Source organism: Protopterus annectens, chromosome 1.part1 (genome assembly GCF_019279795.1).
Source record: "Protopterus annectens isolate FY-2018-M chromosome 1.part1, PAN1.0, whole genome shotgun sequence".
Lineage (NCBI taxonomy): Eukaryota > Metazoa > Chordata > Ceratodontiformes > Protopteridae > Protopterus > Protopterus annectens.
The window spans coordinates 1,669,303,369-1,669,375,457 of NC_056726.1; positions in this window are offsets into that span (position 1 = coordinate 1,669,303,369).

Sequence of the window (72,089 nt, forward strand, 5' to 3'; positions counted from 1 at the left end):
TTTAGGTCAGGGTGTTTAAATGTCTCAAATAACGTTATCTTACAAAACATAAATTAACCACAATAAAAAATGTTAATCTAAAGTTTACATTTAAAACACAAATTTACTGCAGTATCATACCAAACAATAACCAGAGCCCTCAACAGTCTGTTAACAAGTATTTGGACTGATATATAGCTCTATACACGTCAAATTCAATCCATTTAGTCCCATCAGGTCAAGTTAGAATTATATCATCTATAACATCATCTTTGCACTCCTTATTTAATAACGCTACTTCATTAATACAGCATCATGGGAATATACACTCAGTATTGTGAGTCACCACAACTAGAAGCACTAAAATCCCTTATTAGCTTCTAAAACCCATTACACATTTGGAGTCCAGTTAGTGTTCACATTATAACTTGAGAACCCTCACTTTAAGCCTTTAATATTTGCCAACTAGTATGCAACCTATCACTGATAAGATTTTTTCAAGCATCGAAATCTCATTACAACTCCCATCTGATGTCATTCATTTAGTTGTACTCCCATCTCATTTTTAGTAAAAATACATGCATTTTGTATTTCAAACAAAGTCATTATTTTGTGACACACTAATGATTTAAGTGCAATAATTTAATCATAGAATTATTACCAGTAAGCACGTTTGTCATCGGAGCTGAATAGGAGTGACGCGGGTGAGCCCTTGGACTATATTTAAAGTGAGTCACTTACACCATTGTGATGTTTTCAGCAGCAACTCAAAGATCAGATCAGCAGCACAATTCCCTGTATGTGGTAATGGATCGCTATGTCAGCAACTGCTCTGGGAGGTTCTAGAGTCAGCTGATATAAATATACAGGTATAAAGAGTGAAAGATTTTAGTTGCCATTTAGGTTGGTGTATTTGCTAATGAGCAGGTAATGTCATGTTGAGTGGAGAGCTGAAATATATATAAAAAAAGTAAGGACTTGGTAAATGTCTTTGGCTTGAACCAGGGTCAGTGCAGCTCAGATTTATGGCTGGGGCCGTCTTACTGGATGGACATGATCACCATTTTATGGTCTGAGGGTTGAGGTACTCACATTTAGGAATTTTCCTTGCGGTTACTGTTTTATGCAATGTGCTTTGTCAGTATGTTGGTGCTACATGTAGAAGAGGAAATGCATGGATAATTGAGGTTTGCTGGGCTTCTTGCACATAGGGATAAGGGCTTCCCAGGGTACCATGCTGTCATTGTTGGGTTGCTAGCCTTCTTATATGTCTCGTGTTTAATAAATAAGAATGGTGTCTCATGCCTAAAGACAGTGTCATTGGGTAGAGGAGATTACACAGTTGACTCTCTCTTGTCTTTCATTCTTTCTTTTACCCAAAGCATCAGTCTGTCATATTTATTTTACTTTATAATACAGTAATGTCCCTGGCAACTGGAAAGCTGACTCTCACACTCTGGAATGTTGCAGTAGCAGTGCACCCATAATGTCCAGGAAGCCTTGGAGCCATCTGCTGGGTTGTGGCCTGGAATTAAGAAGTTTTCTCCCTTGGGGCCTTCTCAGTGATTACTGTTATCTTTCATCAGTCAGTGTACTGGGAACTTTGTCTTTACACATTATAGCAGACATGCAACATCTGTTGGTTTTATGTAGTTAATCCTGTAAGTATACTAAAATAAATAAATAATGAAATATAGATATCTATACTTATATAAAAAGGAGTACCTAGTCTATCTAAAATTATTATAATCACTTTCTAGGCTATCCATGCAGGATATATTACAGCATATAGGAGTAGCTGATTGTTATACTTTTGGGGGGAGAGGAGAATAATGGGCTGTATATGTCTTGCAACAAATTTGGTGAAGAAAATTTGTACAGCTCGTGGTTTAATTTTTCATTTTTTTTTTTACGGGTCCTTCATCATTGGAGGTACTGAAACACAGTTGAAACCAGATAACTCAATAAGCCCAGGGTTTATTTTTCTGATTTAGAGGTGGTTTCTTCTCAAGACTAGGGGTTGGCTGTCAGGAGGAGAGCTTTGCCAGTTTTGGAAGAGGAAACATCATTAGTGGGCAACTCTCTTAAGAAACAAAGAGAACTTCTAAAAGAGACACCACCATTGCAGGAGGAAAATGCATTACTATTGGCAGAGGTTTGGGCTGAACCAGTAGGTAATGATATGGGAGGGGGGTTCAGACATGGGGGAATAGATAGACAGCAGAGTGTAGTTGAATGCCTTAATAAGTTTATCAATTCACTTCCATATGAAAGTAAAGCTATAATATTTGACATTGCCCTCGACAGGAATTTCTTTGCTACACGTGTTGCCCTCAACTCACTAGAGAAGGGTTTTCCCAGCAGCAGGTTATCCATCACCATTAACAACTCAGCAGATAGGGATGACCCTTCCCCTTCCACAAATAAGTCTACTGCAGCTGACAAGAAGATGTCAAAAATCAAGGAGCAAAAGACCTAATGGTAGTGCTGGCAGCCATCAGGAAAAAAAAGCCTCAGCTAAGTCAGTGGTTAGAAAGTGGGACACCTGGTCATCAGAATTAATGGGGGTTTATATCATAAGATGGAAAGAGTAAAACATTGAATAGCAGAACATTAAACTGCTAATCTCAAAAGCTGAAGACATCAAAAGCTGAATACATCGAAAACGGACCCCCCGAATAGCAATGGTCAGCCACATTGCAAACGGAACCACCGAATAGCAACGGCCGGACATTAGGGTTAGGGTTAGACTTAGGGTTAGGTTTAATGTTAGCGTTAGGGTTAGGGTTCTGACTTCTTGTGAAACATTAGACAGTCATATCTTGTCCCTAGTACTACGGGAGTAGTTGGATAGGTAGTGGCAGCCATATTACTATTTGATCACAGCTAAGTGCACAGGGAGCGGACGTGTAAGGCTTACTTTAATAGTGTGTACTTTTGTAGTGTGTAATTACAATACATATTAATGCTGTTACTGTGTTTAATGAGAACATATGGTAATATGTGCATCAGTTTTTGTATAATAATACAGTTGTAGTGGTTCTGCTGCTATAAAACAGTAGCTCATAGCATATGTTATGCATATGGAGCATTTCACAGTGACGTCAGGGTGTGTGTTTCGGAAGGCCAACTATGAGGGACCGGGGTTTCCGTTTTCAAAGTTTACAGCTTTTGAAATGATCAGCTTTCAAGATTAGCAGTTCGATGTTCTGCTATTCAATGATTTACTCTTTCAATGTTATGATATAAACCCGAGTTTGTGGTATTTATGGATGTTATTGTAGAAATAAATTCCAGCCAAGTCCTGCCCTTACTTACTTATTTTTTGGCCAATCAGGATGCAATCCATGTAAAAGGGCTTTCAACCTGGTCATAGTATGATTAGAGATTTAGAAAATTGAAGGCCTCAGACAGATCAGTCAGGTGGGAACACAGGCACCTGGACATTTGGATGAGCACCATATTGGACAATCCTAATACCCAGAAAACTGAAGTCTTACTGAGAACTCAGAGTGAATGAAGGTTTTACTGGACTTTCAACAATGGAAGCTGTTTTTGGCCAACTTGCAAATTTGCCCACTTATGTTCTTCTTGTGGCAAGGGTTATCCATCAACTAGATGCTAGACCAAGTTAGGCCACCCCTCTTCTAGCACTGGTTGTCACTATCACAAGCATAACATGGCTTCATTCTAGCATAGCCAGACGAGAGGCAAGCTGCCCTTTGGTGGCCACAAATTTCATTCAGCAAGGAGCCAGAGCTTGTTGCCATCCCTCTCACTCCTTAGTCAATCTAGATAAGTTGGTTCACTTGCTAGCAGATTATTCTGATAGGGCTCCAGCCTACTTTCTTATAAATGGTTTTGAGAAAAGCCTTAGAATTGTTTCTTCAATTCTGTTAGATTAGCAGCTAGTTAAAAATCATTAACCCATTAAAGGACATTAGCTCATAGCCTCCAGCTTACTTGAGAAGAATTTGTTAGCAGGCAGGGCAATTAGTCCTTTCAAGCATGTTCCCTGGCCTGCCTTTAAAATTTTCCTTATAAACCTAGTCCCCAGAAAGAAACAAGGTGAATATAGGTTAATTCACCATCTCTCTCACCCTGAGGGTTTATCAATCAGTGACTTCATTGACAAAGAGCAGACTTGAAGTCCATTATTCCTCCATGGAAAAGGCAGCAGAAGTAATTTTGAGGTATTCAAATCCCTGGCTCTTTAAGCTAGACATCCAATAGGCTTTTTGTTTGCTTCCTATGAGACAGAAAGAGTGGCCCCACTGGGATTTCAATTTAATGGTCAGATCTTTTTTGATACGATGATGTCAATGGGGTGCTCAGCGGCTTGTGCTACTGTTAAAGTTTTTAGTATGACTTTACATTCATGTCAGCAACAAGCAGCATCTTGGCAATCAGCAGTTCATTAACTAGATGATTTTTATTAGTGAGGGAGGGCAAGGAAGGGGAGAATGAAGAGATGTCAGTTTCCCTGACATTTGTACTTCCTTGGGGCTACCCTTTGTTGGGTACATGTTTGAAGGGCCATGTTAGGAACTGGCATTCCTGGATCTGGCAGTTGATGTGCCAGTGAGGGCCTTCAAGCTCTCAGCAAACAACCTGGATAAACTCAGGCTCACAATATTGAGGTTTCTGTGGGCTTGTAAGGTCTGCATTGGAGACATCATGCAGCTTCATGGGTTGTTGAATTTTGCCTGGAGGGCCATTGCATGAAGCAGGACCTTTTTGTGGACCATTTCTAATTTACTGAAAGGTAATAAACCCAATCACTATAGGGTCTACCTAACAGGTCTATATTAGAACATCGAATATTTAATAGTTCAAATCACTAAAGATCGACCTTTAGTGATCGAACTGTTAAAACATCGAACGTTCAAAAAAAAAAAAAAAAACAACAAAAAAACTAAGCTGTACAGAAAGGGGGGAAGCCCCCCTGCACCCTCCACACCCCATGCTACTTAAATATACCAACTTCGAGACCGCACTACATTGAAGTAAATGGAAATCTCCCCTTATGGAGATTTCTGTTTATTTGTTCGATGTTCTGCAGTTTCACTATTCTCGTATCGACAATGTCAGATTTGACATCGTCGGCTTTCGAGAATTTAATATAGACCTCCACCTAACATACATAGTCAAGGATGACCTTAACCTATGGTACACTTTGAACCAATTTAACAGTGTCCCTTTGGCAATCTCCTTGTGTTTCTTCCACTGAGCTGAACTGCTTTACAGATGTTGCAGGAGGCATTGGGATGGGTGGTTATTTTTATTGTAGTTGCTTCACTGTTAGATGGCCCACATCCTGGTTGGTTAAAAGGAGGAGGCACATTTCATTACTTTCTTTGAGATCTTGCCTAACTGGGTAGCCACTTTGGTGTGGAAGGACTGCTTGCAAAATGGCATGATTGCTTTTTGCACAATGTTGCCATAGTCCATGCACTGAACAAGTTCTCTTCTAAGTCCAAATGGGTACCCATTGTCATTAGATTGCTAGTTTTGTTGAGTTTACAGATTAATTTATGTTTTTCTAACACTCATGAACTGGGCTGTGACAATGCAATCACTGATAGCATTTCTCATTTTCAGTTTACCAGGTTTCATTAGTTGGCCCAGGCTGTGAAACCACTAGGAACCTCCTTTCCTCCGGAAGTCTGGTTAAATGAAGGAGGATACCTGGATCGATAGTAGCTAAGTTCTGTGTTCAGAATACAAAGACAGCTTATTCATTCGCAATGTAGACTTTTAGAGGTTTTGAAAATTTTATGTTCCACTGTCACAGATGCAGGGGTTTGCCTTTGGTGGTAACATTTTTGGTACAAAGATGGTATAAGGGTAATTCCTCTAATACACCCCAGATACATTTTGCATCCCTAAGCTGGTTAGCCCATTTTATGGGGCTCAAGGATTACTCACACCATTGGTTTTCTATCAGAATTCTTAAAGGCTGGGAAAATGTCAAAGGAACCACTAAGGATCCCAGGAAGCTGATAGGATACCACCTTCTTGCCATTACCATCAAGGGGCCTGTTTTTCATCAGTTAGACTTCAAATATTTACCATTTGGGCAACCTTGTTCACCTGCCTTTATGCTGGGGCATTGTGGGCTAGTGAAATGTTAATATCTTTATGCTGAGAGGATATAGTTATTTACAAAGGGTTTCTATTGATATGCATGGGAATCTCCAAAACTGATCAGGTAAGGCAGGGACATCAAGTCTGGCTAGGCAGGTTTAGAAGTCTGGTTATCTTCCAGTTCACAGGTTTAGACTGATGTGCATATAACTGTTATGGCAGTACAAGTACTTCCTGTATTTACTTCTGAATCTGGCAGACCATTCACACTAGCAAATGTTAACTCAACCTTAGCCAAAGCTCTTTCATTGCAAGGCATAAATCCTCAGGAGTGCTGTTCTCATTCATTTAGAATTAGGCCTACATCTGACCAAGCCATGGAGGGTCATTCCCCAAGTACTCCCAAGGGTACTGAAAATAATAGTGAGGTGGATGTCTGATGCCTTTTTGTCTTATATTAAGCAATAATACCATTTTTGTGTTATAAAGAAGGAAATTATCTGGATCCTGGGTCAGTCCTTCATCAGGAGAGCAGGCCTTCAAGTTTTATCTTGTCTGGTGGGCCACATGGGGTCTTTAGAACTTAATAATTGGCTTTTACAACATTCTGATTTTTCAGGTATGCCCTGGTTCTACTTTTGGGAGGTTTGATGTCAGGTGTTAATACACAAGAGACTACCCAGAGCATTGGTTATTCACCTTGGGAGGAATGACTTAACCACAGCCTCTACAATAATTATTTTAGCCATAATTTCTATTTGGGCTCCCCAGACTTTGTTTATTGTATCCTGAAATGGTACTTTTATGATCTTCAAATATGCTGAGTCTTCAGTGGAAGGGAGACAGAAAGAATAGAGGTATTGAGATTCCAGACATTGTCTCAAACACAGAGAGGCTTGGGCAGCCAGTCAAATTGAGTTCCAGGTTATCAATCATCCAGATTTATAGAAAAAAGACTTTTATAGCCTTGATGAGAAGCACCTGAACAACCCAAAGTTTTGATTTATTCAGTTTGGACATTGCCCTGTCAGTTGAGGAATTATTTGAAATGGTGACTTTTTCTTCCTTCATACAACAAATTCAGTTAATCTTGAGGCCTAGGTCATCAGTGGAAATGGCACAGCACCCAAGCCGGGTTGGCAGCTGCCTTACAGCTACCCCCTTGTTTCCCCCCATTGCATTTTAGTGGAGTCTTCATTATGATCAGGTTGTGTTCAGTATTATGTAATGGCCAATACATATGGTGTTTGGGCTGGGAGGGAAGCTCTAAGGAACTTTGTTAAACAGGTCTTAGGCAGCTTGGGTTATACACCCAGACCTCAAAGTTCAGCTGAAATGGGCTTAGTTATACCAGCTGGTGGAGGATAAAGGTTACTGAATGTCATATGATGTAGTTAAGATATTATTTTCTTTTGGCATCAGTAGTTTTGTCTAATGTTACTTACTAAATAGTCACAATGGCATGTTTGGCATCCTCACTGACTCTGCTTAGAAGACAAGGTATGCTTACCAATGAGTGAGTTTGCCCTCAGAGCCTAAAGTGGGTAGAGCAGTGAGCCACTGACTATACTTCAAGTGAGTCACTTGTTCCCTTGCAAAATTTTTGACAGCAGCTCACAGGGCCCCCCCCCATCCCATAATTCAAAGCTTCCCCTACAAGTAGGCCAACTTGTTGCTTTCCCCCTTGTTTTTCATAAGATGTATTTCAGATGTATTTCAGTGGCCACTTCATTATGGTCAGGCTGGGTTCAGTATTACCCTTTTGCCAAGACATATGTTGTTTGGGCTGGAAGGCAAGCTCTAAGGTTCTTTGTTAAACAGGTCTGAGGCAGCTTGGGTTAAGCATCCAGACCTCAAACTTAGGCTGGAATGGGCTTTGTTACACCATTTGGAAGAGGTTAAAAGTTACTGAGTGTTATATTATGTGGTCAAGATGTTATTTTGTTGTGCCATTTATAGTGTTTCCTAATGTTATGCAACAAATGTTAACAATGGCATATTTGGTTTCATCATTGTTTCAGCTTAGAGGACAAACATCAATTAAACCATAAAATTACACAGCTAGAAAGCAAAATGCATGGTTATTATTGGAATGCAGTTTCTGTGTACTCTTGTGTTTCAGTGCTATGGAAATCCTGTGTCATCCAGAAGATATAATTTATAATGACTCAAGCTATTATATTCAACAGCAAGTAATGGCAATTTATTCAGTCATATATATTTCATTATATCCACCAAGCTATATATAAATTTCAAATAAACCTAATACCTTTCAAAAATATCAGAACAGCATTAATGACTAATGATTAACTTTAAATATCTCCTATTACCCTTCATAACCAAGGAAGTACCATCTAGAGTATATCACCAAGTAAATAAATAACTACCATACAATACTTATAAATAATACTACTCACATTAGTCAGCCTAAAACACCTTATTTAAGAATACAATATTCAAGAGGAAAAGTTATCTTATATAAAAAAAGTCCTTGTTGTTGTATGCAACTTGTTCAGTTGTATGACATCATAACCCCTGCAATGAATTTGCATATCTTTTAAAAAGTCTTATCCTTTCTTACTATTATTGAAACTAATAATAGTTACAGTCTGTCCAATAACAATATGAACATTATTTAAAACAGAAAGTGTATAACACTCACACTATCTTTGCATATAGAAGAATCAGTAACACATATATGAATTTTGGACAGATATTCAAGTTCAAAACATATTATGAAAATATCATAAACCTATACACCAAAATATAACATTTTACAGTTCTACTTATTAATTAGTTAGCAAGCATACACCTTCATCCATTAAACAGAACAGAAATATCTCAAACTTATCATATTTCATGTTCAATATTTTCCAACATTTGTATGACAGCCTTGCTTAACTGATGCCCAAACAGTAAGTTTAACACATTGGTTTACACAGGGCAGTCAAAATCTTCTTGGCAAACCACAAAATGAACCAATTACAGATGGAAAGTTTATAAAAAAATGCAAACCGCTGGAAACTAATATTTTTGCACCACTGGAAATGTCAGCTTCATATTCCCATACCAAAAATGCTTTCCCTATTTCAGCAAACTGAGACCTTTCTATCAGAGCTTTTGCAGAGTAATCATGATCAGCATGCACTATTTTCCTTTCAACAGAAGTGTTTTTTGATAGGTCATGGTACATATATCATACCTATTCTTTATGACACAAAGTTACAAACAGCATCACAAACACCTGGGGTTTCCCAACTACTGTTTCAGCCTCAGTGTGTAGCAGATAACATATTTCTTCATTTCAGGAGCCTTCTTCTATAATTCTTGTTCATTCTACCATATGCATTTTCACAGTCTTTCTGACTTTCCAATTAATTGTACATTTTGTCACCTTGCTTTGCCTTCCACTTCACTATTGGTCAGTACATGCCATCCTTTTACAAGTTCTGTAGCCTTTATATCTTTTTCTCTATATCTGCATTGCCTGGTTAAGATAAATTGTAATTCAAACTATTTATGTCCATCTAAGTGATTACCATGTAGTATTATCTTTTATGCAAATGTTTTCAATTCAAGTAAAATTATTTTGCCAACACTTCCTGCACTGTTAAAGTTCTTCAGTAAAACAGTATTTTTCTTGTGTATATCTTCACTAGTTGGGAGTATTACCTAGTGATAGCAGGTGTAATCTTCTCAATGTCAATGTGATTTGTCAACATGTAAGCAAATTCAGAATTCAACATTTAAAAATTTCTTTACTCAACCCTCACCATGACATTTCTGGGTCTATATCGCAACATTGAAAAGGATGGTAATCAAGTGGCTTTAATATCAAAAATGCCGTACATCGAGGTATGTTTTTGTGAGATTGCGGTACAGTGAAGATCGGGCCGAAGATCGGAAAATTTGTCCCTTCCTCACTGTAGTGTGATCTCGGAGTTGGTATTTTTATATATATATATATATATATATATATATATATATATATATATATATATATATATATATATACACACACACACACACACACACACACACACACACACACACACACACACACACACACACACACACACACACACACATATATATATATATATATATATATATATATATATATATACACACACACACACAAATATATATATATATATATATATATATATATATATATATATAAAATTAGTGGTGGGTGAGGCGCAGCCCCCCACAAGAGCGACTTCAATAAACGGCATTTTCAATTTTAAGCCATTTAGTTAACGAAATTACTTGTTTTGGATTCTGTCAAACAAGGGCATGGTCCTAGACTGAATACACCTTTAGGTAAATGTTAAATTGAAAGAAAGAAAAAAATAGATAGGCTGAGATGGAAAGGACAGGAACTAAATAAAGTAAAATTTCACATCTGCATTTTGCATCTTAAACATACAGAACACATTCGTGACTTCTAAAGGTCACAAACCTGATAATGAGAAAATGAATGCTGTTGATCAAGTCAGCTCTAATGCACTCTCTGGGAATGCTGCAGTATGGATCAATGTTTTATTCCTAGCATGACACATATTAATCTATATAGAATGTCTAAAGAAATTTAAAAAAAAAACTTGCTCACATTTCTCAAACACTGGAACTGTTGGTGAAAGTGGTAGACCTCAAAAGTTACTTATTATAAGATGCAAACTGGCACTGAAAGCATACTGAGTCTGACATAACATTTTTCTTGTGATGGTATTTACTAACACTAAACAACTATAGAATAAAACAGCAATAATACCATCTGCTGTGACAGTTATTGTCATACGAAGCCTACTTGTCTAAAACGGAGTGCCCTAGAGATCTCCATATTAATAAGATGCTAACATATGGAAATAGATGTTCAGACCTTTTAAAATGGGGGCAAGAGTTAAATATACAACTCAGTAAGGGATACATGCAACAGATGAATGCAGTTTTATTGAACAGCAGGAAGGTCTCTGAACAAATATCTGTGCTTTTCATGAAGACATAATGTGAACGACTGATTTTATTTCTCACATACATAATTATGATATATTAGATACATTATTTATTTTTAAGAGACACTTGACTAGAAAACAAGGTAAGTTGATGAGGGATATTAAAGGTTTCAAAAAATGGTAATATTTTCATGGTCAAAAAAAATCAAATTAGCAGATAACTTAGTAAATTAAATAGATAAATTAGTACTCAAGCATAATGTGCGAATAGAACATACTTTGCCTCCTGAAGAAGAAGAAGCGCAATCTTCAGCAACTAATACCATGACAAATATTAACAGTCAACAGGATTTTTCAGACCTTTCATAACCATTGGTACAGCAACTGTTCGTGGAAGGGCAAAAGGATAGTCAGTAACGCAATCGGGGAAGATGCAGAAAAGGTGCAAGAAGAAGGTGGCTACATGAAGGATGGATGATAAAGAAAAGTTCAATGATATAAACATTATTTATAATTTATCTAAAAGAACAATAACTGGTGATGAACTTACGCTGTTAAACAAAGGGCTAAGCTACATACCTGCCACTGATGTTTAACTGTAGAAAGCCTTAACAGATTTGCGGCTATTTGTAATCTAGACCAACACACTATTTTTAGACCATCTAGCGATATTGCTACTTCACTTCTTATGCTTCTTATCTGATAAAGGCAGCATTTATAAGTGTATGTGAAATGCAATTATATGAATACTTTAATGAAAAGACAATTAATTCTAATAATGCTTATAATTTAGCTAGTAAAGAAGCATGTGTTTTAAATAACCTAAAGAGCAAAAACTCAATTATTATTAAACCAGCAAATAAATGAGGGGGCAAAATTGTTATGGATAAGGTATATTACATGGATGCTATGTCTTTTTGTGCTTCCAAAGACTAGCACATAGGCATGTACTCATATTAAGGATGTTAATCATATGATTAGTGGTTTTAAACTGGTACTCTATGACTTACATATTTCTGGCTGTATTACTACACATCTTACAGATTACTTTTATGTTAAAGACACTTTAATTCTCAGAATGTATGATGTATCATAGACTTGTAAAGATTAGCAGAACCATCAGTAATGCCCACTAGTATTTGGAAGAGATTGGGTTACAGAACCAATCTATTTAGATAAAGAATTGTGCACATTTATTTTGAAGGAACCCCATATAATTCAAGATAATAAGATCTATCCTTTGTATCAATTGATAGAGCAGAAATGACTGTATTAGAAGCTGAAGATTCTTCAGAGATGGTCAGCAAAGATATTCTTGTAATTGAAGATTCAGTTATTAGAGGTACTGATACTTATATTTTCAGAGATGATAATGAACATCGAGTAGTGTTATGCTTGCCAGGAGCAAAAACCGAAGATGTGAAACAAGCCTTGGAACACCTTAATGTAAGGAAGAATGGATCTGTTTTTATTCATGTTGGTACAAATGATGTCACCAACAAAGATTCTCTGACTGTTAGTCGGGAACTGACAGCCCTCCTAGATAGTATAGCTTGTACTGGTGTTAGGACATATTTTTCACAAATCACCTATAGAAAGGATGGTGGTGCTGTGGTAGCGTTGTCGCCTCACAGTAAGACGCTGTCCGGTTCGATTCTCAGCTAGAGTGTCTTCTGCGTGGAGACGTGTGAATGGGCGTACCTTTGTTGAAGGTTGTGCATCAGGGCTGGTAACTCAGCACGTAAAAATCAACTACCAATCGTTAGTGGACTGGAGTTCCACTGTGGTGACCCCTAACCGGGAAAAGCCAAAAGACACAACAACAACAACCTATAGAAAGGATAGCCAGGTCACTGTGAATGAAAATATTTTTGGATAAACACCTACATGAAAAAATGTCCTGTTTTAAAAAATGGAAATGTGTAGAGCATCTAAGCCTTATTTTGGGTGCATGTGTTCAGACAGGATGGTATGCATTTGTCTAGATCAGGGAAGAGAATTTTTGCAGCAGATATTTTGCAATATTTAACAAACACTTGCCAGGATTTTTACCAGATCATAAATGTAACAGTTCACAGATAGCAACAATTGATGCATCTCTGATGGTTGTTAATGCTAGGAGCATTAATAATAAAGTTTTTTTATTATAAAATTTGCTACGTTCCCACAAGATTGATGTTGTTATGGTTTGTGAAACATGGTTAAAGAACAATGACTGGAAACCATTTCTGACAGGGTATAAATGTTTTTACTGTAACAGACATTCTAACACAAAGAATTGGGTAGAGGTGTTATGATAGGGATTAAAGATAGCTATGAGACCTGTGATTATTACATGTTCAACGATAACACCAATACTATAGACTGTGTAACTGTGACAATAAAGACAACCCTGGATCATATATCAATTGTTGGAGTGTATAGACCACCAAAGTCAAGTGCAGATGACCTAGAGGAATTCATACATTTCTTACATGAAACACAGGAGGGAAGAATAATATTAGCTGGGGACTTAAATGTACCAGAAACACACTGGAATAATATTGAGGGCGGCCATGGTGGTGCAGCGGTTAGTGTTGCTGCCTCACAGCAAGAGGTTCTTTGGTTCAATTCTCAGCTGGGGTGCCTTCTGTGCGGAGTCTGCATGTCCTCCCTGTGGTTGCATGGGTTTCCTTTGGGTGCTCCGGTTTCCTCCCACATCCCAAAGACATGCTGTAGGTGGATTGGACACTCTAAATTGGCCCTAGGTGTGTGTGTGTGCATGTGTGTGCCTTCTGTGGAAGGTTGGGCACCGGGCTGAAAACTCGACACTGTAAAACTCCACTGCCAATCATGAGCAGACAGGTGATCCACTGTGACAACCCCTAACCGGAAAAAAGCCAAAAAGAAGAAGAAGACTGGAATAATATTGATTCAACAATGTTAGTAAAGAAATTATTCACAGAGTATATTCAGGAACAACAATTGCTTCAGATTGTAAAAAAACCTACCAGGGGATGGAATATACTAGATATTGTTTGTGTTCCCAAAGAAATTACTGTAACTTCAAGTCAGATTTTACCACCATTGATGTGCAGTGATCATGGGGTTATTAAGATTAATTTATTGCTAGATAATTCTGCCAAACTGAAATCTAACCCAATTCACAGAAAGTTAATTACAGATTATAGGGAAGCAAAACAGTTACTATATAAAACTAACTGGAGTGAGGTGTTCAGTGGAAAAACTGCAGATGGGAATGTGGAAAGTTTTGAAAGAGAAATTGTTTGAGTGCAAAAAGTAAAAAAAAAAATGTTTAATATCAGGATCTAGGCATTAAGGTGAGAGACAAAAAATATAAGAAATGGAAGAAAGGTTGAACTACAACTTTGAAAACTGAAATAAACAAGCTGGTCAAACAGATTAAGCATAGTGTTAGACAAGATCAAGACAAATTTGAAGAAAATGTATATAAAGATATTGAGCATAATAGGAAACGTTTTTATAGATACATAAGATGTGGAAGGAGTAAAGATACACAAATTGATAAACTGTGTGCAGATTCTAAAATTTATTCTCAGACATAACAGATTATAGATATATTTACAAAATATTATGCAAAACAGTTTGGCTCCACAAAAGGGGTGGTACGTTATCATAGTGACATCCAGGTAACTCCAGATACTGGAATCAAATTAGATTATATTGAAAAAGAACTGTGCAAACTGGATACAAGCAAAGAGCAGGGAGGAAACGGAAAAAGTAACAATGACCTGAGAACACTTCGGCAAGAACTTACACTGCCATTATATCTGTTATTCACTAGGTCATATAAATATGGGGAGATTCCTCAAGATTGGAGACATGCACTTATTAAACCTGTCTTTAATGGAAAGGGGAGTAGAACAAACCCAGAATCATAAAGACCCTTAAGTCTACTTTCATGTTGTGGAAAAATAATGGAGAAGGTAGTACTGGATAAGTTATTGTCAGAACTGGATAGGTTGGGACTTGAAACCATATATCAGCATGCATATGTTGAAAATAGATCTATTACCACCTGTAACATGATGTTCTATAACAATATAATAACAGCTATCAATGAAAAATTGTGCTGTGATGTGATTTATATAGATTTAACCAGCATTTGACAGGGTCATACACAAAACACTGATCAATAAATGAATACAACTAGGTATTGATGTATTGTTGATAAGATAGATAGCTGCATGGCTTACAAATAGGACATGGCAAGTATCACACAGCAACTGGACAGGTGAAATCCTTGGTTACAGTAAAGGTGTCCCACAGGGCTCTGTCCCAGGCCCTTACTTGTTTAGATTGCATCTTTCAGACCTTACATTTTCATCTGAAGTGTCCTACAGTCTATATGCTGATGACCTGAAATTGGGTAAACTGATTACTAATGTTACAGATAAGGCACATCTGCAAAATAATTTGACTAAATTGACCATTTGGCCACAGGAGAATAATATGTTGATAAATACATCAAAAACTAAGCATACGATATTTGGGAGACATAATCTGAAAGGTGAATATTTAATACAGCACACAGTGATTGAAACTGAAGACTCATTTAAGGACCTGGGTATATGGATAGATTAAGCTATGCATTTTTCTAATCATATCAACCAATTGGCTAATGATAGTTATAGAGCGATAGGTTGTATAAAAAGATTTATAAAGTCTAGGAAATCAAACATAATGAAGTCATTGTTTGTTAGTTACATTAGACCCAAACTTGGTATGGAATAACAATATGGAAACCCTATAGGACAATAAGCATGAATAAACTGGAAAGAGTACAGCAGAAATATACCAAGGGCATCCATTGATGTGAAAATCTAAGTTATTATGAAAGATTAAAATATCTGAACTTGTACAGTGTCTCTTGCAGATAATTAAGAGGAGATCTTATTCAGGTGTATAGGACATTTAGGGACAACTACCTCTGAGAATGTTTGGGGTTATCAAAAAGTACTAGAGAATCATCAGATAAGCTATGCAGAAGATTCTATAGGAATGTGAAGTGTACTAATTGGTTCTCTGACAGAGTAGCTGATGCTTGGAACAGACTATCAAATTACATTAAAGCAAATACTAGTTTAGATATTTTTAAGAACAGCCTGGAGATTTATTATGAGAACAACTGTTTTGGTATATTGGCAAGCTAGAAGGGCATTAATGCCAGTGCTTGAAACATTTGTATGTATGTATGTATGCATGCATGTATGTATGTATGTATGTAAGATACTAAGGAGTAGTTGAGTTAATTATACATTTGGCATAAAAATTTACATAAGCAGAATTGTTTAATGACAATATTAGACATACAGTCACTATTCACAGTGATAGCAAACCATGAAGGAGAAGAACTGATTCATTTTTACTTATGTAGACAACGTTTATTTTACATGTCAACTATTAATACCATATGTATGTTATTGGAATTAGTATTAGAAAATAATGTGTTTTTTCCAGATAAAATACATTTACAAACAAAAGAAGTAGCAATAGATATTTCCTTTGCTAAAACTTCTGCAAATGAGGCACTTTCAGGATGGGGATATAAATACATTTTTAATAATTGTCTGAAAAATATTATTATTTTATATTAGGTTTATAGATGATGCCTTTTTTTCATTTGGTTAGGTGATGTTCATATTTTGATGCTTTTGTTGATTACCTTAAAAATACTACTGACTTTTATAAGATTTACTAAAGAAGTTTAAAAGAAGGAGTGTAATTTTCTGGATGTCACTGAAAATCAACTAAGCATTATATTTTCCTTTTCCACTTTTGTGATTGGGGCATCTATGCGTCATATAATGGAGCCTCCTATGAGAACACTCCTGAGTAAAGTGTTTACGTGTTGCATGAGCCTCATTCTTGGTGGTCCATTGGATGTATGCATATGTGTGGTGCTTGGTATTGCTTGGGTATGTACTTTAGAGATTGCTAAGGATAGCTGTTGCCATTTGTAGTCTTACAAGGTCTTTGAGGTTTGGGAAGATTGCATTTCAGTGCCTCAGCATAAAATGGTCTATGTGGTGAATGTAGTTTGTATATTCTTGACAGCCTTGTTTGTAAGCAAGATTTTTGCCTTCATGACAATGGTGGATGCACATCTGTCACAGACAATGTTAGCTTTTTTGAGGATTAAAAGGTCATCTGTGAATGTGAGACAATTGCTATATTGTTTCAGGATGCCCAAGCTGGTGATGGAGACATTTGGAAATTGCATACCCATGTTGTCCCAACCTGTATTGGGGTAGGCTATTATGATATGAAGCCTGGGTTATACCAAGGTCTCCTAAGGTGGTCTCTAGGGTTAAGGGACTAGAGGTAGATAGTGCTAAGATACGGTATTAGTGTTGCCAGATGTGCAAGACAGTTGCTATAAGCTTAACTCCATGCAATGCCTCATTAAGTTACAGGTTACTGTCCTAATACTAGTTATATAGGCAGACTGTACTGTACAAGCATTTTCATCTGTACAAGGTACTGCCAGTCACCATTGTGCAGTGACCAGATCCATGCAAACACACCTAATTCATAGCATTGCCATAATCTCATCAACCTCCTTTTCTCCATTTTTCTACACAGGTCAGGGTGTCATGTTGACTGTCTCCATCTTGTTAACTGTTGCCATCTCTCTATTTAATGCCACTGTCCTACCTTCTTTGACACTTATGACTGACTTGCAGATCTTCTCTCACACAAACCATCCACCTCTTTGCTGAACACCCTCATTTCCTCTTGGCTTCTTCCTCTTTGCCCCAAAATGTCTTCACCAGATTGCCATCTGCTTTTTGTACGTGTCTTACCCACAGTAATTTGTTCTCATTGACCTTTTCTGCAATTTGAGTTGCTTTGGCATCTGCACTTATGTCCTCATTTCTATGTCTGTCCCATAGTGTGCATCCTATCACCCATCTCAGGCACTTCATCTCCTTCACCTCTGGCTTCCTCAACTGCTCTGCCTTTACTGCCCAGGTGTTTGTACCATACAGTAGTACTGGTCCCACTATTGTTTTGTACACCTTACCTTTCAGCTTCTTTGGCATTCTTCTGCCATACACTACTCCTGCCACATTGTACCAGTTGACTGCAGCTTGGCTGATTCTTGCTTTGACCTCCTTATTCAGACTTACTTTCTCAACCACCCCTCCTGTTTACTATATTAGATTGGCTTTTAAATGAATTAATTTATGTTTGTAGTTATATATGATGTGGGAATATGTATTGTTGTAAAATTGTAAAGTATTTTTGCAAAGTTTGGGGGATTGGAATATGTATTTGGGTACATTTTTAATTGTATTGTTTTAAGTTATGGCTGTGTGCAGACTTTGTATGTTTGTATATGCATGTGCTAATATGGCAGTATCATATTTTTTATGAATTATATTCCTAAAGAATCAAGTATCAAAATGTCAAGCATTAAAACACTGATATTTACTGACTGGAGCACGCAGGAGTTAGATTTCAGTTTATTTTCTGTTGCTATAAATTAGGTGCATAAAAAATTCAATTTGTATCTATAGTCAACCACCCTTCCCTTCTCCTTCAGCTCTGGGACTCACCCATATGTCAGGAATACTGCAAGATTAATTTTAGTCAGGAGATAGTTCAGTTGTGTAAGAACTAACCATAACAGTAGATATCTTGCTGATCACTGTTATAGTATTCCATCACACCCTCCATACCCTCTTCTCTACCTTGTTTCACTTTTCATATTTCTCCCAGCACATGCACAAACACACACACGCACACAAACATATAAATGTATGTACATCTATAGATAAATATTTGCCTATATATATATATATATATATATATATATATATATATATATAGCATACAAATTTATATGCACATGTAGACACACTTTCTATATATATATATATATATATATATGTGTGTGTGTGTGTGTGTGTGTGTGTGTGTGTGTGTGTGTGTGTGTATATATATATATATATATATATATATATATATATATATATATATATATGGGTCTACTACACTAAACCGACAGCACACAACACCGACAACCACAACACCGACTCCACAAGAATGAAACCACAAAAAAACTAAAGTTCACATGCCCGACAAACCACAATCCCGACAGTTAGGAAAAGAAAAAGTTCACTGTTCCACACAACACACACACAACACAAGCACACCAACAACCTAAAAACCTACACTACACCTTACACACAACTATCTATGCACTAACTGTCAAAGGAAAAAAATATACTTTAAAAATGATCAAAATACGGTAGGTTCAGGTTAAAGCACTTTAATCTTGCAGCAAGGAGGCAAAAACGTGCTATTACAGAGTTTGTCTAACTAGAAACAGGAAATACTTTCATTTTTATACATTCTTTAACTAGACATGGCCTACCAAGCTGATGTAACGATTACCAGCTTTTTCATCATCATCTGTTGACCATCATTCCCATGAATTTCTTCTGATTTATCAATTTTTGTGAGAAACTTCCTGAGGAAAACAACATGGCCTTGATTACTACCAGTTAGATACATGTTATGTTACCATTCAAGGTACTATGGCTAATTCAAGCACAATGCTAACAGTTCATTTCTCTAATAATCCTTTGTCTACTTTATCTCTAAGCTTCTGCAGCTGCACATGTTCTCATGCTTCGAACAGAGCTGATTGTTTAAATCATTACATTTACAGAATATAGTATTGTTCATTCATTCGTTCCTGACCTAGCAGATAAGCACCTGTTTCTCAAGTACATTTCCAAAAGGCATAAACATGAATATTGCTGTGCTAGCAATTACTAGGTCAGAGGGCATCTTGCAAGTTTCAGAAAGCATACTGCAGTTTTCAAAAAGCATCTTTTTCAGTCTCATATGAAACTCAATTTATATATAACACAGTGCATATAAAATAGAATGAAAAGTGTATTAATTATTTTGATTATTAATTGGCATTAAGCATACACACATTAATACATATTTTTCTAACATTTCCCTCCTGTTAATACTTTTTAATTCTATTTTCAAAAAAGAATAAACAGTTTGCTTCTTTTCCTAACCTCTTCCAATCAGGATTTGCAGCTCTTCAAATTTAGTACTTTGATACATAGTCTCAGATACTGATATATCTATGAATTCTTTGATTAATTTCTTCATGCAGGCGATTCCACAACAAACACAAACTCCTATTAGGAGTAATCCTACCCCAATGGCAATCAATATGTTCATTAGGATGGAACCCCCCCCCAAATACATTCTGGAAAAAGTCTGTCAGAGGGTTTGGGCCTGGTTTGGTCATGGCCGACACTTACTAAATCACCTCGAGATGATCGTTAATCTCATGCTGATGATCAGGAATAAATGCACAGCATTCTTCTTTGATTAAAGCACACGTCCCACCCCTCACCGCTAGGGTGAAGTCAAGAGCCATTCGGTTTTGGAGTGCTACAGTTCTCATGGCATTCAGTTCATCAGTTATCAGTTCAAGAGCAGAAAAAGTCACATTACTCATTACTTCGAGAAGTTTAGACAGTTTTCACAGCTCCCAAATCGATTTAACTGCACCATATGCAGGTAATATACCTGCCCAGGATATGACAGCATCACTCAAGTCCATGTGCGCAAGTTTGGTTCCCACATTACGATGGTCTTTCCAGCCTGCTTCGATCTGTCCCACTGGATTCTTAGGTTTATTAACAGTCTTTTTGGTTACATCTCGGGTATTTCGAATATTTCCCTGAGGCAAAACTGCACTGTGTCGGATGGCCGGGACCAGGTATCCCAAAAAACAACTGCCAGACCAATTCTCAGGTAACCATTTATATGCTTTTTTACCACACACAAAATAACAGTCCTTTACTTTAGTTGTTACTTTGTTACGAAATGACTGCCCTGCATGAAACATCTTCCTATCTATTACAGATAACTGTTTAAAAAGTACAGGATTACGTTGTACCTGATCAAGAGTCTTATGCATAGATTTCAAAAATGAATTATAATCTGTACTACAAAATCCACCTAAATCATTTGCTTTTATATAACATTTATACTGTACGGTGACATTACACTTGCTCCATCCCACTTGGATGGTATCATTTTTGTAAAAAATTACAATTCCTTTTTGTGTTACAGGTAAATACAGTGCTACCTTATCATGTGCTTTAATAGCAACTGTGTCAAAAACCAGATTTTCCAAGGTCTCATTGACCCCTAGGGGGATAGCAGCCATCAATAAACCCCCGTATGCTGTTGGTATGGCCGTGCAGACCCAGCAGTTCGAAACATTAAAAGTCTCTGCATACACACGTGTAATTGCCTGATAAGTGTTAAAGTTCGGATGCCAGTCTATGTTTGGCTCATTATGTTTAATCAGTTCAACTTTTGTGGCAGGAAAAAGGAGTGGCCACAACAAAAAGAACAATGTGATTAGCATAGCTATCAAAATGATCATGCAAGTTTTCTGAGGTTGCTCAATGTCTCTATTCACTCTGTACCTGGCCATTATGTTCTCGTTGTACAACAGTAACAAAGTTTTTGTCCAATTCAAAGTTCTTAACCAGTTTACAGTGTGTCAAATGAATCCAGGAAGCCCGCTCCGCGATCTTGACTGCAGTGGGTGTCGACAGTAGTACCTGGTACGGTCCTTCCCACTTCAGAGAACTCCAGTTCTTTTTCTTCACAATCTTCACCCAGACCCAGGTGCCTGGGGCTACTGGTGCTTCCGATTTCAGTTGCTCTTTATCTGAAACAGAATTTAACTGCAAAAGTTTGTTATTCAAAAATCGTCTCATATACCCTGCAAGTGAACTGTCAGCCTCTCTCTCTGCAGACATGAGAGGTTTCCACTGAGGTGTATAATATGCCCTCCCAAACAAAGTTTCAAAAGGAGTTAATCCCTTCACATTTGGAACAGTTCTCATGCTCAACAGTGCTAGAGGCAAACAGTGCACCCAGTTCTTCTGTGTCTCGCTCATCAACTTCCAAAGCTTATTCTTCAACACCCCATTATGCCTCTCAACTAATCCTGCAGATTGGGGGTGGTAAGCACAGTGATTTTTTAACGATATTTCGAAATAACGACAAAGTTGTTGCACTGTTTGGTTCACGAAATGTGTACCGTTATCACTATAAATCTTTTCCGGTATGCCAAATCTGGGTATAATTTCTTTAACAAGGACCTTTGCAACAGTAGCTGCATCTGTATTTTTAGTTGGAAAAGATTCCACCCATTTGGAAAACATATCTATAATGATAAGGCAATACTTTTTATTCTCACATTTATTCAGTTCTATGAAATCCATACAAATAGTATGAAATGGATACGGTGGTATAGGGAAACTCCCTTGCTTAGGCTTCAATGCCCCTTGTGCATGATGCTTGTTACAAACATGGCATGCTGCACAAAAAAATTTTGTGTAGTTTGTAAATCCATATGTTGTACACACTCAATTCAGTAACTGTACCATCCCCCCTGTTGAGACATGGCTCTGCCCATGGCTCAACAAAGCTGCATATCTAAACAGGTTAGATGGCAAAATTGGTTTCTTTTCCTTGGAGATGTACAGTCCCTTTTCAAGGATTGCTCCTTGTTTTTTCCACTTCTGTTTTTCTACATTTGTAGTAAGTGTCTGCACTGTTTTTAACATTTCTAAATCTAAAATCTCAGAAGGTTGTAATTCCTCACTCAAAAGAAAAGCTTCTGAGGCTGAAGCTGCCTTGTTTTGCAGCTGTATCAGCCCGCACATTACCTTTCAAAATTCTATCCTGTTGTTTGGTATGAGCTACGCATTTGCAAATAGCTACTTTTTGAGGTAACTGAATAGAGTCTAATAAATCTAAAATAAATTGCGCATGATTAATTGGTTTACCAGTAGATGTTATCATTCCTCTATTTTTCCACTGCTGCGCAAAAACATGTACAGTAGAAAAAGCATACTGACTGTCAGTATAAATATTCACTTTCTTACCTTTTGCTAAGGTACATGCCCTTGTCAAGGCAATCAACTCTGCAGCTTGTGCAGATAAATTGTGTGGTAAAGATTTTGCTTCTAAAGTTTCAGTATCAGAAATGACTGCATACCCCACTAGGATCTGTCCTGTAGGACCCCTCCTGCATGAGCCGTCCACATAGTATGTCACCTCGGCATCATCCAAGGGAACATCTGTAAGGTCTTGTCTAGGTAATGTTTTTTGCTCAATCTCCTGCATGCAGCAGTGCGGTTTGCCATCTGCAGGGGTTGGGAGCACGGTTGATGGATTCAAAGTTGTGCATCGTTCAATTGTCATATGAGGTTGGCTCAACAGTATAGTCATACAGGAAAGATGTCTAGCAGGAGAAAGATATGCTACTTTTTCTTGCAGTAAAATAATTGCGACTGCATGAGGCACTCTCAATGTGAGAGTGTGGAATAACACTACTGAGGCCGAAGCCTGCACTGCCATTGCAGCTGCAACTACCGCTTGTACACAGTGGGGCAGGGACCGCGCCACTGGGTCTAACGGTGATAAATAGTAAGCTATGGGGCGTTGCTTGTGCCCATGTTGCTGTGTCAACACTGATGTCATATAACCTTGTTTACAGTCTACAGTTTGAAAGAATTGCCTATGATAGTTCGGTAATCCTAAAACTAAGGATGATGCTATCAGTTGTTTCAGCTTTCAGAAAGCTGCTTCTGCTTCTGGTGTCCATTGTAATAAATCCTGTGCTGCTATCGGCTTTTTGAATATCAAATTAGTCAGTGGATCTGATTCCAAAGCATAATTTGGTATCCAACTCTGACAAAAGTTAGTAGTTCCCAGGAAGGACATCATTTCCTTCTTGGTAGTTGGTCTAGGTGCTTGTAATATTGCTGTTTTCTATCTTCATCTAATATTCTACCTTCTTTGGATATTACATATCCCAAGTACTTAACTTGTTTTCTCCAAAGTTGTAGTTTGTTCTTGTTTACTTTGTGTCCTTGAGCAGCTAGAAACTGTAATAATGCTATGGTGTCCTCTTTACATTCTTGCTGGGTGGGGGCTGCCAGCAGAATGTCGTCTATATAAAGTAAAATCTGACTACCTTTCGGTGTTATAAATCCCGCCAGGTTGCTTGCCATTTCTTGTGCAAATATTGTTGGACTTTCACAATATCCCTGTGGTAATCTCGTATATGTATATTGTTTCCCCTGAAATGTAAATGCAAACCAATGTTGGCTGTCAGGGTGTATCGGTATTGAGAAAAATGCATTACTAATATCTACCACAGAAAAATACTTTTGCTGAGGCTTTAAATCATTCAGTAAGGTGTGCGGATCTGGCACCATTGGTGCCCTGGGTATAACTGCATTATTTACAGCTTGTAAATCTTGGACCATACTCCATTCCCCGTTTGCTTTCCTGACAGGAAATAAGGGTGTATTTCATGGTGAATTGGGAGATTCTATTAAGACTCCTTCCTTAAGTAAGGCTGCTATTATAGGTTTGATCCCTATCTCTGCATCCTTTCTCAAGGGATACTGTCTTTTCTGAGGTCTAAATGCTGACTCTGGCGTAATAGTAACTGGTCCTGCTGTTCGTATAAGTCCTTCATCTGATTTCCCTGTTGACCAGAGAGTCTGTGGTATGTTTCGCAAGGCTTTTTCCTCTTCTTCTAATAAGAGTAATACTCAGCTATTCTCACTAGTCTGTGAGTGCACAGCTGGGTGTGTCTGTGTTATCCACTTCAATTTCTGTTTCTGTACTCCTTGTTCGGAGAGTTCTAATTCTGTCTGTTTTTCCCATCTTGTGACTTTTTCTCCTAAGTCTGCCCATTTCAAATTTCTATTCTTAGTTAAGCTAACATGTGGTAATCGATTAGATTTGTAAAGTGCTAAAAATTCCTGGGGCAATGAACAGCTTACTACACTGTTTCCTTCTGTGTCCCAGTACAAGTTTCGTAACACTAGTCTGTTTGCGTGGTTCTGAAACAATTCCTGCTCATATTCTTTATCAGGTCCTGGTCTACTACAGTAATATAGAGTACAATGCAACAAATGCTGTTTGTCAATGTCAAGGGAGGGGGATTTACTGATGGCTATGTTCATCAGTTCTTCGGTTACTGCCCCTGGACCAGTCGTAACCAAGCCCTGGCTGTACCAATAATATGTCTCACCCTCTGGTCGCACTACAAAAGTGTCCATTTGACACTGTGCTTCCATACCCTGCATGCCAAATATCTGCATTAAGTCTCTACCCAAAAGGTTTACTGGGCATTTTGCAGAAACTACAATTTTACTTCTCTGGGTCATTCCTGAAACGAGGTCTGTTATTGCTATGTCATGGGAGAGTGGCTCCCGATACAGCTGTCTATTAGATGCTTTCACTAGTATATAATTTGGTGATTCTGAATCTTCTGGTAATTTGGAAGGGTGTATCAGGGTCCGTGAAGCCCCTGAGTCACACAAAAATTTTACTTGCCTCCGCTCTACCAGAAGTGTCAATTCCGGTTTTGTATCTGCTAAGTAAAGCTCTAGGCTCAATAAGGCCAAGTCCAAAATTTCATTTTCCTCAATGTCTATAAATTCATGTACATCCTCTACCCCTTCTGTCACATCCTCTACCCTTGCTATCACATTTGCACTTGTCTTTTCCTGTTTATTTTCATTCAGTGATTCCTGACTATCATATAGTCATTCCTCATCCTCCTTATTTTCTGTAGTCACCTTTTTATTTAGCCTGCAATCCCTTGCTAAATGTCCTTTTTTCCCGCATTTAAAACATTCACCTCTTTTCTTTCTTTCTTCAAAATATTCTGATCGCTTGTCAGATTGTTTATTTCCCTGGGTATTTTTCTTACGCTTTCTCCCAGTTTGTACTACAAATACTTCTGACCCATCTTCTGCTGAAAATACTTGAGTTTTCTTTTTCTTTTTACTATTAAAATGTCTCTCTGCATGTCTTGCATATTCAAGTAATGGCTGCAATCTACTCGTACGATGATCTACCATGTGCTTCGTAATAAAGCTGCTAATGGGAGTTATACTACCTTTTAAGAATGCATTCTTTAGCTGTTGTTCATATGGGGAATCTTGTGTCTGGTTTTCTGGTATTTGCATTCCGCAGTGGTTATTAAAACACTCTAATAATCTAGCATAATATCTATCAACTGTTTCACCTTCTTGTTGAATGCACTGATTAATGCAAGTCCAATCAGCCCTAGGCTTCCATTTTTCAGAGATTCGGTCTGTCAGACCTTTCACTCTGCCATCCAATTCTGCATTAGTATGTGGGAGTGGTCTAAGCTGTGCATCACGGGGATTCCAGTCGCCACTGATCATGTGCCAATCTGGACCTACAATTTGTCTAACTACTTTTTCTACTTCTTCTCCATTCAAATGGTAACTTAATCTCACTTTCGGATGGGGAATTCCCTCCGTGGCTTTCCGGATATATTCTGGTGTCCACGGTCTATAAACTAAAAGAGTCGGATCCTGTCCTGCCTGAGGATTTGGTACTTCTATGAGTGGACATATTTCTTCCTCACTCATAGCTTGTGATTTTCTATTTATTTCACATAATTCAATCTCCCTTCTCAAGTCGCATGTTCGAGACCTTGTCTCGACAGGATCCCTGACAAATGGTTTTGATGCTGGGGAAACAGCTGGGTATAGCGGAGGTGGATCAGCTTGTCCACTCACTACATATTCTGGTAAGGGAAGCGGAGGGGGCTAAGGAGGGGCTGATGCTATTACCAAGTTATTATCTTCTTTGTCTAAGAACATAGTTTTTGAATTTTTGATCTTTTGTTCCCTGCGATTTGCTTCCTCAAGACACATATGCACCTGAGGGACTCCTAATTTTCATTGCTTTTTTAATTGACCTTTTGCGTCTGTTTTTAGTTGCCTGACAAGTTTAATAAGTTCAAGTTTATCTAAATTACCATCGAATTTATACTTATCAACCCATTTTGTATAATACTTAACATTGTCGGCACGCTGTAATTGCATGTATTTTGCGTCTTCAGTTAGGGGTGGGGTCTCGGGAACTTTTCGTGCACTGATTTCCCATTGTTGCTTAAGCTAAGCTGTAAATTGTTACGTAACCCTTCTTATCATGTGGTACCATGGTTCTACACCTTTTCACAGTTTATCTAGAATAACTGCCTACCTATTCTGTTTCTCTGATCTATGACAAAACAGTAACCTTTTTTGTCCCTGATCTGTACATGCAAATCTTCCTGACAAAAACAGTTCTGCAACTAGTCCCTGTTATTAAAACAGAAATAAGGTAATTCCTCCTTATCTGACCCTCCGTGAGTTGATCCACCGGATCGTTGACTCGTCCTCCAATCCCAGATCAGAAACAGTGGCTGGCCTCTTTCGAACGACAATTCAGTCAGAGGTCTTTCAAAACAGAAGAGCCGATTTGGCCTCTTCTCCATACAGATGCATGCCACCGGGCCCAATTCTGACCTAGGCCTAGAGCGAGAGGTACTTTCCGGTCTGAAAGACCAAACTGTCAAAGGAAAAAAATATACTTTAAAAATTATCAAAACACGGTAGGTTCAGGTTAAGGCACTTTAATCTTGAAGCAATGAGACAAAAAATGTGCTATTACAGAGTTTGTCTAACTAGAAACAGGAAATACTTTCATTTTTATACATTCTCTAACTAGACATGGCCTACCAAGCTGATGTAACGATTACCAGCTTTTTCATCATCATCTGTTGACCATAATTCCCATGAATTTCTTCTGATTTATCAATTTTTGTGAGACACTTCCTGAGGAAAACAACATGGCCTTGATTACTACCAGTTAGATACATGTTGTGTTACCATTCAAGGTACTATGGCTAATTCAAGCACAATGCTAACAGTTCATTTCTCTAATAATCCTTTGTCTACTTTATCTCTAAGCTTCTGCAGCTGCACATGTTCTCATTCTTCGAACAGAGCTGATTGTTTAAATCATTACATTTGCAGAATATAGTATTGTTCATTCATTCGTTCCTGACCTAGCAGATAAGCACCTGCTTCTCAAGTACATTTCCAAAAGGCATAAACATGAATATTGCTGTGCTAGCAATTACTAGGTCAGAGGGCATCTTGCAAGTTTCAGAAAGCATACTGCAGTTTTCAAAAAGCATCTTTTTCAGTCTCATATGAAACTCAATTTATATATAACACAGTGCATATAAAATAGAATGAAAAGCGTATTAATTCTTTTGATTATTAATTGGCATTAAGCATACACACATTAATACATATTTTTCTAACACTAACCTTAACCCAAACCTTAACCCTAAGGTCCATCACTATTGCACACTTACCTTACCCGCACCCTAACCCTATGTCCCTCACTATCGCACACACGCTTACCTTACCTGCACCCTAACCCTAAATCCCTCACTAACGCACACACACACCTTACCCGCACCCTAACCCTAAATCCCTCACTATCACACACTTACCTTACCCGCACCCTAACCCTACGTCCCTCACTATCGCACACTCACCTTACCCACACCCTAACCCTAAATCCCTCACTATCGCACACTTACAAAGTCAATGCTCACACGTTTCCCATGTCGGTGTTTTCGCTGTCGGGATTACAAGTTGTCAGTTATCTGCTCCGTCGGTCTTCTGGCGTCAGTGATGTGATTGTCGATCTTCCGAGCTGTCGGTCTACTGTAGGGAATATATATATACATATATATATATATATATATATATATACATATATATATATATATATATATATATATATATATATATATATATATATATATATATATATATATATATATGTGTCTGTATATATATATATATATATATATATGTATATATATGTATATGTATATATATATATATATATATATGTGTGTGTCTGTTCTTGGATATATATATATATATATATATATATATATATATATATATATATATCTATATATATAGTCAATACTACAATATGTTACAATAGGAAAGATATGTCAATATTGTCCCTACTTACGTGTACTATTTGTAATTGTTTCGTTTTTTTTTAATGACAGTTATTTGTTTCATCTGATTACTGTATATCTAATTTTTGTTTTTCTGTTGTATTTTTTTTCCTTAGGTTTTTGTATATTTCCTACTATGTTATCTATTTATGTTTGTAATGCTGGAGCTTTTCTCCTTTGGTCACTGAAAATGGGCCACTGGCTCAGACGGACTAACCCGATTAACATGTGTGTGTGTGTGTGTGTGTGTGTGTATGTGTGTGTGTGGTGTGCATGTGTGCACATATGCAGATTCCAAAACAGTTACTCTCAGTGTAAGTCTGCCGTGATTCCAAAATATCTGCTTTCAGAGGAAGTAACTTATTCAGTGTAAGTTCAATCTATAAACAGACTTGTTACACAGACCACATTCAAAAAGACTTGCTCAAAGTCTGCTGTCAGTGTAAGTCGTCACTTCCAGTGAGAGCAAGAATTGTGCAACTGGGCCCACTGAAAAACTTGCATTTTCAATAAATCCATGAATAATCCATTTATTAATTTGTTCTTTGTTTATGAGTATAAAACTCATCAAATACACTTTTCTGTCATGGCCTGAGCCACACACTGAAGACAAATACCTTAAAGCTATGCAAGAAAACATAAAATACAGCATTATGATCGAGTCACTGATCCTAACTAACTTAATATGTGTTCGAGATATGGATGCCAAGAAATTCTCTTGCACTGTGAATCCTGGTATCCATATTGAAAACGCATAATGGTAGGTTAGGATCATGTACCTGATTATAATGTGTGTAGCACATGGAGATTTATCTGCTCCATGTGCTCCAAGTTACACTAAAAAGAAAATAAACAAAAAAAAAAAAAAAAAAAAAAACAGTTTTCAAAGCTGTCAAACACTTAGCAATATCTGTCAGAAAGGCAGTGTAACACAGTTCATATTTACACTCACCTTCCATGCTCTTTACTGTGAAGATGTTTACTGTCCAAGTTTTTTACAGAATGTGTAGATTTTTGCTTTATATGTCTGATTTGCTCCTCATAAAGTCCATGGTTTTTGGGCTAATTAATGAGGACTAAAGTTTAAAAATGTTGACCTGCATAATTTCAGACTTCCTATTCTTCTGAAAATGGAGGGGGATTTACTTCCTGTTGTTCTAGCAACTCTTTAAGCTTATGACAGGAAGTCAAGACAAATTACTGGTATGGACTGTAGGCAGAAATGAATGTTTTATTCTGCCCACTGTGAATTGCTACTCAGTAGTGGCAAATTAGAATGCCTAGCATTAGACTCGACCTTAACAACTTAAGCAGGAGGTTGCTTAACATTTGTTAAAGTTGAGACTTGCACCACTCTGTTAGTTAACTGGTTTATTTTTTTTCTGAATATTGTAGCATAATCACCATGCTCTATGCACTAGAAATTATTAATACATCAAAGTATAAATTTCAGATCAAGTCACAGATATATGCAGTTTGTTATGCAGTTGAGTTGCAATGTAATACATCATTAAACATGGGTAACTTTTGTAAAATTTACAATGCAAAATAAAATAATAAAAAAGAACTGAAAAACAATAACACTCCAAAAATGAACAGAAATTCTGATAGAATAAAAAAGATATGAAGGATTTCCAGATTCTGGTTTGGATTCAGGAAAGCTTGATATGAAGGGGAAGCCTTTACATGGCCATTTTTCACATCACAGTAAGCCTTTCTAGTCTTAGAAAATTCCACACCAATGTTTATGTGAATGTCTCAGCAGAGTGCAGTGTTTTCTGCAGAAAACTTAGCAGAATAAAACACCAGTCCAGCAGAATGACAAATTTTGCTCTCCCCAAAAATGGCATCACCTCCCCATTTACATCTCCTTATGCTTCACAGAATCTCTGCAATGTGTGAAAGTTCCTGACTGGAGGAAAAGCTAACTGCTGTAAAAACACAGCAGTCATCCATTCACTACTGTGGGAGTACTCATTGCAGGTAAGCGCTGTAAAGATGTGAGGTGGGGGTGTTTTTGTGCATGTGTGCATGTGTGTGCGCGTGTGTGCACGTGTGTGCACATGTGTGCACGTGTGTGTGTGTGTGTGTGTGTGTGTGTGTGTGTGTGTGTGTGTGTGTGTGTGTGTGTGTGTGTTTGTGTAGAGTGGGGGTGGGGGAAGTCTGGATGTGTACATTTATCTTGGAGCATGAACATGACTGAATTGTCTTGTGTTTTATAACAACCGTAGAGAAGCTTATTTTTTGAAGGGTGGATGATGAGGCGTGTGTGTGTGTGTGTGTGTGTGTGTGTGTGTGTGTGTGTGTGTGTGTGTGTGTGTGTGTGTGTGAGAGTATGTGTGTGTGTGTATGTGTGTGTGCACGCGCTTGTGTGTGTGTGTGTGTGTGTGAGGGGGGCAATGAGGTTCCTTTTGCAATATGATGCATCAGCTGTTAGGGAGAACACTATCACCATCAAGTCTAATAATATTACTGTTGGCTAGTCTGAAATTCAAAGGCATGCTAATCAGCCAATAAAGAGGCCTTTCTTACTGTGACCATAGTTGTTTCTGAATCACATTTTCTCTCCATTGTGGTAATTGACAGACCTGTTCTAGGCAATTACCACAAGCAGTGAGACATTTCTGAATTCCAGGATCTGACTGTCATTTCAAATTTGAGGCACAAAAGATACCTCCAGAGCCAGTCATGGGACTAGGACATACAGTAAACCACACTGCTGTATCACAAATGTTATGAGCTATTTGAGCTAAGCATTAAATCCAGCAAAAGAAGATGTTCAGGATTAAATAAAAATACCTACAAAATAAAAATCTAACACAAAAATAAAGTAAAAAAAATAAAGATTACTTTAACCAACTTACACATGAAGTCTCAATAATCATATCTATTATAGCTGATTATCAAAATACTAGATAAATCTTTGACAAATCAAAAAAAATAATAAAAAAGTGCCCTGATATTACTACATCCATCCTATTTATGCAGCCAAACAGCTCAAGTATTATTTTATGTCCCTACATAGAAAAAAGTTATATAATGTCACATTTCACTGAAATCAATGGAAAACAGTTTTGCAAGTAACAAGCTATACACACACACACACACACACACACACACATATATATATATATATATATATATATATATATATATACACACACACACATAAATGTATACATATATATATATATATATATATATATATATATATATCTATATATATATGTTTATACACACACACACACACACACACACACACACACACACACACACACACACACACACACACATATTTATATATATATATATATATATATATATATATATATATATATACATATATAGCTAAATGCAAAGTAAGTGAAATATCTTGTATTCATGAGTATGTGACCTTGTATTTATTTATGGCTTATGGCCTAGGCTACCATCATGAAATCATTTGCAAAGCTAAAGCCTTGTGCTGTGTGCCAGATATTTCATTTGTTATGTACCAAGCCTCATATTGTTCTATTTTCTATCAATCTATCTGTCGATTAGGATTCAGTAGGAGTAATTTGAAGGTGTTTTTGGAAAATGACAAAACAAAAAAAAGCCTGAAACTTTTCATGGAAGCTACCTGCAGTGAACATCTCAACACATTTGTTTTTGGTGGGGAACCCCTTATGGTTGGACACTTTCACAACCCCCAGACTTATATATACCAACTCTAAGATCACACAACAGTAGAGAAAGAAACAAATTGTACTGTCTGCAAAAGTAATTTTCTGATCAGCACTTACACTTTTTGAATTTTTTTTATTTTTGATGACATAACTTGCTCCCCAGAAAATGCACAGAAGAATGAATGCTCTTTTTTCACTTTTTTCTGCCTGTCAAGAGCATTGAGTGCATTAATATGAGGTATGAATTTTCATTTCCACTCTGTAGTATGATCTCAGAGGTGCAGGGGCAGCTCATGCTATTGGACTGCAGCCCCCCACCTGTAAAAAGAAAATTAATGGCGTCCTCCCACTGTAGAAAATGAAAATAAAAATTCACAAGAGTTTCAGAACTCATGCATGCATGCTGAGTTCCTGACTGCTGTGTTAGGCAGTCCAGAACTCCACACATGCGTGCTTACTTCCTGAACTCCAGACTGCTCAGTTAGGCAGTCTGGATAGGAAAGGAAGGGGACTCCACCCTGACAGCCCAGAGGTCTGTGCGATGACGATCGCACAGACCAGAAGCACACTGGACTGCATCATCTGCAGGCAGGAGGCACTAGCCTACTCACAGGGAAACCAGAAGAGCCTGCATGGGCTGTTATGGAGGTGATCGGGCTACGGAGGACTTAACTTGCAGTTATGGGTTTCTACAGAGGACAGTTATGGAAGTGAATGGGCCGCTACAGAGGATTGGAGGTGTGTGTGTAAAATGCCCCAGCAGCTACATGCTGGTGGGTAGAGAATAAGGCTTGAACTCTGTACCTTGGGCACAACTGGCAGGAGCGTAAATTCCCTACCCACCACCATTTGTAAAGCATTTGCAGATTTTTGCCTCATATTTGTTCTGTTACTCATAAAAATCTGTGGTTTCTGTATTTTTCTTACTTAACACAGAAAGTCGGGTAGTGATGCAGTGGTAGCATTGTTGTCTGACAGCGACAGTTGTCTGGTTTGATGCCTTCTGTGTCAAGTCTGCATGTCCTCCTTGTGTTTGTGTGGGTTTGCTCTGGTGGCCTCAATGGATATTTGGCCCTATTTTTTGGCCTGTATTCCCCCATTATTGGCTTTGTCCAGGTTTTTTGTGCCAAGGTTGAGAGCTATGGTGATAACTGAATTCACTGAATATGTTTGGGGGCTGTATTCCCCCATTATTGGCTTTGTTCATGTGTTTTGTGCTAAGATGTTGACAGCTATGGTGTGAAATGAATTCACTTAATGGTAGCCTTTTAAGTTTCATTCTTCCTTTTTTTTCATAAAACAGATGATTTGGCATAGTGATATGTTGCTCTGCCTGTTTTGCACAGGGTCCTGGGTTCAATACTTGGCAGTGAAATGTATGGTGGTAACACAGCATTTTATTCTAAACTTTCCAACATTATACAAGCAATGTTTAAAATGTGTCCCTGTTTTTTGGTCTTTTGCCCCCCCCACCCCTAAATTTTGGATTTTTACAGATTTCTTGTACTGCAAAGTTCAGAGATGCAGCTGAGTGTCAAGTAGACTTTACAAGAAGCTAAAAGCTGCAGGGGAACAAAAGTTTAGTGCTGCTTATGCTTGCAAGGTTAATAGCACAATAGGTAGTGTATTTACTTTTGATGCAGAAGGCTGTGGGTTCTACTCCCACAGTAGGTAGATACATTGCTGGTACCGTACTGTATTGTAAAGGGGTTGGATGCTGCTGTCCTTTTTGGTAAAGATACCTAGTAACTATGAACCTGTTATCAGTTTGCTGTCCATTTCCTATTGCAATATTACTAGCTTATCATTTTTTTTAATGCAACTTAAGCAATTTATTCCTCAAGGGCAGCAGGCACTTTTATTGTAGATGAAACAATGAAATATAAAGTTGTCTGCTAGCAGCAACCTCTTCATTAGTTACAGATTTCTTTAATGTGGAATTATTTAGATGACTTTCACTTCTTCAGAGATTGTGCATATTTACTGATACTGGTGGACCGTAAAAGTTTGAGTAGACTTTTATGATAGAAATGTTCTGAATTGGGCAATTTTGTCATTATTGGTGCATGCATTTTCTTTCATTGTTTACTGGAAAAATGTTCAAAACAAATTTCAAACACCCTTTAACAACTGCACTATATTGTACAAGGAATATAATTTAATACAGTCAGGAAGGTGTATCAAAGACCATGTGTATGTTTCGTGTCCGAGGGGCCTATGGTTTGAAAATAGCCCAAAGTTAATTTTTATCTGCTGCTGGCAAAAAATATTTTCTTTGAATGTGGGTTTCAATGCTGTTTCAGTGAATGTGAGTTTCAAGGGCAGAGAAGTTTTAATGCTGTCTGTTTTCATTGTGAGATTGCATTGCTTTATTTAGCAGATGTCTTAGTGTTTGTGCTGTAAAATGCAAAATAAAACTTTCAAATGAAGTCCAAATCATCGTAGACGTAAAGCAGTATGCAAATTAGTGTTTATGGTAAATGGGGTGAAATAGCCAAGTAATGGTTCATTGGAATGGTTTAAGTGGGGAGGCTCCATTCAACCATGATTTTGTGAGGGGGAAGGGCTGCAAATTCAAAGACAGCCCCTGCTGAACTATTCCTCTCAACTGTCCAGATTTTCACAGAATTAATAGATTTTTGCTTCTTATTTTTGGTTTGTTCCTCATAAAATGTGTAGTTTTCTGGCAAATAATTTAGGAATGAAGTCACTAAATAATGACAGACACTGAGTTTCAGACTTCATAACATTTTATTTTGTCAGCTCCTCAAGTTAGCAGTACTAATATTTTAAAAAAGTGTCCCTTATTTGACAGGTTCCCAGCTGTTTTGTGTGGCTATTTTATATTTTTGCATCACATTTTGGTCCATTTTTCATAGAATTGTGTATTTTTGGCAAATTAGTGGCAAATCATTAAAGACTGACGTTATTAAATAATGACAGACATCTGAGTTTCAGATTTCGTACCTTTCAGAAAAGTCATACTAATGCAAGACCTACTATTCTGTTATTTTTCTAAGTTTATAAGAGCAATATTTAAAACTTGTCCTCATTTTTGGGCTTTTGTCCCACTTCTGTGTATGGCTCTGTCCATATTTCTTGTTCTGTGATTGAGAGGTATGACACGTGTCAGGGCCATCACAGTCAGCCAGAGACATTTCAAATTGTGACATACTTGTTGCACCCCACTTCCCCATGTAGTAACTCTGGATGTGTCCAAGCAAGGCAAGGAGCGGTTATGCAGTGTAAATGTGCAGAGTATTCCTCCATCCAAGGTAGACACAAGTGCTACTTTTATTCTGTCCTTGATTTTGCAGAATGTTATGGTTTCTGTCATATTTTTATACTGTTGATTTATGCTTATTATTAGTCAGAAAGTGCCTGTTGCTGTGTTTAAGTAGCAATGCTTTAATGACCATCAGGTAAGCTTGTCTGAGATTGTAAGATGCAAGTAAGCTTTAATAGGCATACTGTCAAAGAATTGCCAACATTGAAAGCCTTTCTGTTGTTCATAGGTTCATAGGTTCATACTAGGCTATCTGCCCTAGAGCATTTATAAGCCAAGCCAGAGTGTGTTTGGCTTTCGCCACCCATTTTAAATGAATTTTGCTATGCCCTTTTCAAGGTTAGTATACTGTGCCTCTATCTAACAGTGACACAGAAGTGATACCCGGGGTAAACCTATGATCTCCCATCCACTCATCAAGATTCCTCTTGAAGAGAGTTAGTGAGGGACTCTGCCTAATCTGGACTGGGATTTTATTCCAGAGTGAAGGGAGCCTCTGGGTTATGAATCTGTCCCTCCAGCATGTCCTATTTATTTCAGTGCTGAGGTTCAAGTCTCTTGAGAGCATAGCTCGATGGGATTTGGATTTTCTGAGGTGCAGCATGTCCATTAATGCTGGGTTGGACATGGCTTTATACGTCAGGCACAGATCGTCTCTGAGCAGGTGGTATGCCACTAAGTAGAGCTGGAGTTTCTTTAACAGGGCAGCATATGGCATCTGTTTGAGCCCTTTGATCCTCTTGGTGAGGTACTTTTGGGGTATTTCCAGTTGCTGCAGGTGTCTGGTAAGGTACATCCCAAAAGGGGCATTGTAGTCAATTATTGGCCTGATGAGGGATGAGTAAAGAGGCACGATGACCTCCCCTGATCTAGATGTGAATCCCTTCATGATTAGACAGGCTATATAAAATGTTTTTCTAACCACTTTGGCCACGTGGTTTTCAAATGAGAGATTGCTATCAACATGGGTCCCCAGGTCCCTAATTACTTCTTCCGTACTTAATGGATTACCACTTATGTGGTAATTTGTGGGCACTTTGTTTTTGCCAAAGGGGATGACTATACACTTTTTAGCATTTAGCTTGAGGCCATGACTCTGGCACCAGTTGTCTGTTTCTATGAGGCCCTTTTGTAGGATGCTTGTTTCAGCTGGAGAGTTGATTATGGCACCTAGTTTGCAGTCATCTGCGAACTTGGTCAGCCACAGTCCTTCCGTGTTGGCCTGTACCTCCGAGAAATATATACCGAACAAGAGAGGTCCCAGGACTGAGCCTTGTGGGATGCCAGTTGTAACTGGTTTGCAGTCTGACATGGCTCCAGCAATTCTAACCATGTGGGTTCTGTCCTTGAGCCAGTTTGCAACCCATCTAGTGACATAGGGGTTTATATTTAAGCTGGTAAGCTTATCTATAATGCCTGAGTGGGGTATTGTATTGAAGGCTTTTGCGAGGTCCAGGTAGGCTGTGTGGACCACCTTCCCTTCATCAATGGCCTTGGTGAATGTTTCAAAGAAATCAACCAGGTTTAAGAGGCAGGCTCTGCCCTTAACAAAGCCGAACTGGGTAGGATCCAGTGTCCTGTGCAATTTTTCTCTCGAAACTGGCCTTAGACGATTTTATGAGTGCCCATAGTTATTTGCTAATACTAGTCAGAGATGCCTTCCCTTTTTCGGATTTTGCTCTATCATGTAGTAGCTTCCTCCTTCTATTGTATAGTTTGTTTATGGCTGGGGTCCACCAGACAGGACGCCTGCCTTTGGAGGATTGGGTCTTGGTTTTATTTGGGATTGCATGATCCATGCATTCCTGAAGGTATTCATAGAATGTGTTTATAAAGGATTCTGCAGTCTGGGACGTATTTTTCACAGGCCCGGGAGCTTTGAAGGATTCCACCTCGGTTTTGAGGAGTGTGAAATTTGCTTTAGAGAAGATTTTCACTATGGTTTTCTGGGCAGGGGGTGGGATTGGGATGTGAATATCCAGTGAGATTAGCTTATGGTCTGATCTTACCAGTGAGGGATACACTTCTGGTCTGGAGCATAGAGCCTCCATGTTGGTGATGATCAGGTCCAGTATGTTTTCCCCTCTTGTGGGAGTGGTAGCAAGTTGTCCCATAGCATTTGAGTTTATAAATTCTAGGAACCTTTGGGCTAGGGTGTTGGAGCTAGAGTAATGCTCCCAGTCTATGTTTGGGTAGTTGAAGTCACCTAATATAATGGTGTTTGGAGAGACCTTCATATCTTCCAGTGTTCTCAGGAAGGCCGAGTGGGGTTCCTGGGTTTGGAAGGGTGGTCTGTAGCAGGCTATAAACTGGAAGGCAGTTTAACTCACTGTTAGTTGCACATGGATAGTCTCTGATGTTTCATGCTGTGCCACCAACCTGGAGGTGTGGGTATCTTTGACGAATATTGATACTCCCCCTCCTTTTGTGGTTCGGTCCAAGTTTTGGGGCCGAAAAGCATGGTATGAGGTATAACCTAGTAGTGCTGGGATGCTCTCGTGAGGCTTGAACCAGGTTTCTGTTACTGCACAGATATAGATGTTCTCCATGCTAAGGAGAGTTTCGAGTGCGTGCATCTTGAGGTTTAGACTTCTGGCGTTGAGTAGCATTACTCTTAGTTTCTTATCCCTTGTGATACCTATGGAGGTGGGTTTGTCTTTTGAGCCTTGCCTAAAAAAGGCACTATTGGGGTGGCAAGAGCCTTTGCCAATATTCGAAAGCCCAGGGGAGACAGGTGCAAGCCATCCCTAGCGAAGCATCATGGCTTGTCGAGCATGTCATCCTAGGCTGACAGGCATTGGATCCCCTTTGAATGACACCAATACTTAAGCCAATTGTTGAAATTGTTCATCTTGTCTTCATATTGTGGCATCATTCTTGGTGAGGGTAAGATGCTACTCAAGGTCAGGGTCATACCGGCCTAGGCTACATGCTCAGAGAGCTCCTCTATGTCTCTTTTCATGTAGTCCAGGGAGGTACGTCACAGGTCATTCACACCAGCATGAACAATGACTGAGTCATATTTGTACTTGCCTTGGATGGACCTGAGTGCTTGTGTTATGTAGCGGATCCTAGCTCCCGACAGGCAGCTCACCGTGACCTTCTCCTTGTTCAGCCTGGTGAGCGGGACGTCAGTGTGCCTGACAATAGAGTCACCTATTACAAGTGTATCAGGTGTGTTGTTTAGCCTTAAGGGCTGTGACTGTTCAGCACACTGGCTTTGTGAGCTATGTGTTGCACGTGTTTTGTTTTGGGGTAGCGGTTGCTTGGGTGTCTGCTTTGGAGATCTCTGCTGCTTAGGCAGATTTTTATTTAGAGCCTCCGAGTATGGTTTTGTGTGTTTATGTGTTTGCTTTTCTGTCATGGTAGGTCTATGTGAGACGGGAATTGTAGTGAGTGTGGTTTCCTTCTCCTCCTTGAGAGAGCTTAGCCTCCAGTTTGGCTATATGGTTGCATCTCTCACATGTGTTGGAATTTGTTGGGAGGAGGAGAGGGTTGTCTGTGTACATGAGGCAGTTGTAACATTGCCTCAAGATTCCCAGATTCACCAGCTGGACCGGAGAGGAGATTGACATCTGACCTTTGGAAATGCTAGAATAGTATTGGGAATTCCTTTATAATTGAAAAAAAGGGCCAATGGGGAAACAAGGTACTCAAGAGGAGTTTGTGAAGGTGTAGTGCTTTTAATTTTTTACTGCTGACTTATATAATTGTTTTAGTGAACAAGTGCCAAGCTTTAGAGTAGGAATAGGGTGTTTATTATGAGAACTAGATCAGTTGTAAGGGAAAAGGTGAAGAGCAGACTTTGTGGAGCCGAGAATGGTTTAAACCCAATTAAGCCACGCCAAAGCGGGTTTTATACAGGGGGACTTGAAAGAGCTAGAAATTGGCCCAAAATGGCCAATAGACTACCAGATTCTTGTGCTGGGAACACTCCTCCAGGGATAGATAGGCTGCTCTAAGCTCCCCACTGCCACTGGTGAACAAAGAAGCCTCCCTTTATCCAAGAAAGGAAATGGGCAACACAGGAACTTTCCAAAAGTCCAGAAGACAGCAAAGCCTGTATTTGGACTACTCTAAGACAGAAAAGATGGGAAACAAGGATAATTTTTTTTGTTTTTTTCTTTTTTGCAACAAAGAGCAGGAAATTGCAATAAATATGTAACACAGGCTAGCACACTTGAGTGTGTAGCCTCAACAGGCAAATGCAACAAACAGGACAAACTTTAAAACTGCAGGTGCAAAAACAACTTTAAACAGTTTAAAACAGTTCAAGAAGAAGAAATACTTGCAGTTTAGGTAGATCGGACAGTCGCCCAGGTAGTAGCAGGAAAAAAACTCTTTTATCAGGTTTACAGTCACAATTTTAGCCTCTCTGCTGCTATCACCACTCTGCAGGACCACGAGGAGCTTGGCTGAGTATTAACAAGTGCAAAAACCACGCCAAAGTGGGTTTTATACAGGGGGACTTGAAAGAGCTAGAAATTGGCCCGAAACAGCCAATAGACTATCAGATTCTTGTGCTGGAAACACTCCTCCAGGGATAGATAGGCTGCTCTCAGCTCCCCACTGTCACTGGTGAACAAAGAAGCCTCCCTTTATCCAAGAAAGGAAATGGGCAACACAGGAACTTTCCAAAAGTCCAGAATACAGCAAAGCCTGTATTTGGACTACTCTAGGTCAGGAAAGATGGGAAACAAGGATATTTTTTTTTCTTTTTTGCAACAAACAGCAGGAAAATGCAATAAATATGTAACACAGGCTAGTGCACTTGAGTGTGTAGCCTCAACAGATAAATGCAACAAACAGGGCAAATTTTAAAAGTGCAGATGCAAGAACAACTTTAAACAGTTTAAAACAGTTCAAGAAGCAGAAATACTTGCAGTTTAGCTAGATCGGACAGTCGCCCAGGTTGTTGCCATGCAGAGAATACATACATAACTAGATAATGTATAAGCCTTGGGCATTGAAATGCATATGACAGTATTTGTAATAAAGGACAGGATTACATTATTTTAAGAAGCTCATTACATTTGTTGGAGACTTGCAGTCATCTCTGCAGGCTTTACTGTAAACCAATCAGAATGACAATATATCTTGTGTGGTCCATTACCTGTGCAGTAATCCTTTAAGCAATGTATCTTGAGCTTGTTTCTTGTTTGCTTTTCATTTTTTACTTTGATCATGTTTTCCCCATGTAACAAGTAGATAGTTGTTGTCAGGCAGCAGGTCTTTTTTGGATAAGAAACAGTTTTACAAGTTGGGGTATCACAGAGATTGCTACTTTCAGCATGTTACTTGGTACTTTAATAAAGCTGAATACAAATTATAATTAGAACTGCAGTGCAAGGAGAAGTGGTTTGAGTTGAGTGCTGCTTGTTTTTCTTATACTTGATTTTGACTGGCATTCCAGTAATGTATTTAAAAATTACTGTAATTTATTTTTTCATGCCTCACAACCTTTTTGTTTCCATCTAGCTATTAAGTAAGCTGTCATGCAGCCAATGCATTGAAATATTTTTTTTCTTCTACACTTCCTTTTGACTTGATTGGACTCTCATAATGACGGTTTGGCACCCAGGGCAGCGTATTTAATTATAGTTACAGTTTTTGTGGTTTTGAGCATAGCCCCACCCCTTTCTAGTTGGTCACATCCCTTCCCATTGATACCACCCATTCACCTGTCTCCTGCAACCCCCCCTTTGATTTGAAGTCACCAGCCACCACTGGAGGTGTTATACATAATTAGTAGAGGGTGAGAGGGACACAGACACCCATGTGGGGGTAGCAGACTGGTTGCTTACTTCTGTAAAATGCTGTTTTTTGTTTTTGGGGAGTTGTTTGTTTGTTTACGCTGCTTTTTTATTCAGTCTAAAAGGATGAAGCCTTTTACTCTAGGCCTTTTTAGTGTCCACTTATTCCTTAGGTTATGTATATGTATAGATAAATAGATTATATGTATGTATATATATATATATATATATATATATATATATATATGTGTGTGTGTGTGTGTGTGTGTGTGTGTGTGTGTGTGTGTGTATAGATATAGATATGTATGTATTATGTACGCATACACACATATAGATATATAGATCTGCATATCAGCAGCTATTAACTATTTCAAAAAAAATTCTCCAGTACATTTTTATAATATGCTTATAGCAGCCTGTTTGGCAGCTTCTAATTATTAACTGTCAAAAAAATCAAAGCATGTAAGAAATGTTGGTATTACAGTTTAGAGGCTGCGCAAAATATAGACTGCAAGCATGAGTTGTGGATTGTGCTTGGATAAATACATTTAAAACAGTCATTGCCTATGTTTGTGAAGTACTTATATTTGTATGTCTTTTCGTCAAATAGTGGTCTGCATATCTTGCTTATAGGGGTGTTTTATGTCTCTCTATGCATTGATGTTTAAATGTAATGAAGGTATTGCTTTTGTTCAGCATCTCTGTTGTCAGCTATCCTCTTGGGTCTGCAATGATTGATATTTATTGTTCCAGCACTCATTTGGATTCAGACTGGGAAAAAAAGTTTCTTTTTTTCCCTTGTTGTCATTAAATATTTTTCTTTTTCTATTTGAAAAACTTCTCCTTTAACTGTTCAGCTTAATTCAGTGAGTTCTTGAAGTGACATACCTCTATTTACTACAATGACAGTGTAAAACTAAAAATCCTGGTGCATGTCAACTGCTCAGTTATCAGTAAAATACTGCTTCATATGAGACTTTGAGTGTTGTACTGTCCATAATGTGAGATTTCAGATAGATGCCTTAAAATGTACAAAGTGAGTCCATCATCATTTTCAGTAGCTTCCAAAATGTACAAAGAAGTTCATATTCATTTTAGTGACTCACAACAAAGTTAATAGCTTGCTTTAATATAATTCATATAAATGAACTCTGCAAAAGCAACCTGATCAAATCAGCAGAATCAAGGTCAAGTATTTAAAAGCAGAAAATAGTTTTCTTGAAAGATATACTCATCAAAATGAGAACACTGAATAATTATCCACAACAATTTTGCCAGAAGAATGGCACAGCAGTGCAGTGGTTAAAATTGCTACTTTGTAGCACTTATTTCTTTGGTCCTCCTCTCATTTGGAGTGTGTTCTGTGCAGAGCCTACTTGACTTATCATTACTTGTCTATGTTTTGACCAGGTGCTCCTGCTTCCTCCCACATCATAAAGATATACCATAACTAAATTAGTGAGCCTTCACATTGCTATTTATGTGTGTGTATCTATGTGTGTGTGTGTGTGTGTGTGTGTGTGTGTGTGTGTGTGTGTGTGTGTGTGTGTGTGTGTAGAGCCAGATCATGGTGAAATGGGGCCCCTAGGCAGTGTAATGGATCAGGGCTACCTCCCACAGCAACCCCCTCCCACCCCACAGCCATTCCAGTGTTCCATTACTTGGCCATTTCTCCCAGTTACCATAAACACTGTTCAAACCTGTCAGTGTGCATACTATATTCTTCTTTACTTCTACAATTATTACAGATATTTGGATTTAATTTAAAACTTTGATTTCAAATTTTATAGCACAAATACTGATATTCATTCGCTAAACAAACAATACAGTCTCACAATGAAAACAGACTTAGCATGAACAATAAACTTCTCTGGCCTTGAAACTCACATTAATTGAAACAACATTGAAACCTAAATTCAAAGAAAATGCATCTGGCCAGTGATAGATAAAGTTTACCTTTGGGCTGTTTCCAAACCATAGGCTCCTTGCACACATTTTTTGGACAATGCATACACGTGTGCTTTGATTCACCTTCTGATTGTATTAAATTCAGTTAAACTATATTCCTTGTATAATACAACACCATTTATTAGAGTATGTTTTAACTTGATAGTTTTGAACATGTTGCAGAAAACAATGAAACAAAATGTATGAACCAATAATGACAAAACTTCCCATTTCAGAACATTTCAGCCATAAAAGGCAACTCAGACTTCTGTCATTACAATCCACCAGTATCAGTCAATATGCAGAATCTTGGCAGAAGTAAAAGTCATCCAAATAATTCCATATTAAAGAGATTTATAACTAATGAAGAGGTTGCCTGCTGTCCTTGAAAAATTAATTGTATATGTTACATTAAAAAAAGTTGGTAAGCTAGTAATATTTCAATAGGGAATGGCTGGCAAACGGACAATTTGTTCATACTCATTAGGAATCACATTCAAAGGGTGACACATTCAGGAATGTAGCACCTCCTTGCCTCCCTTAAAGTGCAGCGCAGTATACAATTACTAGGAATCTCATACAAAGGGGACACATTCATGAATGCAGCACCCCCTTGCCTCCCTTAAAGTGTAGCACAGTATCAGCAATCCATCCATATAGCGTGAGTGCAGAACCCACAACATTCTGCACCAAAGGCAGATATGCTGTCTGTTGTGCTACTAACATTGCTTTCAAATTCTACCACATAAACACTGACTGCCATTTGCTAAACAAAACAGTTCATAGGTTCATAGGTTCAAAAGTTGATACTAGGCTATCTTCCCTAGGGCATTTACAAACCTAGCCAGAGTGTGTTTGGCTTTTGCCACCCTTCTTAGATTAGTTGACTGTGCCTCTGTATAGTAGATCACAGAAGATAGCCCATTTAAGGTTAGTTTACCATGCCTCTGTCTAGCAATGACACAGAAGAGATCCCAGGGGTAAATTTATGATCTCCCATCCAAACGTCAAGATTCTTCTTGAAGAGGGTCATTGAGGGGCTCTGTCTGACATGGATTGGGATTTTGTTCCAGAGTGAGGGGAGCCACTGGGATATGAATATGTCCCTCCAGCATGTTCTATTTATTTCTGTGCTGAGGTTTAAGTCACTAGAGCATGTAGTTCTGATGGATATGGATTTCTTGAGGTGGAGCATGCCCATTAATTCTGGATTGGACATGGCTTTATATGTCAGGCACAGATCGCCTCTGAGTAGGTGGTAAGCAACTGAGTAGAGCTGGCAGTTGCACATGGAAAACAGACTAAGCATGAGCAGCAGTAAACCTCTCTTCTCTGCCCTTGAAGAATTAATTGTGTATGTTACATTAAAAAAGTGGGTAAGCTGGTAATATTGCAATATGGAATGCCTGGCAAACCGATAAGTTCATAGTTAATTGTCATCTCATTCAAGGGGGGATGCATTCTGGAGTGCAGTACTCCATGCCTCCCTTAAAGTCCACCACAGTATCAGCAATCCATCCATATGGTGCAAGAGTAGACCCCACAGCCTTCTGCACAAAGATAAATATGCTATCTATTGTGCTACTAACACTGCTTACAAATTTTACATCATAAACACTGATTGCAATTTGCTAAACAAAACAGTTACACATGGAAGACCAACTTAGCATGGGCAGCAGTAAACTTCTCTTCTCATGAAACTCCCAATCCCTTTAGCAGTCTGGTAGGTGTTGTAGAGGACTCAGGCTCTTGTCTCCACTGAAAGACATTGAGCAGTCTGATATTTGTTGTAGAGGATTCAGTCTCTTGTCTCCTATAAACAAGGTATAGGGTTTGGCCTGAGCAAGTTAATTTACTAACCTGCTATCCTTAACTAGGGCATTTCATACACACACACACACACACATACACACACACACACACACACACACACACACACACACACACACACACACACACACATGCAAACACACACACACACACACTTTAAATTCAACTTAATATCTGTGTTACAAGTAAATTTCCATGTTTTTCTCATGCAGAACATGTTTACATTGCATCTGCTTTGACGTGTCCATAAAGATGCACACAAGGATGCAGAGTGCAAGATACCAATGCTATGAAGAAATGTTTAAGGTTTTTATATTAATTCAAAAGTCCTACTGGCTAGTGGCACTCCCCACCAGTTACTGGGCCCTAGGCAGCTGCCTAGGTCACCTAGTGATGCGTCCAGCTTTGTCTGTGTGTGTGTGTGTGTGTGTGTGTGTGTGTGTGTGTGTGTGTGTGTGTGTGTGTGTGTGTGTGTGTGTGTGTGTGTGTGTGTGTGTGTGTGTGTGTGTGTGTGTGTGTGTGTGTGTGTATGTGTGTGTGTGTGTGTGTGTGTGTGTGTGTGTGTGTGTGTGTGTGTGTGTGTGTGTGTGTGTGTGTGTGTGCGTGCATGTGTGTGTGTGCGTGTGTGTGTGTGTGTGTGTGTGTGTGTGTGTGTGTGTGTGTGTGTGTGTGTGTGTGTGTTTCTCATGTGTTGGGCTGATACTTCACCCAGGATTTGTTCTTCCATCTGCTGTTCATGTCTCTGACCTGGATGAAGTAATCAATAACTGAATGTGTAAATGAATGAATGTATGAATACATGAATTTCTGTCAGAAGAAATGTTTGTACTATGCACTCTGATTACATAATACATTTTCCCTAAACATCCTAACCCTAAATATAATTATGTTTTCAACCTTAACTCTTCCCCAAACCTTACACCTAAACTGAAGCCTAACATCAAACGTAAATAAAGCAATAAACCTAAATCTAAACTTGATCATAGCCATTCCTATATCTAATTCAGACTTATATCTAAACTTGATCATTAAAATAACCCTTAACCTAATCAGAATCCAAATTCTAATTGTAGCCAAAGCTAAATCCAAAATACTAATCCCATTGAATCCCATCTATAACCCTAAACTAACACCCAGTATATTTGTCTGTTAGTTTGTTCATTGAGTAAGTATTCTGGTCCAAAGACCCATTTGGCCCCAACCCAAACTATAAGCAGTAATATACAATACAACCATGGAGATGATGGCAGTGGATAATTAGCTGTATTTGACAAAATGCAACTTCATTTAGAATGTTTGGCCAAGTAACATTTCAATCAAATGTAATATTACCCTCAAATATATCTCACCAATTGCTGCTCTCAACAAATTATCTAAAAAAGAAGTAACCTAGTCACATTCCTATTTTAATGAATGGCTAGAATACACCATTATCAAACAATCTCCCCTGTACATGTTTATACCAGCTACAAATTGCTTACATAAGAGAAAAATGGTTGATAATGAACATTTGCTCTATATTATGGTCTTTGTCGATGTACACTATGACTTAATGTGTAAAAATGAGAAAAGGAGGTTGCAGATGGATGGATGGATGGATAACAGCCATTATCATCAAAGTGAATATGGCAGCTGAATTTGTCTTTTCGGTTTTCATTTTCTGCCACCATGATATCTTATTTCCTATTTTATGAAGTTGCACAATGTACGACATGTACCTTTAATATAGTGAATTGTTTTGGTCTCACCATTCCTATATTCTGACATCCAAACAGCTGAAAGAGTTCAGCATTACTTCACCAACCATCTACAAGGAGTCTTCTATTATCCTTACCTGACCAGATTAGAGTCTTAGACCAGTTTCCATTTAGACACAAAGACTTTGTGGTGATCTAACCCTGAACTTTCAAGCTAAGAATGACAAACTACTTTGGGAATGTCTTGGAGTACAGTTTCACTCAGTTACATGTTATTATTGACATGACTTTGGCTTACAAAATACCGACATGTATACAAAGATTGGAGTTAATCTTTCACATACAGATCCATATATCATTGGAACAAACTATGTCCCTTTATACCTGAAGCCACCACTTATGTGTTTATATTGGGTTCACTTCAAAATTGTGAAAGCTCAAAATCCTGAATCTCAAAATACTGAACTCAAAATCTGGAAAGCTCAAAATACTGAAAACTCATAATACTGAATCGCATAATATTGAAAAACATACAGGACACCAACACTGACAATATTGCAGCAGAAATACATACAGAAATAAAGAAAAGACAAACCATACCAGTCTAAACCAATTATACTAAGATGAGTTATGTTGTAGTACAGTACATTAAAAGGGAACATGACTAAGGTTACAACAGGCAGTTATAAAGCATGTAATGGTATGTTTACCATTTTCTTCTGTGAAGTGCGATATGTATTTCTGCTGAGTATAGTTTTAGAAAACAATGTATTCACCTGCATAGGAAGTTTCTACCAGCAGACACAGGGGGTAGCGATGGGCACCCCCTTTGTGAATACATATGCTAACCTGGTACTGTCACATTGGGAGAACAGGTATGTGATGGGGTCCCACAATAAATGGAGGAACAAGTTACGCCTATACAGGCATTTCATGGATGATATTGTTTTGTTGTGGAAAGGGGAAAAAACAGAGTTGTTTGATTTTGTTAAGTACTTACAATAAGCTACAACCTTTCTTAGATTTTCGGTGAGTTTTTCCAGCATAGAGGTAGACTTCTTGGATGTCAGGGTGATCCAAGATGAGGAGGGGATTAAGACAACCCTATACAGAAAAGAATGCTGGAAGAACAATATATTAACACAGGACAGTATGCATCCTAGGTTCACTTTTGATAATATCATTACTGGACAGCTAGGGAGAGTATCTAGACTATGCACAGAGGAAAGTAATTTTGAAGAGGAAGTGAGATGCTTGGAAGGTAATTTCATAGAAAGGTGTTACAATAGGGAGAAGTTCCAGAAGATTATACAGACCAATAGATATTTCAAGAAGGACAGAATGTGTCCGTGCTTGAAACATGATGCAAGGAAGGTTCCTGTGGTCAACAGTGGACAGAGACAGAGTGGCAAAATGAGACTTATGTTCACATATAGCAATTGCATACATTATGTATGTAATATACTGAGACAAAATTGGAAAATCTTACTTTCTGATGAGAGGATCAGGAAAGTTGTGGGGGAAGAACCTAGATTTGGCTTCAGGAAGAATAAAACCTTGAAAGACTTACTGGGTAATGAGGTCAGACTTGAAAAACCTGGAACGAAGCACTAGAGGTGGAGGTGTGTCCATATTCATTAAGGATATCCACACCTCCAAGCTAGTTGCAGAGCATAATGCATCCGAGATTATCCAAGTGCAACTAACTCTGGGCAAGACCGTGATCCAAATTGTAGTTTGCTACAGACCCCCCCACCATGCCCCAGGATTCCCACTTCTCATTTCTTGATATTTCTTGATACTCTGGAAAGTATTAGGGTACAACCCAACACCCTAATAATAGGTGATTTCAACTACCCCACCATTAACTGGGAAAACTACTCATGTACCAACTCTTTTGCTCAACATTTTCTTGAATTCATAAATTCCAGCGCCTTGGATCAACGTATTCACACCCCCACCAGGGGCAGCAATATCCTAGACCTGGTCATTATCAACATGGGCAACCAGTGTTCCACACCAGAGGTCAATTCCTTGTTGGTCAGATCCGATCACAAGCTAATCACCCTAGACATCCACATCCTGCCCCCACCCGCAATTAGGGAAACCACCGTAAAAATCTTCTCCAAAGCCAACTTCACACTTCTTAAGACAGAAGTGGCAAACTTCATAACACCCATGCAGATGGACAATAGAGGTACGACTGCTGAATCCTACACAAATGCACTTTATAAGCACTTACACAAGTGCATGGATCATGCTATCCCTAATAGGACCAAGATGCTATCCTCCAAAAAAGGAAGCCAATCTGGTGGTCTTCTGCCATAAACAAACTCTACAACAGAAGAAAGAACCTGTTGCAAAAAAGAGTCAAATCCCATGACTGGAGGAACTACCTGGTCAACCTCAGTAAGAAGCTGAGATCCCTCATAAAATCCTCCAAAGCTAGTTACGAAAACAAAATTGCCACTGACTCTAAAGACAATCACAAAGCATTCTGTAGCTATGTGAAGACTCTCAATGGCAACACTCAGATCTGCTCTGAGTTACAGCACAATGGCACTAAATATACAGAACCAACTGATATTGCCAACATCCTGGCAGATAGGTTCAGTGCTAACTTTACCCCCTCTCACCCCCTAGAGGGCCCATCTCTATACCAGAAGAATGCAAAGTTCCTGTAATCATGGCTGCAGAGGTAAAAAACACACTCTCCAAAGCCAAGAACACAGCATCCATGGGAACTGACAATATCCCAGGCTGCATTCTACATGAACTACAAAATGAACTTGCACCATACCTAAGTACCATGTTCAATCATAGCCTCACCTCAGGCTTTGTGCCCACTGAATGGTGCATCATGATGGTTATCCCACTCCACAAAGGGGGAGCCATGACAGACCCTGGGAACTACCGGCCCATTAGCCTGACGAGCCTGGTCTGCAAGGCCATGGAACATATCATCATGGAACTCATAAACAAAGACATTGGTAATCTCCAAACTCTGGACCGTACCTAGTTCGGGTTTGTAAAAGGCAGATCATGTCTCCTAAACCTGATTGACTTCTTTGAAGCAGTCACCAAAGCCATAGATGAGGGTAAGGTGGTTCACACAGCTTATCTAGATCTCACCAAGGCTTTCAACACCATCCCCTACTCTAGAATTATAGATAAGCTCACTAAACTATGTATAAATCCCTATGTCACAAGATGGGTTGCCAACTGGTTCACAGACAGAACCCACACTGTCAAAGTAGCAGACTCCAAATCCAACTTCAGACCAGTGACAAGTGGAGTACCACAGGGTTCAGCCCTGGGTCCTCTCCTGTTTGGTATCTACTTCTCTGAAGTACAGGCTAACACAGAAGGTCTTTGGCTAGCAAAGTTTGCAGATGACTGCAAACTAGGAGCCATAATCGAAACTCCTAACGATGTGGACATACTACAAAAGGGCCTCACTTAGACAGATGCCTGGTGTCAAAGCCATGGCCTGAAGCTCAGTGCCAAAAAGTGTATTGTCATCCACTTTGATAAAAACTCTGTACTCATGAACTACCACATAAGTGGTAGACTACTTAATGCTGAAAGTGTGATAAGAGACCTTGGGACACAGATGGACAGTAGTCTCTCCTTTGATAATCACATCACCATAGTGGTCAGGAAATCCTTCTACATGGCTCACCTCATCACAAAAGGTTTCTCATCCAGAAAAAAAGAGGTCATTGTTCCCCTCTACTCATCACCCATTAGACCCATTATAGCGTACAATGCCCCTTTTGGTATGTACCTCACAAGACATCTACAACTGGAAAGGCCACAGAAATACCTTACAAAGAGGATTACTGGCCTCAAACAGATGCCCTACACAGACCGTCTCAAAAAACTCCAGCTTTACTTCGTCGCATATCACCTACTCAGAGGCGATTTCTGCCTAACATACAAAGCTATGTCAAACCCAGAGCTGTTGGACATGCTCCACTTAAAGAAATCCCAATACCTCCAAGCTACATGCTCTAGGGACCTAAACCTTGTCACCACAATAAACAGAACATGCTGGAGGGATAGATTCCTGTCCCAGAGACTTCCCATACTCTGAAACAGACTACATATCTATGTCAGACAGAGCTCCTCATTAGCACTCTTCAAGAAAAATCTTGATGATTGGATGGGAGATAGGAAATTCACCCCAGGGATCACTTCTGTGGCTCTGCTCAACAGGGGCACAAGAAAATAATTTTCTTGGGTGGCGAAAGCCAGGGTAACTTTTTGGCTGTGCTTTTATAGGCCCTAGGGCTAATAGCCTAGTACCTACCTATGAACCTATGAAGGAGAGGCACTAGACCATGTGGGTCATGTAGGCATGCCATTACATTAATGGGGCCATTCATTTTGTTCATCCTATCACAGGTAGGGTATATTCTTTCAACACCAGAGCTAACTGCAGGACCATGACTGTGGTCTATCTTGCTACTTGTCAGACATGCAATTGCTACTAGATAGGGAAAACAAACTGCATGGTTTATCAGAAGATATTGAATCGTTTGTCAGCTATCACATTGAAAAATGAACACCATGCCCTGTATAGACAAATATCTGTTCATTAAGGACATTATTTTAAATTTATGGTGATTTGGCATATGGTAACATCAGGGCTGGTGATACAGTGAATGACACTGAATATGAAGAGGCCAAATGGATAACAGAACTTACAGCACACAGACATGCATGGCTTAATTATGTCATTCCATTAAAACCTGCCTTAAAAAAGGCGAGTTCAGTACTGAGCACAGATTGGTTGTTACTCCCTTTAAATGAGTGTTTAAATGTGAGCAATTTATCTGATGAAGGGCACAGCCCAAAAGTGATCATTAAACTTTGCATTTCTTGTTTTGTTTTACTGTTTTTATTGAGCTGTTGGATTAAATATTTATTTTCCAAGTGGTGATAGCTGCTTTTTTTACATTTGGTTTGACTTTGTTCAACAGCTTTACCTTGAGTGAGGTCTTCTCTGCTTGTTTCTTGCAAGCTGTAAAGCAATCATGTACACTTAGTGTAGCTTTCTCCTTGTACTCCAAAACCTATTGGAATAGAGCCAGGTAAACTGCAATTGAGAAAAAAAATGTTAGGGGCTGCTGCTGCTCTTCTACATGTGTATGTGCACCAGGCTCAAGTCTATGCTGCTGCTGATAGACCTCATACCACGAGGAGAAGGGTTTTTAGACCCTGTTTAACTCTTCATGACCTGCATAAGGTGGAAATAGAGTGCTACAGGGGTGATAGAAACACACTTTAGGAACTCTACAACCTCTGTTGTACTCACGCGAGAGCAAGGGCAAACCAAGGGGAACCTGTGGAGACCAAGGTATGTGTAGCACTTAGAATATTAGATAATAGAACCTTTCAGTAGCATACAGGGGACATGTTAGAGGTGTCACAAGCATCAGCACCCAGGATACTACACCCGTTCCTGAATTTTATGCTACAGCATGCCAGTGACTATATATATATTCCCCCCTACCCCTGAGGACAGAGCTAGAACTATGCAGGAATTCTACCCCATAGAACACTTTCCTGATGTCCTGGATGCCACAGACTGCACTCATATTGAGATAAAAGTACCACCATGGGAAAAGGGAAGGGTATACATCAACAGAAAGGGGTTTCACTCCATTAACTGCCAGGTTGTTGAAATGTTAGGGGAATCATTCTGAATGTGTGTGCATGAAACAGGAGTTACCATGACTCCCATATCTGTCACATCACATAGCTCTACCAGAGGTCTTCCAGGAGTGATGTGCCACAAGGCCATCTACCGGAGATGCAGGGGATGCACTCAAACCATGGCTGATGTCACCCATCAGAAATACACACACATCCACAGAGGAATGCTATAATGAGTCACATGCTCAAACAAGAAATATTATAGATCATGTGTTTAGGCTATTGAAGTCATGGTTTCAGTGCCTAGATACCATGGGAGGGCTCTGCAGTATGATCCCAGTACTTGTGCCAAAATTATTACAGTCTGTGCTATCCTACATAATATCATCCTACAAAAGCAACTGCAGCAGGAACATCAATAGCAAGGAACAAACATTCCAAAACCACTGTCAAGTTCATCACATTCACACACAGGTGAAAAGTCAGAGGGGGAATCGCTGGTGGATGTGGGTGTAGTTAGACATAGGTGTTCACAATATGCCCTTGCCTTGGCCAAGAGGCAACAGATAACACACAGGCTGACCACCAAAAGAATACACCTTCCATCCTTTGCACATACATATATACAGTAAAACTGATGCCAGGTAATGCTCACAACCCTTATCTCTATGCAATTTCTGTGAACTGCTAGGATTAGATACATTCAGCCCAATTGAAAACAGTTGTAAACTGCAGGCTTATCAAGGTAAGTGTTGCAAATGTAATAGATTAATAAATGTGTAAGAATGTGAATGAAAGGCAGATACCTGCCAAACTAGTACTTATAAATGTAGCTGTGTAGAATGTGTGTAAGTTGTCCAGCAATAACATCAATATCTAACATGACCAACATCTGTAATATGTAACTAACAAACTTCCAAATCTAGGAGGTAAAACACAAAGGCAAAACCATTATTTGAGTGCTTTAATTCTTTAATGTAACAAGAACTTCAGAAATAAAGATTTCCACTCAATACTTCAATATGTAGAAAACCAGCAGCCAATAAAAACATGTTTGTTTCATGTAAACAAATAATAAAAAGTAGTCAACAATAACCAACAGAGAGCACATTTTGTGTTGTCATTTTTACTGATACCTGCGTCATCCTTTGCATTGATAAGCAGCTGACATTTAAGCTCTCTCACTTCCAACAAAGAGTCACAGTCAGCAAAGAAAACATCCAATTGCTCCAATACTATCAATTTAAAACAAGTAAAATGCCTGCAAGACACACTATGTTTCCCTGCAGCATTACTGCTGTCTCTGATAGATAGTAAAACTGCAAGTATGTTTCCATGTGGTAATTGCGTTACTTGTAAATACATTCACACAGGAAAAAAAAACTTTTTCAAACACTGCAATATCACAGTGCATTTTAAGAGACATATTAATTGCTGAAGTGTAAATGTAGTGTATGCAGGTATCTGTGACACCTGCAACTGTTTTTATGTTGGTAAAACCTGCAGAAAATTGTTGAACCACGTTAAGGAAAATAATGCAGCCATTAGGTCTAGGGACAGCAGTAATGCTTTAGGGAAACATAGTCCCCTGGATTCAGTAAACTCAGTGCAGGAATAGTGTTATTCTTGCATGGAGTGGTTCGTGTCCATGTAGCCCTAGCTTTAACAGCAGCACGCCTTGCATATTCATGAAGGCGCTGCTGTTATGTCTAAATGGACACAAACAGTGAATAAGTGTAAGGGATGTGTTTAAGTAGTGCACAGACATCAAATGTGCCCCCTGCACTCAGAAATTACCATACGGCACTTTCAAACAGTATTTCAGTGTCCGCGGACACTGAGATGAAATTGAAATGAGCATTTTAGTGTCCGCGGACACTAAAATAGCTAGGGGAGCAAGAAACAATGCAGGGGGTGTGTGACAGGTTCTGTCACACACACCTTGCATGGTAAAAGTGCTGTACGGCCATGGCCATTAACTGTACAGGTTTCTACAGAATGCCCAGATGCCTGTCTCGCATACATCTCAGCCTCCTAGAGCAATAAAGCAGAACAAAGCCATAAATAATGGAGGGGACAAAGCCACAAAAATAGGGACACATCCTAAATATTGCACTGACAAACCCGAAAGCTGATAGAATAAAATGTTTGCAGTAGTATGGACTTCCTGCAGGGTATTAAGACTCAAACACAAATGTCTGCCATGTGAAAGCGCCGTATGGCCATAGCCGTTAACTGTACATGTTTTTGCAGAATGCCCAGATGCTGGCCTTGCATACATCTCACCCTCCCAGAGCAATAAAGAAGTACAAAGCCATAAGTAATGGTGGGACAAAGCCACAAAAATAGAGACACGTTTTAAACATTGCACTGACAAACCCGAAAGCTGATAGAATAAAATGTTAACATTAGCATGGACCTCCTGAAGGATATAAAGACTGAAACACAAATGTCTCCCATCTGAAAGTGCTGTACGGCCATACCCATCAATTGTACAGGTGTCTGCAGAATGCCCAGATGCCTGCGTCACATACCTGTCAACTTACTAGAGTACCAAAGCTGTACAAGGGCATAGATAATTAAAGATATTTTTTTTCCCTACTAAGGTATGTTTAAGCGTAGCTGAGCAGGTGTGCATGTTATGGCCCTCTGCCCAGCATTGCTTAAACACCCCAGAGAAGATAAATAAAAATATACAGCTCAAATCCTAATGCTGGGATAGTGTAGTGGTTAAAGTGCCAGCTTTGTATGCAGCTATTCATGGTTTGAGTACCAACATAGGAAAGCAGTGTTAACATTTTTTTAATTTTTTTGTAAATGATGTAGTAAGTGATATTCTGGTATAAAAGGGAAGTGTAAGTGCATATAACATGTGAAATCACCCTTGTATACACAAGTGTCCCATGCAGTATAGTCACCCACTTTGGAAATATAAAGAAAGCACAGAGGGACGTTATGTAAAATAAATCATATACACTTTCTAAATTAAGTAATTATTTTAATATATCTAAAAATTAAAAGTGAGCAATGATTATCAGTGCTCAGCCATGCTTAACCGGGTTAAGCAATACTTAGATGTGAATGCTAAGCAACAGTCAGCTCAGCTAAGTGGATGTGCACACTGTTAAGCAGTGTTCAACAATTTCTCCTTTAAACATTGCTAAAACTGGCTTACCAGTTTTGCGCACCATTAAGCTGTGCTCAACATTTTCAAAATCGACCAATGACGGCAAAGGGAAGGAATATGGCCTTATTTAAACCCCACAGGTGGGACACAGCCAGTACCTGTTATAGTTTAACCTGTGCAGGAGCCATGGCTGGCGTAAATGAGGGTCCGCACTTTAGGGTGCAGCACTGTGGCATAATGGAGTCCAGAGTCATGGCTGGACTCCTTCTAAGTAATCATGATGAGCGACTGCTGCAGGGCCACAATATAAAGTGGAGGCCTGGGACCATCTTGCCCATGATCTCACCAGTGCTACTGGCATCCCTCAAATTGGTGAGCAGGTCCGGAACCACTATGCTGACCTAAAGTGGAGGAAGGGGCACTCTTGGACCAGTGGATCCAAGACGCCAGGGACAACTGTGCTCCATCAGTTTATAAGTATCACAGATAGGTGTACCAAATTCTAGCCTGAGGATGTGATAGACAGGTATGCATAATGTTTGTTTTCCTTCCCTACATCTGCAGCAGAGAGGGCTAGCAACATTGAAGCCCATGCTGACAGACTTCTGAGGCTGCACTGACAGGCTGGTGAGTTTGCAGTATATTGTGTGAATAACTAAGAAGGAGTACATTGTGTAGTGCTAATAGATATACTGTAACTGTGTTAACTGAATAATTAAGGTATGTCCAACTAATACTGATCTGAAATAAACATCTATAACACAAACGGTTGTGTTTACTCTGGTATGTTGTTGTAGACTTAGAATGGAGCTGTTTTTTTTTTTGCTTATTTTTACTAGTTATTGCTTCTAGCAATTTATATATACCACATTTTATTGCCTGCTGCATACTTTTTACTATATTTTATTGCTATTAAATAATCTGCATAGTTAAACTAAAATCATCTGCCTTACACGACCCGATATGTTCTCTACTTGTTAAGCACCTATTTGTTTGTTCTGATTTCCTGCCAAGGAGTGTATCATATAGCTGATTTGTTTGCAGTTAAAAGCATTCTGTAGAGTCTCCTTACTCCTTTATCTGTCTAAAACTTTCATTTTGTGGTTCACTGCTGTTCTTCTGCTGTGAGAAACATTTATGTAGTGTTTACTGTCTAAAAGAGTGTAGGCTAGTAGCTTTAGTGTTGTCCCAGTTCATATTTGCTGTCTCTGGGCCTGTTTGTTTTTGCAGTGGTTGATTTGAGCACATGACCAGGCCATCTTGAATTAACAGAAGCCTTTCTTTACCTTCTTGGCAGGATTGTGTTGATTGGCTGCTGGCTGGTGGAGGTTGGGTGGTCTAGGGCTTGGAATAAGCACTCATTGGTTCTTTTGAGCTTTTTTAAAAAAAGCTGTTTAAGGTTGTATCTTCTGGTATTTAAGCCCTAACTTTGAAGGGATTTCTGCCTATACACACTGAGCCAAGTGGAGGAGGGGCATTGACTACAGCTCTGATCTGAGATCTATAACAATAAGTATCCTATTTTATTTGCTTATTTTTACTAGTTATTGCTTCTAGCAATTTACATATAGCACTTTTTATTGCCTAATGCATACTTTTTACTGTATTTTATTGCTATTGACTAATCTGCATGGTTAAACTAAAATCAACTGCCTTACAGGGCCTAATATTTTCTGTTCTTGTTAAGCAATTATTTGTTTGTTCTGATTTCCTGCCAAGGTGTGTATCATATAACTGATTTGTTTGCAGTTAAAAACATTCTGTAGAGTCTCCTTGCTCCTTTATCTGTTTAAAACTTTCATTTTGTGGCTCACTGTTGTTCTTCTGCTGTGATAAACATTTCTATAGTGTTTACTATCTATAAAAGAGTGTAGACTAGTAGCTGTAGTATTGTTCCCCACCCTCCGTCCCTGTTGGTGTCTTGCTGTTATACTTGGTGGCTTTGTAGTTGCCCGCCCCTTCTGTTAATTTGATCTGGGGAACTCTGCCCAGTCTAGTCTCATTATCTCATTCTACCTAATACAGAGAGAACATTTGAGAAGGTCATCCCACTCAGTTTCCTAACCTTGAATTATCTTCTGCTTCTCCTCTCTCCCTTTCCTTTACAAAAAAAAAACTTTGCTGGAATCTCCCTGTGTTCTGCTTAACTGTAACAAAAAATAATTTGCTTGTTTCCTGCCTTTCCTGTGACTAGTCTAGTCCAGATACAGATTTGCTGTATCCAGGACTGTTTGTAAGCTCCTGAGCCCCCCAAGCCTTTCTGTGTTGGAGGGAAGCCTTCTAGCTTATCAGTGGGAGTGGTAAGCACTACGTAACCTATCTACCACATAAGGAGTGGTTGTGGCCCAGAAATTGTAGTTATTGGCCATTTGGGCAGTTTTTCCATCACTCTCAACTTTCTGATTTAAAAGCCCAGATTTGCACTTGTTTCCCCTGTTCCTGTAACTAGTCTAGTCCAGATACAGATTTGCTGTATCAAGGACTGTTTGTAAGCTCCTGAGGCCCCCAAGCCTTTCTATGTTGGAGGTAAGCCTGCTAGCTTATCAGTGGGAGTGGTAAGCAATAGGTAACCTATCTACCACATAAGGAGTGGTTCTGGCCCAGAAATTGTAGTTATTGGCCATTTGGGCAATTTTTCCATCTCTTTCAATTTTCTTATTTAACAGCCCACATTGGCACTTGTTTCTTTCGTGTAACTAGTCTAGTTCAGATACAGATTCTTAGTTTTAGCACTTGAATTTGCTTATTCATGTTCAGCACTTGTTCAGAACTTGTTGTAAGCACTAAATAAGCTACAAATTATTACAGCACTCAACCTTCCTCATTACCTAGAGTTTTTGTAGTTACTTTGCTTAGAGAAAAACAGCTCTTGTACTCACTTTCCTCACTTGTCTAGAGAAAAATATTTTTTTATTCAGGCATGTCCAATGGTCATCTCCCAGTGTTCTCTCCTGTCTATCTGATGAATCTGGGCATTTTGGGGCAATGTAGCAATTGCCTCATGCACACAGACAAGCCTCTCCTCCTACCACCCAACACTACAACCTGTGAGAGATGCACTTATCTAGCCAAACTGGAGGTAAAGCTCTCTCCAACCAAGACTGAACTTGACAGTCAAGAGGAGAAGGTAAACACTTGCACCACACCACACTCATCACATAGTCCCACTAAACCTATGCCACCAAAATCCACACATAGAAACAGAAAAACATTCTCAGAGTCTCTCAATAATAACCTGCTCAAGCAACTGAGACCTCCAAAGCAGAAACGCAAGCAACCTCCACCCCCCCCAATTCAACCCAAATGACACATAGCCCACAGACTCAGTGTGCCACTCAACCACAGCCCATAAGGCAAAACAACGTACCCAACACACTAGTTATAGGTGACTCTATAGTCAGGCACACTGATGTCCCACTCACCAGGCTAAGCAAGGAGAAGATTACTATCAGCTGCTTGTCTGATGCCAGGATCCGCCACATAACCCACACACTCAGGTCACACCACAACAAGACTCTGTCATTGTCCATGTTGGTGTGAATGACCTGAGAGGTACCTCCCTGGACTACATGAAAAGAGACATGGAAGAGCTCTCTGATCTTGCAGCCCAGGCAGGTATGACCCTTGCCCTGAATAGCATCCTGCCATTGCCCAGAATGATACTGCAGTACAAGGACTAAATGATTGACTTCAGCTATTGGCTAAGCTTCTGGTGTCATTCTAAGGGGATCCAGTATCTGTCTACCTGGGATGACATGGGTGACAGACCACAATGCTTTGCCAGAGATGGCCTGCACCTGTCACCCCTGGAATTCTGGATACTGGCTAAGGCTTTTGCTGCATCTATAGTACCTTTTTTAGGCAAGGTTCAAATGACAAATTCACCACCATAAGAGGAACAGGCAAGCAAAAACTGAGGGTAATGCTACTCAATGACAGAAGTCTAAATCTCAAAATGCACTCCCTCAAGGCACTCCTTAAAATGGAGAACATCGATATCTGTGCAGTGACTGAGACCTGGTTCAAGGCTGCAGAGAGCACCCCTGCATTACCAAGCTATAACTCATACCACACGTTTCGGCCATCTAACATGGACCAGAACCCCAAAGGCAGAGGTGTGTCCATATTCATTAAGGATATCCACACCTCCAGGCTAGTTGCTCAGCATAATGCATCCGAGGTTATCCAAGTGCAACTAACTATGGGCAAAACTATAATCCAAATTGTAGCTTGCCACAGATCCCCCACCATGCTCCAGGATTCCAACTCCTCTATTCTTGATATACTGGAAAATATTAGGGTTCAACCAAATACCCTAATAATGGGCAATTTCAACTACCCCAACATTAACTGGGAAAACTACTCATGTACCAACTCCTTCACTCAACGCTTAATGAAATTCATAAATTCCAATGCCCTGGATCAACTTATCCACACCCCCACCAGGGTCAACAATATCCTAGACCTAGTCAATACCAACATGAGTGACCAGTGTTCCACACCTGAAGTCAACTCCTCGTTGGTCAGATCTGACCATAAGCTAATCACCCTAGATATCCACATTCTGCCCCCACCCCCCATTAAGGAAACCAAGTAAAAATTTTCTCCAAAGCCAACTTCATGCTTCTTAAGACAGAAGTGGTGAACTTCATGATACCCATGCAGATGGACAATACAGTTAAGACTGCTGAATCCTACACAAATGCACTCTATAAGCACTTACACGAGTGCATCGCTCGTGCTATCCCAAACAGAACCAAGACACTATCCTCCAAAAAAAGGAAGCCAATCTGGTGGTCCCCTGCCATAAACAAACTTTACAACAGAAGGAAGAAACTGTTGCCAAAGAGAGGAAAATCCCATGAGTGGAGGAGATCCCTGGTCAGCCTCAGTAAGAAGCTGAGATCCCTTATAAGATCCTCCAAAGCTAGCTATGAAAACAAAATTGCCACTGATTCTAGGGACAACCACAAAGCATTCTATAGCTATGTCATGAATCTCAATGGCAATACCCAGATCTTCTCTGCATTACAGCACAATGGCAGGCAAATTACAAAACCAACTGATATTGCCAACATCCTGGCAGATAGGTTCAGTGCTAACTTTACCCCCCTCTCACCCCCTAAAGTGTCCATATCTATACAGGCAGAATGCAGAGTCCCTGTAATCACAACTACTCAGGTAAAAGATGCACTCTCTAAAGCCAAAAACACATCATCCATGGGACTGAACAAACATTCCAGGCTGCGTTTTACATGAACTTCAGAATGAACTGGCTCCCCACCGAAGCACCATATTCAATGGCCTCATATCTGGCTTTGTGCCCACTGAATGGGGCACAGCAACAGTTATCCCACTCCACAAAGGGGGAGCCACCCCTGATCCCAGAAAATATCACCCTATTAGCCTGATAAGCCTGGTCTGTAAGGCCATAGAACGTATCATCATGGAACTCATAAACAAAGACATTGGTAACCTCCAAACTCTGGACCCTACCCAGTTCAGGTTTGTGAAAGACAGATCATGCTTCCTGAACCTGATTGACTTCTTTGAGGCTGTCACCAAAGCCGTAGACTAGGGTAAGGTGGTTCACAAAACCTATCTTGACCCCGCCAAGGCTTTCAACACCACCCCATTCTGGAATTATTGCTAAACTAGGTATAAATCCCAACGTCCCAAGATGGATTGCCAACTGCCTCACTGACAGAACCCACACTGTAAAAGTTGCAGACTCCAAATCTCACTTCAAACCAGTGAGAAATGGAGTACCACAGGGTTCAGTCCTGGGAACTTTCCTGTTTGGTATCTACTTCTCTGAAGTACAGGCTAACACAGAAAGCCTTTGACTAATGAAGTTCATGGATGACTGCAAATTAGGATCCATAGTCGAGTCCCCAAATGATGTGGACATCCTACAGAAGGGCCTCACTGAGACAGATGCCTGGTGTCAGAGCCATGGCCTCAAGCTCAATGCCAAAACGTGCATTGTCATCCCCTTTGGTAAAAACCCTTTACCCATGAACTATCACATAGGTGGCAGTCTACTTAATGCCAAATGTGTGATAAGAGACCTTGGGTCCCAAGTGGACAATAGTCTCTCCTTTGATAATCACATTGCCACAGTAGTCAGAAAATCCTTCAATGTGGCACACCTCATCACAAAAGGGTTCTCATCCAGGAAAAAAGAGATCATTGCTCCACTCTACTCAACACTCATTAGATCCATTATAGAGTACAATGCCCCTTTTGGAATGTACCTCAAAAGACATCTGCAGCAGTTGGAAAGGCCAAAGAAGTACCTCCCAAAGAGGATTACTGGCCTTAAACAGATGCCCTACACTGAGCATCTCAAAAAACTCCAGCTTTAATCTGTAGCATATCACTTACTCCGAGGTGATCTCTGCATAACATATAAAGCTATGTCAAACCCAGAGCTGTTGGATATGCTACACCTAAAGAAATCCCAATCCCTCTGAGCTACATGCTCTAGGGATGTAAACCTTGTTACCACAATAAACAGGACATGCTGGAGGAATAGATTCCTGTCCCAGAGACTTCCCATACTCTGGAACAAGCTACCCATCTATGTCAAGCAAAGTTCCTCATTAGCACTCTTCATGAAAAATTTGATGAGTGGATGGGAAATAGGAAATACATCCCGGGGGATCACTTCTGTGACTCTGCTTGACAGGGGCACAGGAAAATAACTTTCTTGGGTGGCGTAAGCCATGGATCTTATAGGTTCATAGGTTCATAGGTAGGTACTAGGCTGTCTGCCCGAAGGCACTTATAAGCCTAGCCAGAATGTGTTGGCTTTTGCCGCCCCCTTTGATTAGTTCCTCGTGTCTCTGTCCAACAGAGCCACTGAAGTGATCCCCAGGATAAACTTTCTGTTTCCCATCCACTCATCTAGGTTTTTTTTGAAGAGTGTTAGCAAGGAGCTCTGCCTAATGTAGATTGGAATCTTGTTACAAAGCATGGGAAGTCTCTGAGACAGGAATCTATCCCTCCAGCACATCCTATTAATTGTTGTGGTGAGGTTTAGATCCTTAGAGCGTGTGGCTCGAGGGGATAAGGTTTTCTTTAGGTGGAGTATATCCATCAATTCTGGGTTGGACATGGCCTTGTATGTCAGGCAGAGATCACCTCTGAGTAGGCGGTATGCAACCGAGTACAGCTGGAGTTTCTTCAGTCGATCTGCATAGGGCATCTGTTTGAGGCCAGTGATCCTCTTGGTGAGGTACTTCTGTGGTCTTTCCAGCTTTTGCATGTGTCTTGTAAGGTGTCAGTCCTGGGGCTGCTCTTGTTTGGCATCTACTTCTCTGAAGTACAGATCAAAACTGGGAGCCATTATTGAATCCCCAAATGATGTGAATACTCTAAAAAAGGGCCTTACAGAACCAGATGCTTGATGCCAGAGCCATGGGCTCAAGCTCAATGCCAAGAAATGTATAGTTATCCCCTTTGGAAAAAAACATGTACCCATGATTTACCACATAAGGTGGCAGTACACTAAATACCGAAAGTGTGATAAGAGACTTAGGGACATAGGTGGACAGTGGTCTCAACTTCAATAACCACATCGCCACAACAGTCAGGAAATTCTTCTATGTGGCACACCTCATCACTTAGGGCTTTTCATCCAGAAAAAAGGAGGTCATTGTCCTACTGTACTCATCCCTCATTAGACCCATTATAGAATACAACGCTCCATTTGGTATGTACCTCTCAAGACATCTGCAATAACTGGAAAGGTCACAGAAATACCTCATTAAAAGAATCACAGGCCTAAAGCAGATGCCCTATGCTGACCGCCTTAAAAAACTCCAGCTATACTCTGTCGCATATCGTCTACTCAAAGGCGATCTCTGCTTAACATACAGGGCCATGTCAAACCCAGAGCTGTTGGACATGCTACACTTAAAGGAATCCCAATCCCTCAGAGCCACACACGCCAGGGATCTAAACCTTGGGATCACAATAAACAAAACATGCTGGAGGGATAGGTTCCTGACCCAGAGACTCCGCAGACTCTGGAATAGACTGCCATATATGTCAAGCAGAGTGCCTCCTTGGCCCTTTTCAAAAGGAACCTTGATGATTGGATGGGAGAAAGGAAATTCACCCCGGGAATCATGTCAATAGTCCTGCTAGACAGGGGTCCAGGGAAGTAAATAGTGTGGGAAGAAACAGCCAGGGAATTGTTATGGCTAAACTTGTATAGACCCTAGGGCTGATAGCCTAGTACCAACCTATGAACCTATGAACATATGAACATCCGAAATGGAGCACTGTACTTTATGATGGGTCTGATGAGTGATAAGTAGAGGGGCACAATGACTTCTTTAGATCTGGATGTGAACCCTTTTGTGTCATGTAGAAAGATTTTCTAACCACTTTGGCAATGTGATTATCAAAGGTGATTATCAACTTTGTTGGCTAAGCTTACTCAGGCCCTTGGGCTGATAGCCTAGTACCTACCAATGAACCTATGAACCCATAAAACAAGATATAAATGCCCTGTGTTAACTTTTGCTTTCCAGATTGTAGTAATTCAAAGGAATAATGCACAGTTCACTAACTATCTGTTATGCATCATCACAGGATTACCAGTTCAGACTGTCTAACCAAGGGACAAATAGCAGAAACCAAGGAAACATGAAACGGTAGCTTAGTGTGATGCAAAATAGTTTAGTTGTTATTTTGCACACCCAGACACGGTTCGAATCCAGGGAGTGGAGCTAAGATGTGTACATATCTACACACAAGACATCAGGAATATATGTAAAAACAGTCAGGGAGTGTTAACAGATATTTGCTCCACAGTTTTTACAGGTAAGAAAATGCTGGTAGTAGCTGTAAGAAGATTATACTAATAAACTGTGTAAAACTGTTCAACTGTCCCACCACATTCCTGCAAATGACAGCAGGATAGGTACATACAACATGCATATTTCTTGATACGTCTCACAAGTTTCACACTGTCATAGATATTGGTCACTGATGTCAATAACCCTGGACACAGATAGGAAACCAGTTGAAGTATGCCAGTAGCACACTCACACAACAGCAGTTCAGGGTACCCCTCCTGTGCCAGATATTTAACCCTGACATGTACGAGTCCCCTCTAGTCATGTACCCAGTGTTGTCACAATTTGCCCCATACCATTCCATACCATTCCAGGACTTCCTCATCCATTGGTCCTGCACCACCTTTGGGTAGAACCACCTCAGGGGATGGGGCCCATCCCCCTCCTAGGAGCGTGCGTGGAGAGGAGCCTGTCACCAGCAGTCAGTTCCAGGGTTTGGTGCGCAGCACCATTTGAGCAGAGTTGGGTGGGCACCTGCACCAGAATGAGGGCCACCTGGCACACCATGAGGGACAGGCTACCCCTCCTGTCCAGCCCCCAACACAGCCACCTTCAGGGCTGTGAAGGTGCAGTGATGACTGCCCATGGGTAGTGACCTCAGTCCCACTGTATCCATTTGGGTGCTCATGGGTTTTGGATTCCAAACCACCCTCCCATCAAAGGTGTTTACCCCACACATTTGTCATATGATACCCCTGACTGCTCTCTTGCCTGTCTTGTCTGTCTGCACATGGAACCTATCCTACCCAACCTACCTCCCCAAACATACCTACAGCCCTTCCCCAAAATCCCACTCTCACCTTATAAGAAAATAGACATCTGTCTCACAAAAAAACATTGCCCCATACATAGTTCTACATTTTGCCCCCATTTGCAGTGAAACTAATCAATCAACCCACAGATTATTCTGCAAATGTCTGTCACCAACACCCTTCCCTGTGGGGTGTGAGACTGTAAATTCCAAATTCTACACATTATTCACAGCTGTTGCTGCAGAAGAAATGTAGAGTTATAGTCCTTTCCTACACCCATACTGCACATCCCTAGCTGCTTTTTTTTTTTTTTTTTTTTTTTTTTTTTATGGATATATATGTCCATCCATTTGGATATATGTGGGAGAACTCAGAGGAGGGGGTTAAATAATTAAAACATTGATGTTGTGTTACACAAGATATTATGTTACTTAATAATATAATATATACATATACAATTATAAACCTATAAACAATACAATAAATTAAATACACTAAATATAAGAGAAAAAAATAAGAAAAAAAATGAAAAACAAAATTATTTAAATGAACAACCAGACAAGGATTTGAACAGAGGGGCAAAAAGGGTTGGTTTTGGGGTTTTGGTTGGAGAAGAAGCCTAGGTATGACTGGAATATAGTGGACTGGACTGGTAGGATCAAGTGCCTAATGTTTTACCCCATGTTTGCCCCATTTCTCCACTTTCCCATCACCCTTTCTTCTTTTTTTAATGAAAATTAGCATGGGTGTAAGTGGGGGTAAGTGGTGATAAGCAAAGCTAACAGGGCTTAACTGTCTGTTAACTTCACTTAGCTCTGCGCAAAACCATGCAAACCCACGCAAACCCATTTACAACTGCTTAAAAGTGCCCTGATCACTTTGTCTCTGTCAGCCCTCATTCTCCCCGGCAACAAAATAACCAGCCCTGCCAAGTCTCAAACCCAGAATGCTGTGCATTTCAATCACAGCAATCTACCACTACACCATCTGAGCTGTGGGAATCTATAATGCTTTTACAAACATATCATGCATTTTTGTCATTTAACATTAATGAAAAAAGTCATCACTTCCAATTCTGGAACCCAGGACCCTATGCACTACAGTCACAGTAGCATACCTCTATACCCTCTGAACTGTAGGAGTTTGCAATGTTTTTACTAACATATCATGCACAACAGTCATTTAACATAACGGGAAATTATATATCTGTAGTACTCTTACATACATATATATATGTATACATATATATATCTATATATATATATATATATATATATATATATATATATGGTTCCCCTTCAGAAGGCCAAATGGCTGAAATCTCAAAATGCATACGGCCGAAGCCATATACTCGAATTTCAGAAGCTCAACCTTCTGAAAGGGAAAGTAAACAAACAGCAAGAAAGCACAAAACAGTGTTTCTGCAGGGGGGCAAGCCCCCTGCACCCACGCACCCCCTGCTACTTATTTATTCTAACTCTGAGATCACACTACAGTGCAGAATGGGTAATCCCCCATTCTGCGTTGTATGTTGATCCCCATTCAGAAGGTCGAACTTCTGTAATTTCAAGCATATGGTCTCAAACATATGCATTTTGAGATTTCAGCTGTTGTATGTGTATGTGTGTATGTATATATATGTATATATATTCATACATGAACATATATATATATATATATATATATATATATATATATATATATATAGATAACCAACCTCTTACTGCAAGACATCTGCAAAAAGTCCAACAAAGTGGAGGGATAAAGGGCAAACAATAGTGACATCTTTGAAATATGGCTGCCATATGCATAGAAGTCTGCTAGAGTGGCATGGTTTGCAAAACATACAATTCCAGATAGATTCCAGGTGTGAAACACAAGTGAATGTCATTATTTACTGATGTCAATGCTCACATCATCCCAGTGATCTCTCAGAAACCCACAACTGTTATGGGTAACAGACCAAACATATGAGCCACGCATCTGGACAGTATCTAGACATCTGGACAGTGGAGAGGTATGAACCCAGTCTTGTAACAGAATGGAAACACTTATGAGAGCTGCCAACAATGTCACTCAGCACCTTTGGAACCACAGTAAGACCAACAAAACACTACCCCAAATCAGCTCTGGACAATTACCCATGTATATCCAAATATATCATGCACTACAGGGATGGAACTGTAGCGAAAAACAGATAGTGGTGCAAAAACGTCCACCCACAACCATTTGCACCATAGTCACAGCAACATACCAGTGCCCCAAATAAACTCTAGAGTAGGGCGACTGTTTGAACAAACATATTCTGATTGACAGTCACACACTACACTGACATATATTGGCCAAACTCACAGTGTACTGAGAATCCTGAGGTGTTACAGGACATTTCTCATTCTGCCACTACAAACATGCACACCTGATAGACAACCAGCAGCCACAGCAGCATGCACAGTCAGATAGAAAAAGGATCTATGACATTCACATCTGCTACTCTCCCTACTCAGCCCAACAAGTCCTGTCCCAGAGACTTACCATACTCTGGAACAAACTACCTATCTATAGCAAACAAAGCTCCTCATTAGCACTATTCAAGAAAAATCTTGATGATTAATATGGGAGATAGGAAATTCACACCGGGGATCACATCTGTGGCTCTGCTCAACAGGGGCACAGGAAAATAATTTTCTTGGGTGGCAAAAGCCAGGGTACCTTTTTGGCTAGGCTTATATAGGCCCTAGGGCCAATAGCCTAGTACCTACCTATGAACCTATGAACAAACATCTACACACAACACTGCTACACAATCTTGGCAGTTTGTTTACAATTCCCAGACATACATAATGCTCATATGTACAGATTTCGACAGAATGGCCAGGGTGTGAGACCATATTCATGGCCACTGCTGCATACCACTTCTAGAAGTCTAAGTCAATGGGATGATACCTGGAATACAGTCAATAAATAATGGTATGGCATACCTCTGAAGCTTACTGCAAGACATCTGGACAAAGCATGACGTGCGGGGGAGAGGGGGCAGAAAGAGTGACATATCTCACATAATGGTGTTACAAACTGAAACAGTTGCTGGTGTCACAGGCTTTGTTGTAATATAACACCCCTGAAGGATATGATGTCTGAAACATAAATGGATGTCAACCCCTACTGACTACAATCCTCACATTATCCTACTGATTCCACAAAACAGACATTGTCTGAGGAACAGACCAAACATAACAGGCAAACATCTGGGCAGTCTGTGGACATCAGGAGAGTTGAGAGGTATGTCAGAGACATATCTCTGTCAGATGTCATGTCATGCAGAAAATGCATGTCTAGATAAAGCCTGTTAATCTAACAACCCTCTATCTGTATAACAGCACTACTAACTTACAATCTGTCCCTAATTCTGGAGCTTTGTCCCCCATGTTGTTGGGCTGTCTCCACATGTCCTGTCCTGAGAGGTATTCTCACCTACTGTCTGTAAAGCTGTAGCCCCACACCTCCATAATGTCCTCCACACAGGCAAGGAAAAGGGGCAAGATCCACATGAAGGAAGTAATTATAGCACTGTGTTGTTATGGCATTGGCAAATGAAAAGACAACACAACTGCTCTGGATGGAAGTAGCAAGTAGGTGACACCGACTGGTGCACATGCCATCACCTGCACATGAACAGTACCTACAACAGGCAAGCTGCTGCCTATGCAACACAGGTCACAACCCATTTACACAAAGACAGACTGTGACTACACAAACCTAACCATTTGCATTGTTGTGAGGAAACTCTTCAGCACTGTAACAGGTATGCCAATCATGTAAGCTTGTAATGGAATGCAGAAAGAGGGGTGCAATGATGTCAAATGGGACATTAAACACTATGCTACAACAAGACCTGCTGAACTCACTTGCTGCTGTCTGATACCTATGGCCATTCTCACTTGCCCTGTCTGCATTGACATGGAGAATATCACTGGCCCTTGAGTCACCCCAGCAAAGGTCAGCTCATGTATGACTACTACTGGAGTGTCTGTTGTCCAATATTGAGTGTCACCACTAGGCCAGCTAACTGGGATGTTGTAATTATTCATATGTCACTTGTGAATGCTATTCTGATACATATGCTTGTCTTACCCTAAGAGGGGTCCATATCATGTGATCAAAGTTTACTCTTTGAACACATAATAATCAACACATATACAGCGAATGCAGTAAACTATGAATGGCCACGTCCATGATTTTTTTCCTTGGGAAAAAGTGTGTAGACACTTGCCATAGCAGGAGTGCAGGCAAGGTCCCACACAGGTGGATGGACAGGGGTGCTCGCATGAGGACTGCTGCCCATCCAGTTCCTGACACAAGTGCCACAGCAGGTGTCACCAGATGCATGTTTATAGCCATCATTGAGGCACAGGCACATACTGACCACAACACCAGACAAATACGCAGGGTCTTGGATGCCCATCTTCCTGGTGTCCATGGTGACCTACATGACCTTGTTGAGGCCACATGTGAGAATACTGAGGACATGAGTAGATGCTGGGGTGAGACCATTGCACTCCTCGATCATGCAATGTCTGTGCTCGAGCATGTGGTGGGAGGTGAGCAGCAACCACATAGACATAGGTCAGCACCATGGTCAGCTGAGAGTCTATGGTGCCATGCACCTTCACACTCCCATAGTGGCAGTACCACTAGCATTACCAAAGGGGGGTTTCTGTCCACACCACAATGCAGCAGGCCATGGGCATGTGGTCCTGGCTGGTCCCATCATGAAAACAGATCCAGCAGACAGTAGTCACCATTGGGGAATTGTACTGCATCTGACCTTGGACCTGGTGGTGCCAGTGAGACCCCTGGCAGGACCAGTTCATGTGTCCATGGCCGTAGATGATGAACTGTATATCCTGCATGTATGGTCTAAAGTTGTCCAACATGCCACTGTGTAGGGCAGACACATGGCATGACTGTGAGCATACAAATACACACACATCACCATCACAGCCAGGTCACCACCAGACACACACACACCACCTCTGCATGGCCCATTAATAGAACACCCATCCAAACACACACACATGATGTCAACCATATGGTCCAGCCTACGCCTCTGGCAAACCCACATATCCCCATGTGCATATAATGATACCTGTGCTACATCCCTGTCATCCATACCACTGATGCAGGGACATGCTAATATGGTTCTGATGCACAGGGTGAATTAAGTATGGTTTTAGCTATGTAATGTTGTCTAAGGTGCTGTCAGTTGGCATTATAGTGGATACACTGCAGAGTGTGTATACCTTTTCAGCCATGATGCATAATTGGTGTTAGTACCACTGACTGAATGTAATCTCACATGCTGTATTATGTTTGTGTTCTAGGTGTCTGTGTGTCAGCAGGATGTGGCCCTGGAGACATTACCAATGATGGGTATGGCAGAGTGGTAACACATCAACCATGTCATAGCTGAGGTACAGCTCTATATGTACACATTTACCAGGTCTGTTTAACAGTTATTCCATGTGCCACAGAGCTTAAAGGGCTGAGGGGTGTATACAGGTAAGTCTATGGTGAATGACATCAGCAACTCTTGTAAAGTGGACAATGATAAGTGTAGCGGGTGGAACACAACTCAGATTGGTAAACTCACACCCTCAGAGGATATTGTGTTGATCAAACACACAAAGAATACTGTTCCCATGCACATAGTCTCACATACAGTCTCACACACACACACACACACACACACACACACACACACACACACACACACACACACACACACGACAACATTTCCAGTGTTGGGTTTGGAATCCATACCCATCTAGTTAGTGGTAGCACAGTGTTATGCTGTTATGACAGGTGGCATGGAACTAATAGTGTGTTGTGTTCCAAGGTACCTGCAAAGTGAATAGCATCATGTGCCCTTGTGAGGTATAGCAATGGGGGTGTACTGGGTGGGAAAGGACTCATAATACTGTCACCTACTATTTTATACACTCACAAACACTGCTATACACACCAATGCACACACATTTGCCAGTACTGACATTAGCAGTCCTGGCTATCATGTTATTCATTCCATACCATTACATAGCTGTTGCATGCAGCACATGTCTTATAGAGCTGAAGAGTGTCTACAGATACATGTACGGTAGATGTGAGCAGTAGGCTTCATAAAGTGGACCTTGGAACGTGTACTACAATTGTAAACCACGTCCACACAATGGATATAGTTCGCACTCAAACACACACAGGGTACTATTCTCACCCACACACACATTTGCCAGGAATGACATTAGAACCCATACCAATCTAGTTATTGCTACTACAGTGTTATGCATTTATCGCATGCGCCACGAAGCTTAAAGGGTGAAGAGTGCCCCAAGGTAATTCTAAGGTGAACAACATCAGCAGGCCTTGTAAAGTATGGCAATGGGAGATGTACTGGGTGTGAATGGACTCAAAATACATTAACCTATAGTTATACACACTTACAAACACAAATACACTCA